This window comes from Globicephala melas, chromosome 11, assembly GCF_963455315.2.
Source record: "Globicephala melas chromosome 11, mGloMel1.2, whole genome shotgun sequence".
NCBI lineage: Eukaryota > Metazoa > Chordata > Mammalia > Artiodactyla > Delphinidae > Globicephala > Globicephala melas.
Window position 1 is genome coordinate 62,532,796 of NC_083324.2, and position 65,594 is coordinate 62,598,389.

General features: G+C 42.8%; 1 protein-coding gene across 1 annotated transcript; it reads left to right on the forward strand.

The window, feature by feature from the left end:
- Positions 1 to 22,519: 22,519 nt before the first annotated feature.
- On the forward strand, positions 22,520 to 60,734 carry GCLC (glutamate-cysteine ligase catalytic subunit). Its single transcript, XM_030841001.2, has 16 exons — positions 22,520 to 23,115; positions 40,188 to 40,300; positions 41,133 to 41,315; positions 43,526 to 43,639; positions 45,204 to 45,262; positions 45,386 to 45,519; positions 49,930 to 50,004; positions 50,477 to 50,593; positions 51,682 to 51,820; positions 52,242 to 52,354; positions 52,830 to 52,922; positions 53,220 to 53,324; positions 57,616 to 57,697; positions 57,774 to 57,877; positions 57,968 to 58,088; positions 59,131 to 60,734. Exons 1-16 carry the CDS (start codon positions 22,966 to 22,968, stop codon positions 59,340 to 59,342), a joined length of 1,914 nt encoding a protein of 637 aa, XP_030696861.1. The 5' UTR covers positions 22,520 to 22,965; the 3' UTR covers positions 59,343 to 60,734.
- Positions 60,735 to 65,594: the final 4,860 nt, after the last annotated feature.

Here is a 65,594-nt window from a genome sequence, read left to right on the forward strand (position 1 = left end):
AAATAACCCTGAATTAAAGAAAGATGAAAGAACTCAGATGGAAGGAACTGAGTGCCAAATAAGATTAAGAACTCAGATATAATACTGGGAAATTTAAGCACATAAAAGATAAAGAAAATTCTAAGAGCTTCCAGAGAAAAAGAACATCTCCTATAAAACTACAAGAATCAGATTTCTTAACAGCAACACTGGATCCAAATATTTGCAGATTTTCCAGATATCATTCTGTTACTGATTTCTAATTTAACTCCCCTGTGGTCTGAAACATACTTTGTATGATGTGAATCCTTTTAAATGCATTGAGAGTTGTCTTATAGCTCAAAATATGGTCTATCTTGAGCAGACAATTTACCAAAGAAGTTATATAGATGGCAAATAAGCACATGGAAAGATGCTCAACACAATTAGTCCTTAGGGAAGTGCAAAATAAAACAATAATGAAATACCACCACACACCAACCATACCAAGTGTTGCCAAGGATATAGAGGAACTGGAACTCTCATGTACTGCTGGTTGGTTCAACAACTTTGAAAAGTAGTTCAGCAGTTTCTTAAAAAGTTCAATATACAAACTGTAAAATTTCTTGTTCTAATTCTGAGAATAATACCATTGGTAATTTGATAGGGATGGCACTGAACTTGCAGATTGCTTGCTTTGGGTATTATAGTCATTTTCACAATATTGACTCTTCCAATCCAGGAGCATGGCATATCTCTCCATCTGTTTATGTTATCTTTGATTTCTTTCATCAGTGTTTTATAGTTTTCTGAGTACAGGTCTTTTGCCTCCTTAGGTAGGTTTATTCCTAGGTATTTTATTCTTTTTGCAGTGATGGTAAATGGGATTGTTTCCTTAATTTCTCTTTCTGATCTTTCATTGTTAGTGCATAGGAATGCAAGATTTCTGTGCATTAACTTTGTATCCTGCAACCTTACCAAATTCATTGATTAGCTAAACACAAAAGACCCTGAATAGCCAAAGCAATCTTAAGAAAGAAAAAATGGAGCTGGACGAATCAGGTTCCCTGACTTCAGACTATATTACAAAGCTACAATAATCAAGACAGTATAGTACTGGCACAAAAACAGAAATATAGATCAATGGAACAGGATAGAAAGCCCAGAGCTAAACCCACGCACATAAGGTCACCTTAACTTTGATAAAGGAGGCAAGAATATACAGTGGAGAAAAGAGAGTCTCTTCAATAAGTGGTGCTGGGAAAACTGGACAGCTACATGTAAAAGAATGAAATTAGAAGACTCCCTAACACCACACACAAAAACATACTCAAGATGGATTAAAGACCTAAATGTAAGGCCAGACACTATCAAACTCTTAGAGGGAAACATAGGCAGAACACTCTATGACATAAATCACAGCAAGATCCTTTTTGACCCACCTCCTAGAGTAAGGGAAACAGAAACAAATGGGACCTAATGAAACGTAAAAGCTTTTGCACAGCAAAGGAAACCATAAACAAGGTGAAAAGACAACCCTCAGAATGGGAGAAAATATTTGCAAATGAACCAACTGACAAAGGATTAATCTCCAAAATTTATAAGCAGCTCATGCAGCTTAATAACAAAAAAACAAACAACCCAATGCAAAAATGGGCAGAAGACCTATATAGACATTTCTCCAAAGAAGATATACAGACTGCCAACAAACACATGAAAGAATGCTCAACATCACTAATCATTAGAGAAATGCAAATCAAAACTACAATGAGATATCATCTCACACCAGTCAGAATGGCCATCATCCAAATATCTAGAAACAATAAATGCTGGAGAGGGTGTGGAGAAAAGGGAGCCCTCCTGCACTGTTAGTGGGAATGTAAATTGATACAGCCACTGTGAAGAACAGTATGGAGATTCTCCAAACTACAAATAGAACTACCATATGACACAGCAATCCCACTACTGGGCATATACCCTGAGAAAACCATAATTCAAAAAGAGCCATGTATGAAAATGTTCATTACAGCTCTATTTACAATAGCCCGGAGATGGAAACAACCTAAGTGTCCATCATCGGATGAATGGATAAAGAAGATGTGGCACATATATGCAATGGAATATTACTCAGCCATAAAAAGAAACGAAATTGAGCTATTTGTAATGAGGTGGATAGACCTAGAGTCTGTCATACAGAGTGAAGTAAGTCAGAAAGAGAGAGACAAATACCGTATGCTAACACATATATATGGAATTTAAGAAAAAAAATGTCATGAAGAACCTAGGAGTAAGACAGGAATAAAGACACAGACCTACTAGAGAATGGACTTGAGGAGGGGGAAGGGTAAGCTGTGACAAAACGAGAGAGAGGCATGGACATATATACACTACCAAATGATAGCTAGTGGGAAGCAGCCGCATAGCACAGGTAATTCAGCTCAGGGCTTTGTGACCGCCTGGAGGGGTGGGATAGGGAGGGTGGGAGGGAGGGAGATGCAAGAGGGAAGAGATATGGGAACATATGTGTATATATAACTGATTCATTTTGTTGTAAAGCAGAAACTAACACACCATTGTAAAGCAATTATACTCCAATAAGATGTTAAAAAAAAATCTACAAACAATAAATGCTGGAGAGGGTGTGGAGAAAAGGGAAACCTCCTGCACTGTTTGTGGGAATGTAAATTGATACAGCCACTATGGAGAAGAGTATGGAGGTTCCTTAAAAAAAACTGAAAATAGAACTACCATATGATGCAGCAATCCCACTACTGGGCGTATACGCTGAACAAACCATAATTCAAAATGAGACACGTACCACAATGTTCATTGCAGCACTCTTTACAATAGCCAGGACATGGAAGCAACCTAAATGTCCATCCACCGATGAATGGATAAAGAAGATGTGGCACACATATACAATAAAATATTACTCAGCCATAAAAAGGAACAAAATTGAGTTATTTGTAGTGAGGCTGATGAACCTAGAGTCTGTCATACAGAGTGAAGTAAATCAGAAAGAGAAAAGCAAATACCGTATGCTAACACATATATATGGAATTTTAAAAAGTGGCACTGATGAACTTAGTGGCAGGGCAGGAATAAATATGCAGACGTAGAGAACGGACTTGAGGGCACGGGGGAGATGGGGAAGCTGGGATGAAATGAGAGTAGCATTGACGTATATACACTACCAAATGTAAAGTGGATGGCTAGTGGGAAGCAGCCACATAGCACAAGGAGATCAACTCGATGCTTTGTAATGACCTAGAGGGATGGGATAGGGAGAGTACGAGGGAGGCTGTAGAGGGAGGGGATATGGGGATATATGTATATGTATAGCTGATTCACTTTGTTGTACAGCAGAAACTCACACAACATTGTAAAGCATTTATACTCCAATAAAGATGTGGAAAAAAAGAAAATTTCAACATACACCTCCCATCTGACCCAGCCATTCCACTCCAATGAATTATCCAAGGAAAAAGAAAGTATATATATGTCCATACAAAGACTTATACAAGTGTTCACAGCAAATTTACTGGTAATAGCCAAAACCGGAAACAATCCAAATGTCCATTAACAAGTGAATGGATAAACAATCTGCCATACATTTATATAATGGAATAGTACTGAGCAATACAAAGGAATGAACTATTGATACATGCAGTAACATAAATGAACCTGAAAATACTTATGCTAAACAAGAAAAACAGAAACAAGTTCATAGTGTTTGATCGATTTATATTAAATTCTAGAAAATGCAACCTAATCTACAGCGACAAAAAGCAAGTAAGTGGTTGCCTGGGGATGGGGAAGAAGGGTAGGGAGGGGTGGGAGCAGGGTTATAAAACAGCAGGAGAAAACTTTTGGGGGGCATGAATACGTTCATTATAGTGATACTATGATTACAGTAATGATTTTTAAGAGTGTATACATGTGCCAAGGCTTATCAAAATGTACACTTTAAATATGTGCAGTTTCCTGTATGTCAATTATACCTCGATCAAGCTGTTAAAATGAAAAAAAATTAAAGTTACCAGAAAAATAAAATTGGTCTGAAAAAAATAGATGAGGGACTTTCCTGGTGGTCCAGTGGGTAAGACTCCGCATTCCCAATGCAGGGGGTCCGGGTTTGATCCCTGGTCAAGGAATTAGATCCCACATGCATGCCTCAACTAAGAGTCCACATGCCGCAACTAAAAAGCCCACATGCTGCAACTAAGAGTCCACATGCCACAACTAAAGATCTCGCATATTGCAACAAAGGATGCTGCATGCCACAACTAAGACCCAGCACAGCCTAAATAAATAAATAAATATTCAAAATCAACAAACTTAAAAACAAAAGATAGATGAAATACAAACCCCAATTTTTTATTTTTAAAAAATGAGCAAATAAAAGAAGGAAAAATAAAAATACATATTTATAATAATCTAGAATTAAAACTCTAGATAATATCAACGCAGTGGTGGAGAGGAGAAGCCAAAGGAAGATGAGATGACGTCTCTCAGTTGGAGTCCACTTGGGAGGCGGAAACACACAGCCATTGTTAACAGTGAGTATTGAACATAATTAAGGAACTGCTAGACAGGTTGCAAGGAACTGGAAAATCAAAAAGGGAACCATTACCACCCCTCAAGCCTTCCTTTCCCCAGCAGTGGAGTCCGTGCCAGTAGCAACAGTTGAGCCTGGTTTTCAGGGTTCCCAACATACCCCCAGCCAGCCTCAACATGATCCACTGAGAGCAACGCCACCTCCTCAGAACTGTTAGTCCCGCTCTGCAGGGCTCCTCCTCCAAATTTACAGATTCTAAAAATTTACATCTCCTCTAATATTCTACAGAAATATTAGGGAAATACAAACACCACTTATTGAAGAAATAATTAAGGAATTTTCACTAATTTTTTAAGCAAGATAATAGCATTGAAGTTGTGTTTCCCCCCAAAAAAGTTCTCATCCCTTAAGGATTCAGGCTGAAATAGTTACAGATGAAATAATATAATGTCTATGATTTTTTCAAAGTAATCTGACCAGAGGGATTGCTAAAGTAGGTGGGGCTATAGATAAAATAAGATTTGACAGGAATTGATCATTATTACAAGTGGATGATGCGTAGTTCATTTACTTTTGAAATTTTCCACAATGAAGGGTATTTTAAAAAGCATGCACACAACCATACTTATATAATAAAAACACATACAAAAAAATTATGACTATCAAGTGCATTAGCAAGGTTGCAGTTGCTGGGAGTGGGAAATAAAAGGAAATAAAAATGAATGAATGAATGAAACAGAAGAGTCTAGCACAGACTAATGGCCAAACTTTGTTATAAACTGAGGGGTACCATTGGCTTAACTTTTAGCACAATATAGCACAAAACAAAACAAAGTCCCAAGTCTTTAGATTGGCATTTTATGTCTTCTAGATTTGGATCTACCTTTTAAAACATTTTTTATCATTCACCTTGAAAATCTAACATTCCATCAAAATAGAATATTCACTGTGGATTATGTCCTCTGATTCCATGATGTAGTTCCTAATGGTCCTACTGCCCAAAACTCTGTGTCCATGTCCCAATCTCTACATAACAACTTTTCACTTGTCCTTCAAAGTCTAGCCCATGTATCACCTCCCACTGATGCCTCCATAGTGCCCTTCTCTTCCAGTGGAGAGAAATCTATGTACAAAACAAAACAGAGGGCTTCCCTGGTGGTGCAGTGGTTGAGAGTCCACCTGTTGATGCAGGGGACACGGGTTCGTGCCCCGGTCCGGGAAGATCCTACATGCCGCGGAGCGGCTGGGCCCGTGAGCCATGGCCGCTGAGCCTGCGCGTCCGGAGCCTGTGCTCCGCAACGGGAGAGGCCACGACAGTGAGAGGCCTGCGTACCGCAAAAAAAAAAAAAAAAAAACTAGCACTTCATCAGAATTTTGCTTAAATAATTATCCTTTTCTAATTTGCACTAAAGTTTTTTTGGTATTTACCGTCGTTCTCAAGATCCAGTTCTTTGCAATGTAGTATCCTAGGAAACGTACCAGCTATATTCATCTCTGTATCCCATTAGCACTGTCTCAAATATTGCAAGTGTCTCCTAAATGATCAATGAAGGAAGAAGAAAGAAAGGGTGGGAGGGAGGGAATAAAAAGATTGGAATGAATGAATGAACTGCATTTCAATTCACTGGTTCTTTCAAGGGAGAAAACTGATCAAAAAAAAAAAAAAAGCCAAACTCACTTAAAATCATAAGAACGATTTCATAACAAAAGATGTCATCAATTTTGTAACTATTTCTTCTCAGCTGTCTGGAGCTTTTTTTTTTTTTTTTTTAAGCATATAAGTGCATATATCAAACGGGATTAAAAAAAGAAAAATGCAAGGTAAAAGCTGAAACACATGTTCAGAAGCCTTTTTGTTAGAACACTGTCCCTGCTTTATGCCTGAAACAATGGCAGCAACATGAAAGGGGTGGGGTGGGGTGGGGGTTAAACCAGTTGCACTTGGAGGAGAGATGTGCTTCCCACTTCTTACTCCACCTCCCTCAGCTGATAGGCTCAGCAAGAGGCAAAAAGAAAAAAGCCAGGAGGACAAAGAAAACTCAGTCTTCTTATGGGCAGTGGCATAGAGAGTTCTGGGTTCTCCGCCTGTCCGTGGTTTTCCTAGTTCTGGGACCTTGGACAAATCATTCAACCTCAAATCTTCTCTGCTGAGTCTCTTAATTTTAAAATGGGGCAACAGCTATTGTAGTCTCCATTGTTCTTGCTGACTGCCTTTTCTGAATTTTCTTTTAAATGACTTGATGCCTTTTGGGGGAAAAGGAGGCCGCTGCAGTTTCCTTGTTCAGAGGGGAATGGGTTGGAAGCGCCAGAACACTCTTAAGGAGACTAGTCTCTGAAAGGAAGGTGGGCAAAAAGGAGGGATGGGGGATCCAGGCGGCAATGAGGTAAGGAGGTGCCACAGAAGCGTCCCTCGGAGGCTTGGAGACCATCTGGCTTCCAGCAGAGCCGCCTCCAAACCAAGTGCAGTTCAGCCCTGGAGACATCTCTCCCGGCACTCTGAAGCCGCTGAGATTCTGACGACTGTACACAGGTGGAGGCAGCATCCGGGGACTTCCCTGTCTATACAGACCTGGGATGTCTGAAGAGACCGTCCTTGAGGCACCGGAAGTGCAGTGGGTGTGGCCCAGACAGAGCTGGAGAGAGAGCATGTGGGTCCATCGCGGTGACAGGAGAGGAGGGGCTTATAAGCCTGGTGCAAGGCACCCCTTCCAGGACTCGCAGAAATACCTAGTGGGAAATGTGGGAAAGTGAGGGATGGGGGCAGGGGCTCAGGTCAATCAATCGCATTCTGGGGAGAAGAACCAGGGTAAATTGGATATTAAAAATTAATGATATTCACACACTACTATTATATAAAATAGATAAGGAATAAGGACCTACTGTATAGCACAGGGAACTCTACTCAATACTCTGTAATGACCTATATGGGAAAAGAATCTTTAAAAAGAGTGGATATATGTATATGTATAACTGATTCACTTTGCTGTACACCTGAAACTAACACAACATTATAAATCAACTGTACTCCAATAAAATTTTGTAAAACTTAATGACATTTCATTTTATACCCCAGGTGGAGGAAAGCAAGACTTGCTGCTGAAATCACTATGTACATCATGCCATATTTTGCCAATTCCAAGATCCATTACATTTGACCCTTGAATAAGGAAGGGGTTAGGGGTGCTGACCCTCTTCACAGTTTCACAGCTGAAAATCCGTGTATAGTGGACCCTCCATACCCCAGGATTCAACCAACAAAGGATTCTTGTAATACTGCAGTATTTACTACTGAAACAAATCCATATAAGTGGATCCAGCAGTTAAACCCCTTGTTGTTCGAGGGTCAACTGTAGTTGTCAGCTGCACCATCAATTTAAGTAAGAAGGGTTGGGGGAAAAAATTTATTTTACCCCAGCCATAATGCTAATCATAAACAATGATCATAAAACAAATCGTGACTTCAGACTGTAACAAAGAAGAATCAGAACTGAGGAAATATATTTTTACCATTTAACAAGCTTTACTGTTATTCAGCAGTATTAACAGTTGAAAAATTAACAGTGCTTTTAATGGTTTGATAATTGTAAAATTTCTCACACACATTACTTTTACACTTTGAAATATACATACACCGTTTTACATGAAGGTTTTGCACAGAGGTAGGATGAAATATAAAAGATTTTGATCAATATTTCTCCCCACTAATTAAGATAACTTTATCTTTAATGTAAAATATTTAAGGAGTAACTTTCAATAGGCAATAAGGTAATAATTCATACTCAAAAGGAAGGGCGAGTGGCTTCCCTGGTGGTGTAGTGGTTCAAAATCCTCCTGCCGATGCAGGGGACATGGGTTTGAGCCCTGCTCCAGGAAGAGCCCACATGCTGCAGAGCAACAAAGCCTGTGCATCACAACTACTGAGCCTGTGCTCTAGAGCCCACGAGCCACAACTACTGAGCCCACGAGCCACAACTACTGAGCCCACGTGCCACAACTACTGAAGCCCGTGTGCCTAGAGCCCGTGCTCAGCAACAAGAGAAGCCACCACAATGAGAAGGCCACGCACCACAAAGAAGAGTAGCCCCCACTCGCCACAACTAGAGAAAACCCACGTGCAGCAAAGAAGAACCAGTGCAGCCAAAAATAAATAAATAAGTAAGAGAAAGACAAATATCCTAAAAATAAAAAGGTAGGGTGAAAGTACATATTTTATTGTATTTTTTTTTGGAAAAGCTTTCTAAATGTTTTATTTGGCCATTAACTGTTGCTAAAATTTTATCAGTTTATTCTCTATGAAAATGTAGATGTATCCTAAACCAAATATTTAAGTAACATTTTACTGGAAACAAAACGCTATGTGGTTATATAAATAAGACTTAAAAATGAGATGTAGCCCACATACTGTAGAATATTAATATTAAAACAGGTATATTAAATGGTGAGAAGATAATTTCTATTATATGTATAGAAGGAGTTAAACTTTGGTTAATTGGGGGATATGAGGAAAAGAGAAATCTCTTCACAAAACAATTGATATTTTGTCTGTAAAAATCAATGATTATTATGTCTTATTCCAGGTAATACAAAGATAATAATAGTTCCTTAAAATTTATAATTATAGCAGATATAGAAATATTCACTTACAGCTGAAATTTACTTTCAAAAACTATAGTATGCATATGTAATAAAAATAAATGCATTTCCTACTATTACGCATAACTTCCATCAAAGGTTAATAGTTATATTATTCTAGAATCATCAATATACAAGTATTTCAGTATCAAACAGTCTATAAACATGTTTTCAATATCACTTTCTCAGAAGGGCCTTTTCTGAAACTATCTCCCATATGGGGATATATGTATATGTCTAGCTGATTCACTTTGTTATAAAGCAGAAACTAACACACCATTGTAAAGCAATTATACTCCAATAAAGATGTTAAAAAAAAAAATCTAAAAAATTTTTTTAAAAATTAAAAATAAAAAAAAATAAACTGTATCCTCCTCTCCTTATTCCTTTCCATAGCACTCTTCTACTGTCCTAAGACATCATAACTTAAAGTTATGCATTAATTCACACATCTCTTTATTTAACACCACTTTCTTTCTACCCAACCTGGCTGTAAACAGAGAGAGAACTAGTCTGCCTTTTGTTCACATTTTTGTCCCAGCACCTATCACAGTGTTGGGCACCTAGTAGGCAATTAACTACTACCTATTAGATCTCTTCGTATTTCCCTAGTACCCTTACTTTACTCCTTTTCCTGCCTCTTTTCCCTTTTTTAAAAAATTATTTTTTATTGAAGTATAGTTGATTTACAATGTTGTGTTAGTTTCAGCTGTAGAGCAAAGTGATTCAGTTACATATATATATATTCTTTTTCAGATTCTTTTCCCATATAATTTATATACAGTAGTATGTATGTTACTCCCAAATTCCTAATTTATCCCTCTTTCCCGTTTTTGAACCCTGACACATCCCAGTTCCTCCATTAACCCCTGAAGAGTATTCACCAACCTCTGGAACTAGGAGAACATCACTGAGAAGCAAGCCATGGATGCCCTCAAGGATGGTGCCGCCACCCCAAGAGGGGAGAAGGAACACAGACACCCTCCGGAAATGCTACAGGAAAGGGGGACGGGTAGGGGAAAAAGGTCTCTGATTCCACAGGGCCAACAGCAGACTTTGCAGGAGAGCCCTGGGCCCCTTGCCTTTGAGCCCCTACACACTGGGGAAGAGCAGGTGTCACAGGTATGCTTGGAGAGCTGAAGTGGAGAAGCAAGGTGGTGAACACCTGGACTTGGAATCGAACTCTGACGTTTACTAGATATGTAACTTGTAAATATGCTTAAATCCTTGAAGGTTGCTTTTTTCAGCTGCCACGTGGAGCTGTGGCCAGCTGCCATTGCTGGCCCCATAGAGTGGTTGTGAGAATTAAATGAGAGTATGCTTAAGAGTTTGAACACAGTGACGGACACATACTATGGCCTCAGTGAATGGAACACAGCCTCCATAATTATTGGATCCTGGCCTTGAATTGGATGAATCAGTTTCCTTCACCTTTTCCTGTCTTGTAGAATGAATCACCTACACAGTATCTTTTGGTTTCTTTGTTTTGTTTTGTTTTGTTCGGGGGGGTTTGGGGTTTTTTGTTTGTTTTTTACAATAGGCACTAATCAAAGAGATACTGTTCTGTTCCTCCTGCACCCACATGCACCCACTTGAGTATTGAGACACTGCAAGTTTCCTCACAAGATAAAGGATGTTCATCTTACTCTCTGTGCCTGAGCCTGGCTTGGAGGCCCCTCGAAATACCTCAAATATAGTTTTAGAAATAAGATGGTAAATGGGCCTGTACCTTTTATTAATACAGGCACACTTCGTTTTATTGCACTTTGAAGACATTGCATTTTTTACAGATTGAAGGTTTGTGGCAACCCCGCATCAAGCAAGCTTATTCATGCCGTTTGTTCAATAGCATTTGCTCACTTTGTGCCTCTGTGTCACAGTCTGGTCATTCTCTCAACAGTTTACACTTTTTCATTATCATTATATTTATTACAGTGATCTGTGATCAGTGATCTTTTTTTTTTAACATCTTTATTGGGGTATAATTGCTTTACAATGGTGTTTTAGTTTCTGCTTTATAACAAAGTGAATCAGTTATACATATACATATGTTCCCATATCTCTTCCCTCTTGCGTGTGATCAGTGACCTTTGATGTTATTACTAGGACTCGCTTAAGGCTCAGATGATGGTTAACAATTTTTTGGCAATAAAGTATTTTTTTAATTAAAAATTTACATTTTTTAAGACATAGTACTAGACTACAGTATAATGTAAACATAACTTTTATATGTACTGGGAAACCAGAAAGTTCATGTGACTCACTTTATTGACATTTGCTTTATTGTGGTGGTCTGAACCGCAGACTCTGAGGTCTGCCTGTAGTATCTGCAGAGAACTTTCTTCTGTAGAGAAGTTTTTCGAAGCACTTTCATATATGTTATGCTGTTTAAACCTCACAATAACTCTGTGGCTGGAATTATCATTTTCAATTTCTTTTCTTACGTTTTTTCTTAATCTTGTTTTTTTTTTTTCCCCCAGAACCCAGGCTAAAATGTTAATGTATTTGCCCAGAGTCCTGTCACTAGCACACTAATATCTGAAGGAATGAGTTGGTCCGTAAGGAACCAAAGACACTGCTCCAGGCTGTCCCTGGTTTTTTTTTTCTTCTCTTTCTCCCTTTCTTCTTTCTTTCATTTTCCCCTCAATTCTTTCCTCCTCTCCCTTTTTCTGGTAACCCCTCATAATCTACACCAGTTTTCATGCCCTTCCTCTGGGAGTCTGGAATGCAATACTAATGCGATTACTAAACTGCAAGCCTCAGAGGAAACAAAACACAATAGTCTTTTTTTTTTTTTAATTATTTCAACAGTCTTCTTTCTCAGTTAAAAGAAACCCAGCTTTCATTAATCATGCAACATGTTACCTGAATTGAGCTGTTAACAGACTTTTAAAAGTCGAAATAAATATTTGCAGGCTTACATTGGCACTTCTTTTTGCCTTTTAAATAAACTACCCTATAACCATCCGAATATAAAACAGCGCTAAAACTATATAAACTGGCCATAACTTGAAAATGAAAATTCAGAAACCTCAGAACATATTACCCTAGTTAAAATGGGATGACCTGAATCTCCTTTTTACAACTAGAAAATACAAAAATGGATAAAAGAGAAAACTCTTGCTAGGGTTCCATCTTGAAGCAGAATTTATGTTTGTCTTTTATGAGGAGAGGAAAAAAAAAACAGGATTTATAAACAACCTTGGGTGTAATATAATATGGATTAAAATATTTATTTCTTACAAATTTGACCTCATCAAATGTACCAAATTTCAGTTTCCCCATCTCTAAAATGAAGTCAAATATCTGAAAAATGGGACAATTTGTACTTTTTCCCTCTGGTTTTACATTCTAGATGCCCTTCCCCACCCCGTGTTAGGAACTTTCTATCAATGTGGTCTCCATGCAGAAGAGCAGAGTCTAATGTTAGCAAAGGCAATATCACTAATTATCATTTTCAATCCAAGTAAATTTTGGAAAAAAAAAAAACCCTGACCCAAGTAACATGTCAAGTCAATTTAATGAACATCAAATCAAATATTCTTTGACATTTTGACACTATTTTGGCTTACTGAATAAATCCCATCATAAATCTTTCTTAAATACTTGAGGTTTTAGAAGTTGTTTAAATGTTTCTAAGATCTAGAGATGCATAACAAACTATCAAAGGTAACTAAAGCATGTCTTTCAATAACAATTACAATGATTATCTCATTTTGAAGGATTTTAGGAAGGAAGCTATATGCCCTACCTGAAGGAAAAGAAGGAAAAAATTCTCTACTTCAACTAATAGATTTTATCCCCTGCAGGAGCAAAGGAAAATACTCTAGAGCTGGTAGCTTTTTGGGGCTGCAAAATCGCAGCTCCAGTAGTTAAATCGTTAGCAAAACTAACCAGAAGAAGGTATGACATACGCAAATCATCAAATAGTAATAACTTCTCTCTATTGCTTTCTTCAAAATGGCACCTAAAATCACTGTGCTTATTCACTTGTTTATTTTTTGTCTTCTCCCTCTAGAAGGAAAGCTCATGAGAACAGAAACGTTGTCCTTCCCATTCACCCCAAGTCCCCAGTACCAAGAACAGGACCCACACAGAGTGGGTACGTAGCAAATATTTGTTAAATAAACAAGCACACATTTAATCCGACTGGCAGAGAATTGCCTTCATTATATAATCATGGAACTTTATGTATTGTCTAAATTTCCAAAAGCTCTTTGTAGCCCAGATCAACATTGGTACTCATTTCATAGCTAGTTTATGGACTTATTTAATCCATGTTCTTAAATATTAAAAGACATCCGTAAAAGATTTCTTAGTTATTTGTTTTGCAAAGTGAAAACAAGAAGACAGTGCCTAAATCTACTTCAGTAATAATCTTAACTTCAAGGACAAATTCTCACATTCAAGGTTTTAGCTATCACCCTTGCAATTTAATTATGACTCAGAAAACCCACTGAATTTCCCCAAAATGGTTCGTGAGCTCTCACAAAAGTTACATACGGTTTTCCCGGGCAGGAGAAAGGGCTGTGCTATGTGCTTGAGAGACATCTCTGGGCAGAGAATTTTATTTTCAATACCATGAGTTTTAGTGAATGATACTGAAAAGGAGTGGCCTGTTTTACATCTATGGGTTTACTTTAAGGAGTGTAGTTATTAAAGATTTTCCTTTAGAAAGAAATCATTTCTTGAGGGTCTTCTCAAGGTCATCCAGCCTTTCTATCTTCTTCCATCAGCACATGACTTAGGTAATTATTCTAATGCCCCAAAGTTCTGGACAAAGAAATTAAAAGGCATAGAGAAAGAAACAGAAATTTATAAAAAGAAAAATATCAAGTTTAAGAATTTCTTTTGTACAGTCTTGAGCCAGCAAGGATGATTGTCTGATTCCGAAAGTCTCTACAAAATGAAATGACACCATCGTAATTAGGGCAAGGAGGGTCCTGATTTTTCTGTCAGAAGACCCGGCCTTAAGTGTAGGTTCTATCATTCAACTTTTCTCCAGCTCAGCTTCCCCATCTCTAAAATGAAGTCATATTAAAACTCTACTAGATTATATAAAGCAGTTGTGAAAAGGGGGCGTATATATTAAGGCAGCGTATTATATGTTATATTAAGGCAGCCTATGTGTAAAGGCAGCCTGCAGGCAGGAGTCAGGTGAGGGTACTAGGAGGAAAGACTTTGGGAAAAGATGGGGTGAACCTGGGTGGTCAAGCCATCACCCGGATGAAGAGAGACACTGACCTTACTACCAGGCCAGCGGCTCCTTTACCCAGAGAAGAAAGCCATTTCCTGGGCCAGCCTTCTTTTTGTATTAGCTCTTAAAAGACAACTGACTGGGGACATTTTGTTTGTTTGTTTTGTTTTTGTGTTTTTTGTTCTGTTTTCTTTCTTTCTTTTTTTTTTTTCTGTTGATCGGGAATATTTTGAAAAAGAGGGGAGGAAAAACTATGTGCTAAACTTCAACTCTTGAAGAACTGGGTTGGTGATGAAATACTCATGAATCAATGCCCATGGCCAGGTGCTGGCAGGGTTGGAGAAATAATGTGTGTTCTAATCCCAACCTGGCCTTATGCTAGTGGTGCCACTTTGGGGCAAGGTAGGTAACCTCTCAGCCTCAGTTTCCTCCCTGTAAAATTGCCCTACTCCACACGTGTGTTATAAGAATCAAATGAGATAAACTATGTGAAAGCTACACTCTCATACACAAATATGAGTTATTAGTGTGCTTGTTCTTAGAACTCGTGAGGTACAGAGAGAAAATAATGAAAGGGCAACTTAAATTTGTAAAATAAACCAAGACCATCTACTATAAGTTTTGTGAATCAGAAATTCACACTGTTAAGAAGATTAAATAAAATGGTTGATGGAAAGCACCAGATGCAGTGTAGGTATATGAGAAATGTTCGTTCCCTCCCCTCTTAATTCTCCCTTTCTTCTGTCAAAGCACTTGGTAGGCCATAAAAGCCTAATCAAAATTTAGGTATTACTGTTTATATGGTTTGGTTTGGTTTTTAGCAGTGTGAAGAAGGTGGAATGAACTTGGACTTCGAAGGCAAACAGGTCTGGTATCAAATCCTGGTTTTGCTGTTCACTTGCTGTTTCTAAGTGTAGCCTTTGAGGATGGAATAATCTGTGAGCCTCAGCTTCCTCTTCTGTAAAATGGGCTCATACCTCCCAGAAGCCTTTCCCAAACTTTTCCATAATATTGCACACCTTGAAAAGGAGAATATTTTTACTGCAAAGAATGTTGCTGCCCACAGTGAGATGTGACCATACCAGGTGGCAGTGATCACCCAGATCAGGTGCTGCTTTATTTGGTTTGTGGAGAGGAATAAATGTGAGCCTTCCTGGTCATAACAGATGTAGCATGATTTCTTAGATCCCTTTCCTTCCCTAGATCAAGGACAAATGGAGCAACCTACTTGGCTGACGCGCATCTCCCTGGCTGAACACTCCTCGGAAGGGCAACGGCGGGCTGTACCAGGGCAGGGCTACCCATCCCAAAGTGATGCTTTGTGGCGACTCTCTTTGTGAACTCACTGGCTCACGTGCCATGTGAGCTGTGGCCTGTCCTCCTTGAAGCCCCTACAACGCCCCTACCTGAGGCCATGGGGCAGCTGCTGTGTAGCAAGCTGTTCTCTACTTTGTCCAGGCTACTTCTTGGGGAGAAATAAGGTAGAAAACCCATAGAGATTTGCCTGAATGACACTTCCAGAAAAGACACTGGCAGAAGTCACAAAACCTTAAAAATGAGAGTCCCAGAGAGGCAGTTTTCAGTGGCCAGGGGGGAGTTTTAACCCCAGCTTTTACAGGTACTGAGCTTTTGAGTAACAAGGGACTGTCATTCCAGAAAAATCTAAAACTTCTTACCATTCCAGCCATGGCTGGAAGATGCTTCGCGAGCTCACTGCTATTTGAGTGTAGTACTGTTTGTTACTCCTGAAATTCCTACCCTGCCTTGACTGATGCAAAAGAAGTACCGTTTCATGAGCCCCACTATGTGTCAGATGCTCTGCAGGTTATTTTCAATCTTTACAACTACTCAGCAAATTAGCACCCAAGCCTTCTTGCAGTATGCTGTCAGGCTGCACCCCGCAGTTTGCCCAGCTTCAAGACCGAAGAAAGAGCCCGGAGTCAGCAACAGAGACATCAATGGCTTAATGGATTGGGGAGCTTACACACCAGAAGCAAGGTCCTAGAGCGACACCCCACTATGTGGCAGTCTTTGCTGCGGTTGGGGGGTGGGGGGTAGGAGGGATGTGTGTGCTGGGGGCAGGTTACCAGTTACAGGGGGAACTGAAGTCCGCTTGGCCATGGATTACCAGGGAAACTAGCAGAGGGGCACCTCTCACCACCCCTTTGATAAGTATCATGGTAGAGATGTTCTTATCTAAAGTTAAAACAATCACTAGCTGGAGGAGGGCCAAGTATGTATCAATAGGAAGGTCAGTCATAGGAGTAGGTGTAGGTGAAGCAGGTATTGGTCGAGCAGGGGATGTACAGGCAACAAGAGAATAGCTGTCTTGGATGCCCTGATCATACATATGACATATTCCCTGTCCAGTAGGAAAAGAGTTTTTAAGAAAGCTAATGAGTTTTCGTTCTTTAAACTGAATTTTTAAGAAATCTAGACAGGGGACTAAGAACTCTGCAGTTTAATATTAATATTGGTACAGATATATAACTAGCCTCACATGGACAGGAAATAAGATGCTATGGAGAGGAGACCGGGATCGGATGACTAAGAGAACACGAGGAAAAGAAAAACAGGACAAAGTAGGGGCCCTAACCTCACCCTCCTATCATAAGCTCCAGAAGCGTACCACAGACTGAGTGTACTAGACAGCTGTATATCTCTGTGTTCATGGTAACTGCAAATAAAGTGATACTAACCATTGTATATATCCAGTTCGTCTCAACTAATCATTCTGATGACCTTAGAAACCCTTGCAAGGATTTAAGGAAAGGCACCCACGTAACACTCAGAATTAATCCTGATCCATGTAGACCAAGATTTCTCACCCTTGGCGCTGCTGACATTCTGAGATGGATGATTCTTCATGTGGATTGTAGGATAATTTGCATGTAGGATAAGTTGCATTTTAGATGAGTTGATTTTTTTCCCCCAAAGGTACCTATTACATTTCAGGCTAAGTACTAAAATAAATGGCAGGGGTATCGTGTGTGGAAAAATACCTTCAGGAAGTAAAATTACGTTATTCCTTTTTTTTTTTTTTTTTCTTTTAGGAACTGATCTTATCAAAGCAAAATTGCTCAATATTAAGTACAATTGCCTTTTCAAGTATATGTAACTACAGTTAGCACCTTTTCACATCTCATCATCCACAAATGATGGGCTGCTGTGTGCCAAAGGTGAATTATTTGATGCTATCTAATCTACAATGAAGTTTACATATGTCTGTGTGAACCAGTGTAAGCGAAATGGGAGGGAAGGGGTGTAGACTAACATTAGGGATCTTTAAAAGGGTAAATACATGCTTGAAAAACCTTATTCTCCTTTTGACAGTGGGCCTACTTTGACCATAATAATTATCCATGCCAGCTATTGTGAAACAGTTTATACTACATGTGACAAGCACAGTTTTTGGTTTTGTTTTTGGCTTTGTTTTTAAATGCAAGGTCCCATAATTTATAACAATAGCTAGAACATTTGGAATAAAAACCACTGGATAACGTCAAGCGTCTCCAATTTCTGCATGAAGGACACTGATTTCCAGTAAGGGATTAGCCTACTGCTCATTCCTTCCTGTCTTCCTGGATCGCCCCTCATCCCTACGTTCCTCTTTTTTTCTTTAGCACTCATTTAGAGCTAACCACTTGAGATCATACTCAGTAAGATTTGCTCTACACTAATAAGGGGGGGTGAATACCCAAAACAAGATTAGCCATGCAGTGATACTGAACATGGGTAAAAGGTATGTTACACTATGTTCTCCCTACTTCTGTGCTTGTTTGGAAATGTCCATCAAAAAAAGCTGTGTCTTGGGCTTCCCTGGTGGTGCAGTGGTTGAGAGTCTGCCTGCCGATGCAGGGGACACGGGTTCGTGCCCCGGTCCGGGAGGATCCCACACGCCGCGGAGCAGCTGGGCCCGTGAGCCATGGCCGCTGCGCCTGCGCGTCCAGAGCCTGTGCTCTGCAACGGGAGAGACCACAACAGTGAGAGGCCCGCGTACCGCAAAAAAAAAAAAAAAAAAAAAGCTGTGTTTCTTTAACTATACTCCAGTGAAAAGAGTGAGTCTATGGAACTCAGCTACCACATTGCCCATCCCAATACATCTTCCCTAGCATCTCACAGGAAGACGATATTATTATTTAAAAAAGAAAAGAAGCTCACCTCTTTACGTGTGCTCTGGATCCCATCAAGTCATGTCTCCTGAGAGATCTTGCCTCTAAGGCATCCTTTCTCACTCCCACATCTTTAACCTCATCCCCAGCTGACTCCTACCCGTCTTCTTTACACACTCTCGCTTCCCCAGCTTAATAAAGGGCTTCCCTTGACAAGCACATCTTTAGTAACTCTACATGAAAATGAACATGTTTATACTTTTTAAATCCATATAAACTAAAAATTGGCTTTTAGAAACTAAGTTAAAAGAGGTGTTTCTTGGGACTTCCATGGCAGTCTGGTGGTTAGGACTCTGCGCTTCCACTGCAGCAGGTGTGGGCTGGATCCCTGGTCAGGGAACTAAGACCCCGCATACAGCACAGTGCGGCCAAAAAAAAAGGTTTTGTTTTCTTTTTACTAAAAATAGCAATTGCGCGTCTCAGCATCATGCGTTAGAAATACTACACAATACAAAAAGGTTTGCACTTTTTTAACTAATCTAGTAGTATTAACATCAGAGAACGTTTAGGTTGGAAGGGAAACCACATTTCTTCCAGATTCTCATTGGAACAGGTGAAGAGGTAGGGGTCCCCTATGATACATACAACGTTGCTTAGCTCCACCCAGCTGCTTACCCTCTGAGCTAACATGAAGACCCCAATCTCTCGGCTACTGCTCTTCTATCATAAGGTCCTGGAGGCCTTCTTTAGTATAATCAATTCAGATTCAAAGTACAGTGAAATTGTAGGGAGAAACACCTTTCCACAGCTTTTGGATTTTGTATTACATACACTCAAGTTAACTGTCTTTCTACCAATTAATGAAAATAAAAAGAAAGTCTTAAGCCCCTCACTAGCAGACCAGAGGTCTTTGGGGGGAAGGGTGTGTCAAAGCAGGAAGGCTGTAGGGCAGGAAGCATCAAGAACCAAGAGTCCCACTGCAGGAGGCCATCAGCTTCACGCAGGATGTGAAGTGCAGCAGAAAGTGCACAGGCTTTGAAATCACACTGGAGTTCCAAGTCCCTGCGTAGCAACTACCTGTTGCTATTACTGGATCTCAGTTGCCTCGTCCATAAAACGAGACAACAACCAGGACTGCCTCACAGATTTCCAAATCAAAGAGCGTGGCATTAAGCAGGTGCGCCATAAAGAGTTAGGTACTGACACCGCCTAAGAGACCATCTAGGGGATGCTCAGGCCAAACGGAGCAGTAAAGGCTGGTGCGGGTGACCGCAAGTAGCCTGAACCTCAGAGAGCCCTAGGCACAGCCCCTCTGCTGTCCTCATTCGCCCTGTGCAAGGCCAGCTCCGGGTTCTCCGCGGAGCCGCTGACTCAGGGGAAACTGGGAGCGGCGTGGCCACAGGCAAACATATTTTTTTCCTCTTTGACCGGAGGCCCGAAAACCGACGAGACTGAAATGGCTGCCGCAACATCAGCAGCAGCAGCCCCGGAGGCAGGAGTGCAGGACCACACTTCCAACTTGGCCAGCCTCTCCGGGATTGACTTCTAGCTCTGAGCCGGCACAGAGTGCTGAGTCACGGCGAGGCGGCGCTGTGCGCGGGGGCCGGACCCGCGCAGTCACGTGTCGGGGGCTGGACCACAACACCGTCTCGGCGTGCAGCGCCCGCGGCCGCACCGCTTCCTCGCGCGAACCGCCGGCTCTCCGAGCATGCTCAGAGCGGCGCCCGCTCCCCGCCCCTCGGTTCCACCGCCCGGATTTTCCGGGCGGCCCTGGGGGCGGAGCTTTCGGCCTCCCTGGATACCCCGAGCGCAGGATGCGGTGTTTGTACTGTCGCTGGGTTCCGGCCCAGTGGGTCTTGCTGTTTTGTGCAGAACTGTCCGGGAATCCACCTTTGGTCAAGGCTGATTCTGCACGATATGCGCGCCTTCTTTTCGCTTTAGCCATCATTAAGGCCTTAAACGTTCTGTGCGGGGCTGTCTGCAGAAAACCCTCTCCCACAAGTCGAAACCCAGTCTTGGGTGCAATCTACAGAATGAAATCGAGAAGTAAACCAAAGAAAATGCAAAACACTGTCAAATAGAGGGGAATGACTTGTTAAATATGACGTCTGTTGATCTGTAGTTGTTTTTTCCCCTTGTAACAGCAATTACAAGTCACCCTGGAGGTCAATTAATTTAAGTAATATACTATAACATATCCAAAATACTAGTATAGAAACATGTAATCAATATAAAATTACTAATGAGATATTTACATTCTTTGTGTGTACTAAGTCTTTGAATCTGGTGTGTGTATTACACTCAGCTCATTTCCAGTCCAATAAATTTTCTTTGGAAATACTTGATCCGTATTTAGAGTTCATAAAATTTACAGATGAAAAAGTGGATTTCACATTCCCAATCTGTTCCAGATTTACTTAGAAGCTTTCCAGTAGCCAAATGGAACATCAATTTTACAATTCCTATTTTACTGGATTAAAACAAAAGTAAAATTCACTTTCTCAAATTAGCCACATTTCAAATGGTCAACCATATGTGGCTGATGGCTATTGTATTGAACAATGCCAGGGTATGCAGATGTGAGATGAGATTATGAGAATTACAAAATGATCCTTTGGATGCCTCGCCTGGACGTGAATGCCTCGTGAAACAGTGACCAATACTATCCCTCCCTCCCCATCTCCACACTGCCTCTTTCCATTTATACAAAGCACTTTTCTAGAGTTAAAGATACAAAAGGCGTGAATCATCTCTATCCCAGAGGAAGTCACTACCTAGTGTGGAAATATTTTTTAAATGATTCTATCATAACGTAGAAATAGTGACATGTACAAGTGCAACCAAAAGACAGAGAGGAGTAACTGGGACTCAAAGAATGAACAGGATTGTGTCAGGTGAAGAATTCCAAGCAGAAGAAACAGCAGAAAGCCAGGACCGCACAGGTCTAGTGAGGTTGGTGGGGAGGGTACAAGGAAGAGGGGGCTGTGGACAAAGTAGAATGAGGCTTGGTTTTTATCCTGGCTGTTGAAACAGATGATTGAAACCTCATCTACTGAGCTTCAAACCCCCTCACATCCCCACCCACACTCCAGACACATACACATACACCCCTGTGGACATTACAGCCAGACCTTGGGTATCCATGTCCCCAAGCCCTGAGATGGGCACAGCCAACATGAAGGGTGTGGGAGAAGAGACTTCTAGGATCGTGTACCCATTTGTCAGTCATTAAGTGGTCACTAAATGTTAACTTTGTGGTGTGAGGGAAGAGGGCAAGTAAGTACACACTTTCTGGTCTCAGTACACATATGATCTAGTTGCCGTCACTTTTCCCCTGATCTGTCATCTCATTGCTCTTTTGACATATTTTTTGAACAACTACTTGGGGGCGAGGTACCTCCTTCCTTCCCTTTCCTGCCAGGATAAGGCTAACCCCAGCTGTTTCTAAAACCTTCCACCCCGTGGTAAGCTCACATGAGCATCATTTTAATCACTTGATGGTTGAATCCTAGGTTTGGATGGGGGATATACTTTGGAGATGATTCCTTCTAACGATCCTTATGGAAATGTTGACAAAGCTCCTTTGGTTGCAGTGAATGGTGTCTGTGCCATCCAAAGAACATATGTCGTCAAATAAATAGTTAGAGACTACACAAATAATATGTACACGTCTAAAAACCTGGAGACAAATTTTCTTGCCACACCCTGCTGCTCTCACCCTGGTTTTATAAGTGTGAGGCGCTTCTCTCCATAAAAAATAATATGGTGGATTCTTCATTTATTCGAATAATCAAACTTCTTCCCCAACGCAGAGTTTCTCTCTTTGGATTAGAGAAAACGGATTTTTACACATCGCGTTTGCTTAAAGCGAGGCCGACCCCGGCCTGGTGAGGCCCTCCCCTTGGACTCCGCCCTAACCACGCCTGCGCACGCCTACCCTACAGCCTCCGAGTCTCTGCGGGTGCTCGGCCACGCCTCCTCGGCCGCACCGCCTCCTTTCCCCGCCCCAAGCCCGCAGTCTATAAAATCCGGAGCGGCGGATCGAGCTGGGGAGCGGCGAGCGGTTGGGAGCACTGGGCATGCTCAGCGGCGCAGGTTTTGGTCACAAGTAGGAAGGAGGTAGTGCAGGACACCGGCAAAGAGAAGCGGGAGCCACCGCTGTGCCGGGGCTGTGGGCACCGCCGCCTCGCAGCAGGAACAGGGCGGGAGCCGGAGCGGGTGAGGGGCCAGGCCGTCGGGCAGAGGGCCGTCCAGCCGGCCCCCCCCGGTCCGCAGCCTCCGTCCGCGCGGTACACCCAGCCCCTGGGTCGGTCCCCCGGGCGGCGAGGAACTCGCGCGGGGGAGCCGGAGCGGACCGGACCCTTCCTCCGCCGGCTGCGGCCCGAGGGCGCCCCCTCGGGGCTGAGCCGCCGCCGCCTTCCGCGGGGAGCTGAGTGTCCGGCCCGCGCCGCGCGCCGGGAGCCCGGAGCGGCCGCCGCCGGCCCAGAGGGCGAGGAGAGGGGGCGGCCATGGGGCTACTGTCCCAGGGCTCGCCACTGAGCTGGGAGGAGACCCAGCGCCACGCCGACCACGTGCGGCTGCACGGGATCCTCCAGTTCCTGCACATCTACCACGCCGTCAAGGACCGGCACAAGGACGTGCTCAAGTGGGGCGACGAGGTGAGCGCCCGGCCCCCGCTGCTCCGCGCCCCTTTGTTCGGCGAGGCCCCTGCGCCCTCGATCCGCGCCCTGCGCTGCCCTGAGGGTCCCCGCCGCGCCCCCGAGGGTCCCCGCCGAGCCCGCGGGCGTCCAGCGCTGTCCAGGGCCGTGCTCCGAGCCTTTGGCCGGACTTCTCTCTCCCATTCATTCATTCGAGGTTCGTTTCCATTCAGCAAGTGCGGAGTAGGCGCTCGGAGGGCGTGAGCGTGCAAAAGTGTGACACTGGGTGCCTGGAGGAGTTTTCAGGCTGGGGTGTCTGCCCGCCGCCTATCGACCCACGGTCCCGTCTCAAAATGCCATTAACGTGAAAGGGACTAAAGTTGTCCTAGAAGGCCGGTTGCTGTTAGGAATCAGGTCTTCAGGATTTCACTTCCGCCCCACCTTATCCTGGTGCCTTTTAAACCTCCAGCTTCTCCTCATCAACCACCCCCCGACCACCACTTTATAGATATAAATTTAAAAAATCATGGCTTGGTTTAATTCTAACTGGGAACTCTGAGAGCTTCAAAATTAGGATCTGTTAGTGTCTTTCCATGGCCCAGATCTAGTATATAAACTTTCCGAATCTGTGCTTCCACATGTGTGCTGCTTCGAAGTGAAATGCCTCTAGATTCTCAATATTGAACCATTGTTTATTGGAATGATTTGGAAAGCACTGCCTCCTGTTAGTTTTAAAGTCTTTTCTGCCAAAGCGTTTTATGCCTTTCCTTCCTGTTTTTTTAAAAAAGACGTGTATATACAGTTCAAATAATCAAATGACTTCTGGAAAGGTTCGTTTATATTTTTCGTGTTTTTACCTTTTGCCTTCCATGGCTTGCTCAGGTGTAAATAATTTATCTCCTTGTCAGTGTTATCACTCTTTACCTATGTGTCAAGGTGCTGCTACACCAGTGCCGAATCTCTCTCCTTGCAAAAAGTTAGTTTTTCTATGATTGGAAAATAATTCTGCCTGTCATTTGAAGGAATTGTGCTCTTGTAAGCTAGAAAAGTATCATGACTAGTAATTCACATTTCTACTGTAAGTGGTTTGCCATACTTTATTGGACAGAAGAGGGGTACAGTATGTTTGGTGATGATTCTTCAGTTTTAGACTAAAACTCTTTTTTTTTTTTTTTTACAGCATCCGACATTTTATATATTCGTGTATTGTGTTTATTTTATGATCTATCCTCTGTTCCCTCTAGATGTTTTTTTCTCTCCCACACCTCCCTTTCCTTTTTTTCCACTAACAAACCCATGTCCTTTGGAATGGGGAGTTTACTGTTTAACAGAAACCATGGAGTAGAAAAGTTATCTTAGATTTAAAAAATAACCCACTGATTATTTATTATTACTTTAAATTCTGCTTCAGTCATGTCTGGGTAGAGTGTAAGATTTTCAAAAAGAATAAAATTCCTGCCTGCCAGTATTGACAGTCCTCTTGGAAATAAGCAGTATGACCCAAGGGGAAGAATTGAGATTGTGAAGACTTCCCCCGTGGTTAAGAAAAAAGCCCCACTCTTCCTACTCCTGGAATAGGACTTCATTGAAAGCTTGGTCTCCCCCAGTTTGATTCTGTAAATCAAACAGGGGCTAACTCTCCGTTGTGGTACCTCTGCATCTCTGGACAGCGATGTGACTTGGGTGGGGGAGCGGGGGTTGTCTCACACCTAAGCATTTGCTGATGCTTCTGTTCCTCCAGCATCATGTAAAGGTAATCACTCTTATGTTACAGAAAATTACTTTTCAAACTGGAGATCATGATCCATTAGTGGGTTGAGAAATAAATTTAGAAGATTTTAGAAGTCTGAAATTCGTTGTTTCTTTACAGCATCTGACATTTTGACCCTTGAAAAACTAGAGTCTGAACTGCTCAGGTTTACTTATATGAGGTTTTTTTGTCGGATAGTGAATACAGCCTGATCCACAGTTGGCTGAATCCACAGATGCTGAATGGAAGGCCAACTATGGGACTTGAGCCTCTGCGGATTTTGGTGTCTCTGGCGGGTCCTGGCACCAGTCCCTTGTGGATACCGAGGGACTACTGTGTATTATTTGTGTATTGTGTGTATTTTATGATCTCTCCTCTCCCCTTAGATTTTTTTCTCTCCGAGACTTTAAAAATGGAAATGGGGTAGGATGAAGAGTATTGGTTTATCACACGTAGTGAGAATATTATGTCAAACTTGAGTTATTTGAGAGTGTGTGTAGGGGTGGTATATTGGGTGCATGTAAATTATTTCTTACTGTGGTTGCAGTTATGGGGTTTGAAAGTCAGAGTCCCACATTTATCATGGCAGGCCTCCCTGACGAGGTGAGCCTCTGAGAAAGAGCAGGCCGTTAACACTCTTAGCCTTGCGCATAGTGGGAACTCCCTGTCACGTCTACTGAGTAAAAGTCTGCAGGCAGAATCAGCCTGCAAGTGAGCTTGTTTGGATGCAGAAGCCTAGGGAACAACCAAGAATCAGGCTGGGCCGATAAAAGTGGAGAAGGGTGTGGTGGGTGCCATGGCCCTGGAGATGAAGGATGGCCCCACCAGACAGAAAAGGGTGTTTGGGACGTGATATGTTGGGCTGGGTCAGCGTGATATCAAAGTACTGCTCTTTGTGGAAGTTTTGATGTTGCGCTTACAGGACCATGGACTCGGATTAAAAAAGGAAAGAAAGCAGCCTAAAGCTATCATTGTAGGTCTGGTTGGAAGGAGAGCCTGCCACTTTGGGAATGCTTGGCGCTAGGACAGTATTTGTCTCTGGTGGTATTTATCAGGAAGAACTTGGATTTGGAGTTGCACTTGTGTTGTATTCCAAGGCTTGCCAACCACCTTGGTGGTTGTGAACCTCAGTTTCCTCCTTTGGAAAATGAGAGGGTTGTTCCTCTTTGAAACTCGCCTGGGATCATCTTTAGACTGCTGAGTGAAGAGAAGGCTGCCACCAGTCACTGTGGTAAAAATGGTTGTATTGTACAAGTGTGTGTCTGCTGGCTTTTTGGAATTCAGAAGTATTTTCCTGTGAGAACCTTAGAAACAGGCAGATTCCCAGGTCAGCTTACAAATGCGAGTTTCGCCTTTAGTGTGGCTGGTCCCAACCCATTGATCATGCTGTTACTGTGGGTAGTCGAAGTTCTAACTCCCAGGTACTGGGAAGATATTTCATGCTGCCCCAGATGGGGGTGAGGGGGAGGTGAGATGGGTGTTCCTGGGGGCCCTGATGCCTGCTAAGCGTTCTTTTATGCAAAAAAGTAAGCACTTCTCTCTTCACAGCCCACACACAACTTTTTAGGTACAGATTTTGTAAGTTGGAGTATGCACATTAAAAGACAAACCTAGGAAGTTTATAAACACTGCAAATGTGGCAGTAAATTCGACTCTTGAATGCTTCCTAATATCCCTCTAGTGTCAGCTACCTGCCAGGCTCTTCAGCTACTCAGTGGCAGAGGCATATAAGAATTGAAATCTGTCTGACTTCACGGTCTACTTCTTAAATACATTACACCAGGTTTTGGAATATTTACAATGTATGAGATTTCATCAAATCTTTTTACAGAGTTCAAACTCTCCAGGTTACAGATGTGTCAGAAAAACATTTTAAAGGAAACATTTTTTCTGATTTTTCTTTTTTGCCTTTCAAAGGCAAGAAGGTCAATTGTACTCTAATGAGCAGATAAATCTATGAGAACTTTGAGAGAAATATACATCTTTAATATTTATAAGTGTGTTATTATCATGTGTAAAACCAATAAGAACTGAGATGGGATTTATAAAGGGCTGGCATATCATTCATAGTTAGAACTTCAAATTACCTATGTAGGTTAAGAATGCTTACATGACTAATTAGAAAATGCATAGCTTGTTAATCAGTAAGCTTATGATCCTATAGCAAAAATAACATCCTGAGCTATAAATCTAGAATGGACAAAAGCATAGTCATTTGAGTCTAATTGAAGGTTCTGTGTAGCTTTGGACGAAGTGCTTATCTCAGTTTTGTCATCTGTAAAATGGGGAGAGTAATACCTTCCTTATAGAGTTAGTAAGATTAAATGAGATAATGTTGTTGGAATGGTTTACAAGTAAGTGCCTAGTCTTTTAAGTAAGACTCATAAATGTTCACTTGGGAATGTTTAAATACCCAGGATATCTCATTTAAAATATATCATTTAAATAGCCATGGTTATTGGGGAATGAGGCATTCCATGTTTGCCGGTTTTTAACTGAAATTTGCCCATTCAGATATAATTGTATTCCATTAGCTTAGTAATTGTTTATGGTATTTCTAAACTGCATTTCAGAATCTAAATTGTGTTTTTAAAATGCATTATTTGACAATGACTTCTTAGAATAAGGTACTGAGCAAAAATTACTCTGAGAATTCATGTCCCAATTCAGTTTGGGATTTTTTCCCCCTGTTCATTTCGTGTTATATAGTTTTATGTGGGCTTTCTTTTTAAACCAATTTCATTGAATTATAATTTACATACAATAATATGCACCCACTTTAAACATAGAGCTCAATGACTTCTAACAAGTGTATACAACCAGATATCTGCAACCACAGTCAAAACAAAGAAATAGGAAACATTTGTGTACATATAACACTTCCATCACCTCCAGATGTTCCCTTGTGCCCTTTGCAGACGTGTGAGACACACAGCACCCCAGGTGATTGTGATGCGTCAGGCACCATCTTTGGGAAGCTGCCCTAGAGAATTAGGGTCGTTATTTATATGAAGAGAAGGGAAGAGAAGGGAAGGATTCCAGGCAAGTGAACAGTGTAATAAAGGCAGAAAGGTGAGAAATAGCATTGGTGTGTGAGCGTTCTGTGTCTGGTGGTGTTGTCAGTGCGGTGAACAGGTAGGATTAGTTTGTAGAGGTCTTTGGATACGTAGAGGTTTTGATGTACTTTAAATATGGCGAAAACACAATGGGAGGAAAATGTTTATTCCTTCTGCACACGTGGCTCCCCTAAGAACATGTTTCTGGACTCCTGAACAAGTTACTGTGACCCCACCACATCACTGTTGAATTCTTCTTTGTGAAGAGGAATGTCCAGGATATCACTTCTAAAGGTACCACTTCTAGGAATGTCTAGCAGTGGTGTTAGCAAATGTACTAAATAGAACTCTGTAGCTTCATTTTGAAGGAGAAACCTAGGTAATGTTCAGTGTAAGGCCCCATATCTTGAGAAAAGATGTCAGAATATTATCTGAGCCTCTAACATAGAATTTGTGTTTCTGTCTAGGAAATCTTTCATTATCTAAGGTTTTCTCCTGTATTTTCCTCTAGAAGTTTTATGGTCTTAGGTTTACATTTAGGTCTATGATCCTTTTGGAGTTCACTTTTGTATATGATGCAGGGTATGGATTTTTGGGTTTGGTTGCTTTCGCACAGTGCCCCAGCACTACTTGTTGAAAAGACTATCTTTTCTCCACGGCCGAAGGCCCTTGCACATTTGTCTAATATCAGTTGTCTATGTGTGGTTTCATTTCTGGACTCTTTGTACTGTTCCATTGCTCTATTTGTCCTTATGCCAATACCACACTTTTTATTGCTATAATTTATAATAAACTGTGAGATCAGGTAGTCTTACCTCTCCAACTTTGCTCTTTTTCAACTCATTTTGACTCTTTTAGGTCCTTTGAATTTACACATGAATTTTAGAACATCTTGGCAGTTTCTACCCAAAACAAACCCTAGTGGGATGTTGACCGTGGTTGCGTTGAATCTGTAGATTGTTTGGGGAGAATTGACATCTTAACCATGCTTCCAGCCCATGAACAAGTATATCTCTCCACTTGTTTAATTTCTCTCATCAGTGTTTTGTAGTTTTCAGTGGACAAGTCTTTCATGTCTTTTGTCAGATGTATCACTGAGTGTTTCATATTTTTTTATTGTATATGGTATTATTCTTTAAGTTATAATTTCTGATTGTTGTTGCTAATATATTAAAATAAAATTGATTTTGTGTATTTATCTTGTATCCTGCAACCTTACTATACTGCTTTTGAACATAGGGAATACAGTTCTAGTAACTGTTTTAATGTCTTTGCTAATTCTATCATCTCTGTCATTTAAAGTCAGGTTCACTTGACTTTTTCTCTACATTTTGAGTAGGTTTCTCTGCTTCTTTGCATGCCTGGTAGTCTTTGATTGGATGCCAGACATTGTGAATTTTACCTCGTTGGGTGCTTGATATTTGCGTTTTCCTAAACGTATTCTTAAGCTTTGTTCTGGAATATAGTTATTTGGAGATGGTTTGATCCTTTCAGGTCTTGCTTTTACAATTTATTCAGCAGGTCCGGAAGAGTGTCACTTTAGGGCTAATTATTCTCTTCTGCCAAGGCAAGGCCTTCAGGGCTACCTTCCTCAATGCCCTGAACTAGGAGTTATTCCATTCTGGGGGGGGGGGAAGGCACCCTGTCCCAGCTTTGGGTCCTCACCTCTCACGTGTGGGTCGATTTACTACCAAGTCCTTAAGGGGGGACCCTCTGCACATCTCCGGAATTGTCTGTGCAGCTCTCTTCTCTTTGGTACTTGGTCCTGTGACCTCAAAATTACTTGGTTTCCTCAGATACTCAGCTCTATCTCTTCAATTCAGGGAGTCCTTCCCCCCACCAAACCCCCACTCCCACCGTGGGCTCTGCTTCACCTCCCTGCCCATGATCTAGTGCCTCTTGCCAGGCAGAAAGCTGGGGCATTTGCAGGGCTCACTCACTTTAAAATTGTCCCTCCTGTCACGGGGATCTCTGCCCTTTGTTATCTGATGTCCAGTGTCTTGAAAATTCTTTTATATATTTTCTCTCTTTCTCTTTTTTTTTTTTTTCAGGGTGGGGGGTGTGAAATTGATCGCTATTACTCCATCTTGAACCGAAGTGGAAGTCTTTCTACCTTTTCTCTGAGCTCTGCTCTCCTTTGTAAGCTTTGTCCAAAGGCTAGCTACCCTCATGGTTGTATCTCCAGCAACCTAGATATAGCCAAGTTTTTTAAGTCAGGATTTTCTTTGCCTTTATGCTGTAATGTTCATCGCTTAGTACCACTGTTATCATCCTATGACTGGGTATTTGGTGAAAACACAATTATTTTGAAGTTTGCATACATGTTTAAGAATGGGTTAACTTGAAGATGGGAGTGCAGCCGCAAGTCTTCCTCCAAACAGTCGTGTGATCTTAGATACAGAACTTAAATTCTTTGGACCACAATTTCCTCATCTGCAAGAATAATCAAAAAATTCTATCATTTGGTTTTGAATTGCATGCTTTTATATGTATATATAATTTCTAATTGTATCTTTTAACAATTTGACTGTTTCAGAATGCTTTAAATGCCACGCAACTTACAAAAATCAGGAAATGTGTACAAGAGACAGTAGAATCCGTTTCCTTATCCCGTCACCTTTTGGGTTTTAGGATTTTTCAAAGAGAACGTACTTTACTGGCTACTGAAAAAGTAATCTAATTACAAACCCATAGATATTAGGTTTCTAAAACCTTTTCCTTAACTTCCTAAGTAAACCTGTTTGAACCCCATAATGTTTCTATTAAAAAAAAAATAAAAACAAGATATCGCAGACTGTTTCCTTCAGAAAAACTGAGACTTAAGCTTCACTTACATGTGGCAAACACTAAAGGCTTTATTTCCATGATGGATGACTTTTAAGTATTTATTGAGTGACTCCTGTTTATCAAGGACTTCCTGTGGTAGGTCATGGGGTTGAAGAGAGAAACCAAGAAAAGGGAGAAGCTCCCTGCCCTTGAAGAACTCCAGTGGCATGGCAGGGTCAGGGGACAGGCTGGAGAGAGGAGGGGAGGAGTTTACTCTCTGCCTGGAGATCCTGGGAGTCTTAGAGATGGGGGCGGAGTGGGGGACCTTCTGGGAGGATCTCAAAGGGAGACAGAGAGCGCAAGGGAAGGGTGTGTGCAGACGTGTGACTGTGAAGTGCCTGAAGTTGAGGATCACTGCCGTGGTGTGGGACCAGAGCAGGGTAAGGGGAGTGGCTAGAGGCTGAGGCTGTCGAAGGTCCTTTGTTTTTTGGGGTTTTTTTTTTGTTTTTGTAATTAATTTTTTTATATTGGACTATAGTTGATTTACAATATTGTTAGTTTTAGATGTACGACAAATTGATTCAGTTATACATATATCTTTTTTTAGAATTTTTGAATTTTATTTATTTTTTTATACAGCAGGTTCTTATTAGTTATCCATTTTATACATATTAGTGTATATATGTCAAGGTCTTTTGTAATGGACCATGCCAGGAGACGTGGTATTGTCAGTCCAGGAATCGTACCGGGAGACTGATCCTGGGTCTCTTCGGCGGTGGTGGGGAAAACGGGCTGGGAGGGTAACTAGAGGCTGGCAGCTCCCACTGCAGAGGTTACCTCGATACTGAGGGAGGGGAGAGAGTGTAGCCTGTGGGGATAGTTCCTGGGGAACTGCTTGGATCTTCTGGTTTGGGACCTCCTAGGTGAAGGAGCCCAGTGCTCATACAGTGGAGATGCGGAGTAGACAGTGCAGAGGGAGCTGGAGCAACATCTGAGCTGGCTGTGTGTGTGGCAGGGCAGCCACGGGCCTGAAGATGGGGTTAAAACCAAGGAGGAGAGCGAGATGACTAACCCAGAGAGGAAGCATGGCCATCCCCTCCGAACCCTGGTGATACACACGGAAGGACCTGGACGTGTGTGGGATCTGGAGAAGGACCAGTGGGGGCAGTAGGACTGCCCTGGGGGCAGGAAGGATGTCAGGCTTTCGAGAGGAGTGCAAGGATGGGAACCGAAGTGAAGCCAGAGTTGGCCGGTTAGGGGACTGGAGGCTTTGGCAGCGACCTATCTCGAACATACTAGAACTTGGGAAAAGAGCAAAAATTGGTTTCCAGCCAAAATAAATGGCTCAAAGCCCATGCATGTTTTCACAGCTTGTAGGGTCCTTGAAATCTTGGTTATGATTTTCAGAAAGAAACAGAATTGAATTGGGAAAGCATATGGGAAAGCATTTTGGTTACTTAGTAGCCACGGGGATTGTATATTGAAACTGATCATAAAGGACTGAGTAATTTAGAATGATGACCCTGCATCTCCTCCACTTAAGGGCTGGGTTTCTCAGACATTGTTTCAGATGTTTCAGGAGTTAAGGAAACATAAATAAGCATCAGACTTCTAGCCAAAAGAGCACATCTTTTATAGGTGTCCAGAAAACTTGGTTATCTAGGTTGGTATATTTTTGCAGCATTCATATGGCCACGGCTCTACTCTGTTGGACACTGTTTGGAGAGCTTGCTGTGTTCTTAGATGTTTGTGTCTGTTATGGTCAGGATTTAGTAATTAAACTTATTTCCACAACAAGATTACAAAAGAACCCCCAAACCAGATGTTCCTAATTACATAAATGTTCACACAAACCCACTGTCTTGTCTCCCATTCCCCAGGCCCTTTTTTCAGTCCTTTGGATTTAGTTAACACCTTCCTTTTTTTGTACTGGATGATGATTTAGCAGAGTTAAAACAAACCCTGAAGGCAAGAGCCTCCATGAAAGTTTACATTTTTTAATTTAAAAAGTTTTTTCGCTTGAAAGGATACGCTGAGCACTGTAAGCCTCAGAGGAACGTTAAAGAGGTTATTTGGGAGCGCTTCCCTCATTTCCCGCTAAAGCGTTCACGTATTTACGCAAGTCGGGCACTTGGAAGGCATATCGTCCAACACACCATGCGGCAGCAGCCCTGCCTGTGGTCCTCTCTCCATGGCTGTGTGAGTGGTATCCAGGGCTCAGGAGCTGCCGGCCCCAAAACACAGACAGCGAGAACTAGGAAGCAGGCAAAAGCCCTCTCGGTACAGAGTGCATGCACTTTACTCCTGGAAGCCTGTCTCAAGCCCTCACCCGGAGATTGCTCACTTTGTCCACAATTCCTGCAAGCTGGTCATTTCCTTCCACGGTTCAGGATGAACTACAAAAAATCAGTCGAGGCAGCAATCAGAGACCAAGTCGGAGAGCAGCTTGGAAAAGCAGATCTCAACACGGCAGCCGGTGCCTCCCAGGGCCTTGCTCTGTTAAAGAAATGAAATTGCCCCGAGTCTGAAGCCTTAATAAAAAAAGTGGAAGTATGTTTAGTATCTTCTTATTGTAGCAGAAGAGGATGTAATCAATTTTAGAAAGATTTCCACTGATGTATGCATACAATTAGGAGATCATGTGCTTAGAAGGGGTGAGCTTTAGGTAGCAAGACGATGCATTTGAAAAAAATTCCCTTCCTGGCAATGCAGTGTGTGTACTGTCTTATCTTTGAGAGGGAAAGAAAAATGGATGGTTTCATACCACAAGAACTTCTGGAAGAGTTTGATGACAGACATAGTAGTTTAGAGTTGGAAGGGACACTTTGTTAGATTAGGACATGTTCCAAATGTCCATAATTGTAATATTTGTGAGGAGAGAGGGGAAATTAAGACTGCTCTGGCCTGGGTAACCACTTCCACAACTCCACAAGGCACTAGTGTGGGTGGCACCCCTGGGCATGGGACAAGAGAGGTCCTAGTGTTGGGGGTTAGCCAAGGTTGCTCTGAAGAGGTAGCACGTGACTAGAGCCCATCAGGAGCCAGCTACTTGAGGGGCTGCGGTCAGAGCTTTCCAAGCAGAGAACAGCGGTGCTGTCCAGGCCCTGGAGTGGTTGACTGGCGGAGAAGCAGAAGGAAGGCCTGTGTGGGTGCAGCCTGGGGGGCGGGGCTGGAGTGGAGGGGCAGCACACGTGGTGAGGGTGCTAAGATGTGCTGAGTTTGAGCCATTTGAAAGTGTCCGGGAGGGGGGTGACTTGACCTGTGCCCACTGTCGCAGAGCTGGCGGTGTTCTGCATGAAGTCTTTCCTTTTACTGAGACCGCGAGTGCCTGAAACAAACACAGTGCGAAACAGTATTTGGGTGAAATAGTACTTCTTTTCCATGAATGACATATTCTGGTATTTATTACTCATTTCAACGTTTTTTGGTAATGTTGATTACAGGCCACCATGGACCCATAAGAACACTTAAAAGACACTGTTCTGCCTCAATACGTGTGTCCCTGCCCGAGAGCTAGAAAATCATCACTAACACGTGAGGATATGTGTACTCAACTACCACTTTAGGCACTTGACACATTACTTTGTGTGCTCCTCCCTGGTGGCCCCTTGAGGTAGGCGTTATCCTCATTTTATAAAAGAAAAAAACACAGATGTTACTAAGATTCAAACTAGGCTTCAACCCGAGGCGAGGCTGGAGGTGGAAGGGAAAGGCGTAGAGTGTGGGGTGGGGTAACAAGGCAGGTGGGCTGCTTTGCTAAAGGTCTCGAGCAACAAGTGCAAGCGTCGGTGTTTTTGGTTACCAGATGATCAGTGGTTCCCTCCAAGTGAAATGCCAGCTACACTTTCAGATCTGAAAAGTCGAGGATGTGTGGTCAATTTCTCGGTCCGCAGGGCAAATGCTAACAGGTTTAGCAATGTGGCTGCGGCCTTTCCAGCTAATCTTCTGCTGGCAGCCTAGCCCTGTGAAAGGGCATGAGCCTCTGTGGGGATGAGGCTGACCTCACTTGATAGCTATGCTGCCAGGCGGACCTTGTCCCGGGCCGCACGTAGTGGGCCAGCATCAGAGCCCCAAGTCAGGAGCTCTGGTTTATCTCAAACAGAGATTGTAATCCTTTTCCAGGTATGGCAGGAAGGGGTTTGTCTTAGCACGTCTTGGATCCTGCAGACCCTGTCTTCAGCAGGTCAGAATTGCTCTCTTGGTGGGACCTGCCTCAGCATCCAGGCACCCTCAGATGCGGTTATGAAGGAGACCCTCACTGTGGTGGAATGGCATTGCACTTGGAGGTCTGGAATCGCTGTCGCCTGCCCCTGGGGGCCCAAGGGCCCCTCTGAGCACAGCAGTGACTTAGGAGTTGCACGTCCTGTTTCGGCACTGGGTCTAGGTCTCTTTAGAAAGCATCACCCTCCCTTTGTTGGGTGGGTTAATCTATCACCAGTTCCTAAGAACTAAAGCCCTGAATTTCTTATCTCTTGATGGTGGTCCCTGAATTTGGGCCAACTTCATCTCTAAACACACTTACAGGGACCTAGCTTGCTTTGTCAGTCACCTGCTCCAGGAGTGCCTGGGGCCCTGAGCCAGCCCTGCTGAAGCCCTGAGTTCTCCTTTACCTCGTGGGAGTCCTTCAGGGGTCCTGACCTCTCACTCCCTCACCGCCCCCTCCCCACCTAAGCGCTGCAGAGCAGTTGGTCCAAGACACCTTCTCTTGTCAGCCGCGCGGTAACCAGGACCCTGTTCTCAGGAAAGAAGCAAAGAATTCACTTGTCCTCAGAACCCAGAAGCTATAGTACTAACCTGCAGGTGTTTTGAGGTAAATAAGAACTATTTATATTTACAGTATTATTTCTTTAGGAGGACGTGTCTTCTGGCTTAGGTTTCTAAGTTGCAGAGTGCCCGTGTTGGTGGCCACAGCAAACATCTCCTTTGGCAACTTCACGTGATGTGCTCTCTTTTGTGAGGTTAATTGTGGGAGCAGACTGGTTGGGTTCTACTTTGGTTCAGAAATAAGGTAGGAGTGACTTAGCCTGGTCTTTGTAACCATCAGAAAATGAAAACTGACACATGCCTGAAGTGTAGTGGCATGGTTAAAAAAAATCAGCCAGTGTCAATTCAGAGGCCCAGAAAGTAAATGTCTCACACCATTTGTAGGACATGAAAGAGCAGATTGGCATGTGGGGCTTTCCTTTGCACCAGCAGTAATGCATCAGTAAGTGTGTCCAGATATAATTCCAAGAGGTGATTTCTCTCGGGTTTAAGTCCAGTGCTGTCCAGTACAACTTCCTGCAGTAATTGAATTGTTTGCGATATCATTAGGGACTTGGGAACTGAAATTTTTATTTTACTTTAATTTTATTTTTTACAAGTTTATTTATTTTATTTTTGGCTGCATTGGGTCTTCGTTGCTGTTTTCTCTAGTTGCAGCGAGCCGGGGGCTACTCTTCATGGCGGTGCACAGGCTTCTCATTGGGTGGCTTCTCTTGTTGCGGAGTACGGGCTCTAGGTGCGCGGGTTCAGTAGATGTGGCACATGGGCTCAGTAATTGTGGCTCACGGGCTCTAGAGTGCAAGCTCAGTAGTTGTGGCACACGGGCTTAGTTGCTCCACGGCATGTGGGATCTTCCTGGACCAGGGCTCCAACCCGTGTCCCCTGCATTGGCAGGCAGATTCTTAACCACTGCAACACCAGGGAAACCCTACTTTAATTTTAAATCTAAAAAGGTCACACGTGCCTAGTGTTTACCATAAAGGAGAGGGTGTTTGTTTTTCCTTTCCTTTATCGAAAGGTGTCATTGTCCCCTTTATGAGATTCATCACAATTTTCCCTGCTCTCTCCTGAATCTTAAAATTTTTCACTGAGGCTTCATATTACTAATCTTGGCATGTGAAGAATTTGTTTGGGGAATGATGCAAGGAAGTTACTTTACGTAATCGTATAGGAAATTCATCATTTTACGCAGTGTTAAAATTGAGATTAAAGAACCTCCTGCTCTGTTAGCTGAAGTCCTGGTCTAGGACACTGGAGGAAGACCAGGCCAGGGCAAGGCCACGTTTATTTTGTGTAAACTTCCCTGACGTGCACCCTGTGTTATTCTGTGGTATGAAATGGCATTTCATAGTGGGGGAAAAGTCAGAATATAGCAGATATTATAAGAATTTGATGTAACTTTATTTTTGGCCGTGTGTTTCTTTTTTTTTTTTTTTTTTGAAGTATAGTTGATTTACAATGTTGTGTTTCAGGTGTACAACAAAGTGATTCAGTTATACATACATATATATACACATACATATATATGTATACACATATATATATTCTTTTTCAGATTCTTTTCCCTTATGGGTTATCACAAAATATTGAGTATAGTTCCCTGATGTAACTTTAGAGTAAACTACAAAAACGTTTCCTTTTGGGGAAAATAGAGCAGTTTAAAATAACATTTCAACAGTTATAGTCTAAAATGTCACCATATACAAAGGGTTCCTGGACCTGTGGTGGTCACCTCAAGTTCACCCACTGTTTCAGGCACAGCTGCTCTTCTGGTCTTGCCACGCAGGTCTTCCCTAAATCACTACAAGTGATTTTGAAACCAAGTAGCATCACCGTTGGTTCTAGGACCCCTTTGGGTGCTCCAGGCTTGAGTGTCTTGCTAGATACGGAAATGGGGGCCATCCAACTGGATGGTTGAAAGTGCTCAAAAATCCTGGTCATTAGTATTTGGCTGTGTGAGGAAACCATCTTCTGGGCAGAAGGCACAGTCACTAGCTTTAAAACAGTTTACAGTCTAGAGGCGGGACTACTGTGACATGGTCTCCAGGGGTGGGCCCAGTTTAGTTTATCTGCATCTCTGGGCAGCCAACCAGGTGATTACGCTGCAGTCAGGGTGGTGGTCAGGGGAAGCTCAGGGGTCAGGAGTGGGGGCTGTATTTATGATGACCCTCTCCTTTGCCTGGCCACCCCCCTCCCCCCAGGAAACCTTCTGATACCCCAGGCGGGACCAGACCCTCCTGTTACACGTGCCCCAGACCATTTAGCTCCCTTGAGTTACTGGCTGTCATTTCAGCCACCTGTGAGCTTGACAGCAGGAGCCACATCCACCTGGCTCTGTGCAGTGCTCCCAGCACCTGCCGACCACAGGACTTTGGGTGAAAGGACAAAGGGTGTGGAGGCAGCAGGGCGCTGTGTTTCAGCACTGATGGGTCATCAGCTAGTTAGAGCCTTATCACAAGATGGCTGCAGGCTTGTTCAGGAGTCGGTGTAAGGAGAAAAACAGGTCTCTTAGATGCAATGGGTGGTTCCCGCCGAAGTCAAGACTGCTTACTGCTTGGGCCGGTGGAATGGAGGAGCTGGCCCTGAATCCTGAATTGTGAATTTCTTTAGGGTGGCTGCGGACCCCGCCCTGCAGCCCAGTCCTCCTGGGCTGAGTTACCCCGCACCTTCCCCCTCCTCGGCATGACCACCTGGTTGCAACCCCTTCTCCAGGGTGCAAGGAGGCCAGAGTCTTCATCCCAGTGCCTGGGAAGCAATGTAGGACCTCACTGTCCCACAGGGACGCAGTGATGGGTTCCCTGTCTCCAGAGGTCAGACGCATGATAGGTTAAATACTTTAGAGAAGTGGCCCAGAGACCTTTGTATAATATTGTTTCAAAGGAATTTGAAAATTCCTTTTTTCTAATGTACACAGAAATTGACAGAGGAGCTTTCTCAGAGTACAATCTCCCTAAATAGGGAACTGCTTGTAGCTGCTTCTGAGTCTTATGGAACTAGATTGTTACCAAATTAAGTGCTGTTTTCACCTCAGCGCTGATGACTTGAACTCATCAGTAAGACAACTCTCTCGTCTGTTCAGGCTGCTGTAACAAATACCACAGACTGGGTGGCTTAAACAACAAACATTTACTTCTCACAGTTCTGGAGGTTGGAAGGTCCATGGTCAGAGGTGCTGGTAGATTTGGTTTCCAAGTGAGGTCCCTCTTCCTGGCTTACAAAGGGCTGCCTTCTCGCTGTGTTCTCACACAGTGGCGAGAAATCATCTTTCTCGTCTCTTCTTATAAGGGCACAAATCGCGTCACAAGGGCCCCACTCTCCTGATCTAATTACCTGCCCCCCCAAGGCCTCACTTCTAAATACCATCACATTGGGGGTTAAGGGCTTCAACATAAGAATGGTGTGGGGGGCGCTAACATTCAGTCCATAACAACAACTAATAAAAATTCATCAAAAGTTTATTTTCGTTGTCATCTAAACCTGCCAGGCTATTTCCCTATGGTTACTAACATTTTTTCCCCCTTTTATATTTCTTAGCTGAAGGGCAAACCAGTCTCTTGAATGGTACTATTTCTGTGATAGGGAGGACTGACTCAGATGCCTTCCACCTGGGACGGTGGGTCTGCAGACCAGAGCCCCCCTCAAAGGGGGGCTGCCCAGCCCCAGCTCCTCTGGACCCAGGCCTCCTGCTGGGCTTCTGTGCTTTGGTTTGTTTTTAAGGCTGGAATCTGGATTTACATGTGAAATGTCAGGTAGATAAGGTAGATAGTGGATGTATTGTTGCCTTTCTCTTTTATAATAAGCCAAACAACGTACTTTCTGGGGGCTGGTCTGCCACGTGCCACAAGTTTGCCATCCGTGTCTTGGGGTCTTGTGCGAAGGGTGCTCTCAAGGGTTTGCCTGACTGATCCAGCTCCAGTCTTTTCACCTACCTTTGGATGATGTGTGTCTATATGAACCGTGAATAGTGAGTCACAATCTTCATTATTAACAGCAACCATCATGACTTAACAGCGTGCGATTTCAGGGAAAACAAATGCAGGTTCTATTTGTACTCTGCCCAGAAAAGTCTTACTTTGGTATTTCACTCTTGATTTTTTATCAGAATTCCACCAGGTATTGTTATGAATGCACTAGTGCACCTTGCATTGTAAATTCTGTATGAGTTCAGAGTGGGGAAGTGGTCTTAAATTATTCCTGAAAAAACCGAAACAAAATTGCCGAAACTCCTAAACTAATACCTCTACATTGGTGTATTTGATTTTGATTTAACTGTCCATTAGTGAGGCTCATAGTGGGATGATTAAATAACCTACCAGTGAGGAAGTATAATCTACCTTGATAAGAACGCTCGGATAACCCCTTTCATAAACTTACAGTAAGCCCACCGAGGAAATACGTTGTAAAATGCGACTACTACGTGCAACTGCGATTTACAGAATCCTGGCTTTGAAATACTTCTTTCTCGAAGTACAATTTGTCAGAATGGGCATCCTGACCTTTCTATAAGGTGTTAAGTAGAACGAGGGAAGACAGAATCACATAAGAGCCCTTGTCCTCCCACAAGGCCACTGTTGGCCATTCTCTCCAGGTTTTTGCATTATGCAAACCTCACTCAGTAAGCACCGTTGTGTAAGCAGATGTGACTCCTCAGGACACTGTCATCCTTTCCAACCTTCACGTTTCCCTACTTTTCCTAAAGGTCGCATCAAGCACGAGTCTGGAGGAATGTTCATCTTTCTCTCCTTTATTTTCAATAGGTGGAATACATGTTGGTATCTTTTGATCATGAAAATAGAAAAGCCCAACTGGTACTGTCTGGAGAGGAACTTCTTGAAACTCTGCAAGAAAAGGGGGAAAGGACAAACCCAAAGTAAGCTGATGTACTGAAGGCTTCTTTGAGAGTTTCTGAAACTGTTAGAACCACTGGAATATCATCTCTCCTCCCACATACAGGAGACAGGAGAGCACAGCAGTATAGGGCTCTGGCTCTGGTTCCCAGTTGCCTGGGTTCAAATCCTGCTTCCTCTGCTTAATAGCTGGGTACCCTTAGGTGGGGTACTTAACTTCTCTGTGCCTCAGTTTCCTCAACTGTAAATCAGGGATAATAATACCTACCTCTTAGGGTGTAGACATTCTAAATACGTTAGTAAGCACTTAGAAGAGTAAACTCAATATAAAGTTTGTTTACTATTTAAATATTTTTTTAAAAAATTGGCAGTTACCAAGATCACAGACCATGGTGTCAGAGAAAACTTGCAGATGGGTTTTGCTTGGCTGGCAGGATATTTTTTAAATATTTCTTTATTTCAGTAGACAGAGGTGAAGGGGGCATGTACCTCCAGTTCATTTTTCTACCCACTACATTTTGGGAGGCTGGGTTTGCATTTGGAATCCAGTCTTAAACTGAAGGAGGCCTTAAATCCCCACGTCCTTCCCCGCAGAGTGGACAGGCTTGCTTGCCTTGGACAGCGCATGCCCTGTGTGTGTCTCAGTTACTTATAAATATTTTAGACCCAGCACTTGTAACCCTTATGTAGTTGAAAAGCTGTGGAAGATTAACAGCCACTGGGAATTGTAAAGAGTTCTTGGCTTCTTGTATACCCAGTCGTTTCTAAATTTTTGGAAGCAACTTTTTCAAAACTAAAAATGGAGCAGACTGCAGCAGAAGAATAAGATGGACTGAAACCTTTTCTCCTCTGTAGCCACCCTACCCTTTGGAGACCAGAGTATGGGAGCTACATGATCGAGGGGACACCTGGCCAGCCGTACGGAGGGACCATGTCTGAGTTCAACACGGTCGAGGACAACATGAGGAAGCGCCGCAAGGAAGCGACATCTCTGCTGGGGGAAAACCAGGCCCTCTGCACAATCACTTCGTTTCCCAGGTTAGTCCCTGTGTCAACGTGCATGGCTGGCATTTCAGAGCATCCGGGTATCAAGAGAGCAGATCACAACCCAGCACTTGACCCCACAGCTCTCATGCTTTGCAGACAGTTCATCCTCATCACACTGTGTCTGGTAGAATCTGTAACATTAGAGCTGCAGGCAGAGTCATATGCCAGCCTCTGCCGGTGGTGGTGGTGGCCGGGGGGGACTGTGGAAGGACCCGAGGGCCACAGACTCCGCAGGCCGAGGGGAAGGAGCAGTGCACAAGGAAGGATGTGCGTTACCCCCAGATCAGATCAGAGGGCCCCCCGACGGGGGGATGGCATCAGCGCTCCCAGGGTCTGTTGATACATATTAACAAAGAACAAGGGAGTCACTGGGTCATGTTTGGATTGTGCTGAAAAGATTTAGGATTTGTCATCAAATCTAGTTATGGCTAAAATTTCATAAGAGTAAATATAAGGTAAATATGAACAGTGAAATTCTGTCCTTAGCTTAGTATGAGGTACGTAAATATCACACAGTTATACATAGGACCTGTATGCATTCTTGCATACAAATCGTAAATCTGGTTATCTCTGCTAGATATCTGTCAGACTGTGGCAAAGTATGCTTACCTCCCCAAAGTTCAAAAGCACTTTGGGGATTGGTATCCGTGGCCTGGAACACTCTGAACTATTTTTATGCTTTCTTTTTCTTTCCTGATAAATGTCCACGATGAACATAGGCATTCACAGTCACACCACTGGTCTTAGGACACTTGAAGGGAATTTTGTTTTTTAAAATCTCCATGGTCACATATAAATAGTTGAAACCTTATTTAAGCAACTCATCAGACATTTAGAGAAGTATCTTTTTCCTTCTCTTAAGTTATTATGAAGGGAAGAGAGTTGAGCTAGGAATAAGTTTTATTCTAAAAATCTAATTTTTTTAAAAAAGCCTAACCATATCTTTTATGGTGAGAGGGTATTTTTGGATTTGTAAACAAAACAAAGATAATAATTATTTGTTTGTAGAAGCCTCACCTCACATCCACAGTTAAATGATAAGGGAAGTTTTATTTCGGGATCAAGAGGGAGAGCAAGACTCAGTTTCTTCAGTGTAAACAGGGTGATTCTCTTTCCGTAAACAGGTGCAACTGTAGTGTGGCCTAGCAACCCAAAACAGTGGTCGTGTGACTGTTTACATTTAAATCAATCCGACTTGTATACAATGAGAAGTTCAGTTCCTCAGTCTCATTCGCCTCCTTCCACCTGCTCAGTACCCACCTGAGCAGTGCAGGTCGTGAGCATTTCCATCCCTGCAGAGGTTCCGTGGGACGGTGCTGGCCTGGAGGAAAAGTGGGGCTGGGGGTGCGGGTCTGAGTCCTGGCTGCCCGCTTCCTGCCAAGTACACACGTGCTTCTCCAGCCTGATTCCGGTCAGCAGAGAGACCCCCAGATCTCAGTTTGTCACTCTCTGCAAGGGCTTTTCCTAAGGCTGCAGGCTGTCAGTGAATAATGTACGGAGCTGCAGGAACTCTGAGGAGCCCCATCATAGCTGGGGCTGTTTTCCAGATAAGATCAGCAAGTTCAGTTTTTGTTCACAAGGCGAACATGGGCGGCCAGTTTTATAAAAGGTGAGGTTGAAAATAAGGCACCGGCTAGTCTTGGCCCCCAAGCCAGAAGTTTCCCACTGCCGATCTACACCCTGCTTTGTTTCTCTGTTGGAATTAAAGCTCTTCCTCAGGTCAAGTGAGATAATAGGGTTGGGTTTCAGCCTCCAGAGGGAGATCCTGGGGGTGGACAGGGGCACCGGCAGAGAACCTGCCTGATCTGGACGGAATCATGAGGTGCCTGGCAGAGGCAAGAAGCAGGAGGCCTGTCCCAAGTCGAACCAAGCTGATGGGGAGGTGGTGGTGTGCAGGGGTCAGAGCTGGTAAAGGAAGACGCCTCAGAAACCACGTGGGGGAAACAGCCAAGGCAGCCAGGACGTAAGTAAGCGCTCTGCAGACCCTGAGTGGACGGAGGCTTCTGATAAAATCGGCAAAAGGGCTGCAGTCACAAGAGAAGAGCTTGGTGAGCAAGACAGACTGCAAAGGCGTGGCTGCGAGGGGCACAGTGTTTGCAGAACACCTGTGTGCCGGACCCGTGAAAAAGGCAACGTTACACATGCATGTTTTTAATCCCTGAAGACAGATTCTATCTCTTTAGTTCTTCAATTTCTTGTAGATTAGGCTGCCCTGGGTTCACACTGCCCGAGTTCAAGCCCAACCCAGTGGAAGGAGGAGCTTCCAAGTCCCTCTTCTTTCCTGATGAAGCGATAAACAAGCATCCGCGCTTCAGGTAAGTGTGTGGATGACTCAGATCCCTGGATCCCTGCCTTGGGGGTGCAGTGTCCCTCCCGGAGTCATTACTGAGCGGTTCCTGAACTCCAGCTCCTGTGGTAATTAACCAGAGGAGCCCACAGACCCACAGCTACGCCTGTTCTCGGTCCCCCAAGGCTGCTTGGTTGGTGCTGCTTGTTTCCAGGCTGGATCTGCCTGTTTTCCAAGTGACCCTAACGTTGTTCACTTAGCCACAGATGCATTTCAATCCTAGTTCTGTTAACACCTGTTTGGAGAAGCTTTCTTGTCATCATTTTTACCTTTTCCTCCTCTGAAAATGACCGCCAGTATCTGTGGTCTTCTCATCCCACTCCATATACCTTGACAATAAGGTAAAATGTGTACAATACCTGTGTATATAGTAGGCACACTCTACCTTCTGTTCCACTAACTCCTAAGTCTGTTGGTCTGTAGTTTTAATTCTAGGGTTTCAAGTTGCTTCAGTCTGATCTCAGCTTTGGACCTTTGAGTCTCACCTGTCATCCTGAACCCGGGCTCCTGACCTAGAGTTAGGGACCTGTGACTTCTCAGTGTTCATTCCTGTAACAGGTCTGCACACCTGCTACGTGCAGAGTCCGTGGGGAAGATAAAGACATATAAACATAGTTTCCGACATCAAGTGTTTATAGTGTGCCAAGGGGAAGGTGGAGATATTCAGCTGCAAGAAAAGGTAGATTATGACAGGTGTCCAAAGATGATAACACCAGAGAGAGGAAGGTGCTTCTGACTGAGGGGGTCAAAAGCAGGCCTCCTGAGAGAGGTGGCATTTACACCGTCGACAGCAGCACTGCCCAGTAAAACCATAGTGCAAGCCACACGTGTAATTTTAGTAGTAATTTTGTAGCCACCTTAAAAAAGTGAAAAAGGTGGACTTATAGTGTATTTTATTTAACTCTATAGATCCAACTTGTGACCAGTATTTTTTAATTATTAATAAGTTTTACTTTATTTCTGTACCAAGTCTTCAGAATGTGCTGTGTGTTCACCCTCAGAGCACATTTTAATTAGGACTGGCCGCACGTCCAGTGCTCACAGCCACAGCTTGCCTAGGGGCTTCTGGATCAGACATCGCAGGCTGGAGGATAGTATTAATGCTGCAGGATGGGTGGAGGGAGTGATGAGGTTCTGGGGTCCAGAGATGCCCGGGGAACATGAGTACCACAGTTTGGCTCAAGTCTTTGGACTTAGCATGGAAAATGTTAGAAACATACGGTGAGGCTAGACCACGGCAGACCTTGGACACTTGAGCTTGGTTTGGTGAGTCACACGGAGCCGGGGATCAGGGCTTGGGCAGGAGAGAGAATGACATTCTCAAACAAGAACCAGAGGACGTGGTATTAATGCAAAGCCTTCTTTCAGGAAATCCCCTCAGTCTCTCGGTCCACATGAATTTTCGGTAGGGATGTCTTAGAGGATTAGTTTGAGGGAGGATTTCATTCCATGTACTTGCATATTGTCAAATTCTTCTTTTGCATGATGGTTCTTAGGTGACCAACTTAGGACATTTGTTGTCTGTTTTTTAGTACCCTCACCAGGAACATCCGGCACAGAAGAGGAGAAAAGGTTGTCATCAACGTCCCAAGTGAGTCTACAGAGGTGGCGGGTGGGAGGGGACCCCCCCCATTGTTGTTAATCCTTGACTCTCACCCATTTCCTGCTCTTTTCTTTCTTTCTTTTTTTTTTCTTTTTTCAATTAATACTGCAGTATTTAAGGACAAGAATACACCATCTCCATTTATAGAAACATTTCCTGAGGATGATGAGGCAGCAAAGGCTTCTAAGCCCGACCACATTTACATGGATGCTATGGGCTTTGGGATGGGCAATTGCTGTCTGCAGGTATCATTTCAAATATCCAGAGAGGCAAGCTGTCCTCATCCGTTTCTATTTATTAACTTCTTTTCTTTATATGTGCATGTTTCCTTTTTAAAAATCACATTTTAATCAGGTTGAAATAGTAGCTAGTACTTCTTTCTGAAAACCAATGAAGTTATCTTAGTAAATTCACTGGAAGTTGTCTCTGGACGGAATCTACAGTTCACTACGAAGACATAGTTGTTAATGAACTTAAAAGGTGAAATATTCCGCAGTCACTGTCTCTGTTCTCTCTGTGCCTCATTTTTGCTGCCATCTAGTGACTAGCTTTGAGATTGTAAACATTGCTCAAATCTTATCATTTCTGAAAATGAATTCTGGATGCACTCCAGTGAGCTTGTGATCCAAGGGAAGGATTATTTGGACTTTAAATTTTTATTTTCCTGCAAGGCCATCTAGTGTTATAAAAAGAATAAATATTTAGCAGCCCATGTTTGCCTTACCCCTGGCTAAGTTTCACAGGAGGTATTGTAGAATAGCCTTTCTCTCAATGACTTGGTTAAAACTTCCCCTGGATCTAATCAGATTACTGGCACCTGTGGCAGGGATGGTGTCCCACCACACAGGGGACCTGGAGCGGGGAGCAGGAACCCATCGGGCTGCCCACAAGCCTGTGTCTGGGCTTTAGCTGTGATTTCTCAGGTATTTGGGTAACTCTCCTTCTTCTGGTCTCGGTTTTCTCAACAGCTGAAAGAAGGATTTATATTAAGGCTGCTTCTAGGTCTGTCTCTGAGCTAATATTCTTTAATTGTTTTTATTAACAACAGTATTGGTTTTAACCTTTAATTTGTTTAAAATCATGTTAGAACAGAAGTAAAAGTGGCACAAAATTAGAAGTTTCAAACTGAAACTTTCAAAAGAAAAAAAGAGGGCCTCTTGTTATTATCCAAGGAGATTTTATCCAGTTCTGATTATTTGCTGATTGGAGCAGTGTGTAGTCTGACCCCACATGAGCACCCCCCAGCCCACCCCCAGCCCTCAGTCTGCCTGCCCTCCACACGGCTGGGGACCCAGCATCCCATCATTTCAGGCAGCTGCACACAGACACACACCTTCTTGCACATGTATCTTGGATGTGTTTATTTTACAACTACGTATAATCAAAATTGAATGCCAGAGTCAGATTTTTACATGCTAAGTGTGTTCAAATAACCATGGCCAAGGATACCATTTCCCCTGCTTTCCCTGACTTATATAGGTGGCATGAAGCGTGTCTTCCAAACAAACCTAGGCTATGAGTTTCCTTCCAGATGGACACACTTCATAAAAAAGAGACCTGTTGACTTTTAACTGCCTTATCTGCTTCCCTATCTTAATTCCAAATATTGCTAAAGAGAACCATTAAGCTCTAGAACTTAGAGTGCACAGCTTTAAAATCTATCAGTGCTCTTGAAGGACCGATTGCCTCTTTTTCTTGGTTTAATATTAAACCAGGGTGTTTTGCCATGGACAGCACAGTTGCCCCATTCCAAAGGGATAGTCTTTCCCTTGAAACACTGTGTTTACACAAATAAATATGTCCTAATGGTAGGTAGTTTACATTTTTATTGCCTGTAGATACAGTTTTCCATCCAATTTAAGCTTTGTCATGGGTTTAAGGTTGTTTTCTTTTTCTCAGTGGTGTGTCCAGCCACCCCACTTTCAATACTCCACTTAAAAGTCTTTAGCACAGATAATGTAAGTATATGGTAAATGAGACAAATTCCATCAATCACCACAGAAATCTCTGCTTTATCTCTTAAGTGGAACACTAGAAACTACTTATTACAATAAGGCAAAAAAAAATGGTTTCAAAGTTTTTGTTTGTTTGTTTTTTAAGGTTACTGAGCATCTTACTGTACAGAACAAAAAGTACTTCAACTATATTCAAATTCTTGACTCTTGGTGGGGGACTTTGCAGGAATCATTTAATAAGTTCATGCATATTGTGATAGGCTTCCCCCCGCCCCCCAAGAAAATCCTATGGCTTCGACACTGGGTTCTGGACAAATTTTAGATATTTAGGTTTCTAACATCAATTTTTCATACTTTCTCTTTTTTTTTCCCTCATCAGTTTCCTGGTGACATTGCTTCTTTTCTTTATATGATACTTTAAAAGGATACCAGAATCCAAAACCCTTCATATATTCATATCTTTTTAAGGTGTTAAGAACTCTTTTTTTTCTTCCCCCATTAAAGCCTTTACCACAGTGATGTCTCAATGGCTCAATCAGCCCTGGGGTAAAGAAGCTAGTTACTAAATATACTTAGAATAACTAAGTCGTATCACTGTTCTAACTCGGCTATTGAATTCCAATTGCCAATTTTCTTAAGCATATTTTTCTAGGGTTGACTTTTTCAGAATTTGCCTGTGAATTGTCTAGTATATACTAGGCCATCTAAGAGAAGCCAATCAAAAACCTGAAAAGAAAAAATGCTTGTCATAGGATCTTCTTAAAAACAAAAATAACAGACTCTAAAATAGCTAAGAGTAACTCAAAAAAGGACCTAAATAAACTAAGAGATGTATGTTCAAAAGCATTCAGCAGTCAAAACACTTGGGGGAACATTTAGGTATCCCTGATCTCAATCCATATAAGTTTGGGCTATAGGGTCAGCTTTTCAAGTATCCCACCATTTTATAAAAATAAAACTTATCTTTGCTCCTGTGTTCTCCTTTTTAGCACCCTCTTTCCTTCAAGATACTCTATTCACTTAATAAATATTAAGGACTAAGTGGGTGTCAAACCCTGTCCTACACACTGAGGATAGAGAACCGCAAGGCAGACCCCTGCCCTCCTAGGGCTTACACTTTAGGGGTGGGGTCACAGCAGATAAGCCTGTAAATACTCTGCTCGCCATCTCCCCCACTTCTCATTTAACTCTTACCCACAGACAAGCTGATTTCTGCATTCCCACCTCTTGGCAGAAACTGCCCTGGTTTGGGTTATTAGTGACCTGTCAGTTCTTCTCAATTTCTGTTTTCACCTTTGACATTCTTGCTCCTTTACACCTGTGACACAGCTCTTCTCCGTGTGTTGAATTAATTTGTAATGGCTGGGTACCTATCATTATGTTTTAATTAAAATATAGCACTGACTTAATAATTCACATAGAAATGGTAGGAAAGTCAGGACACAGTAAATGGTCTGAATCATCGTTTTCTGTAGTAGTCAGTCACCACACTGACGTGAAATGCCATGAATTCAGCGGTTAGACCCTTGAGTCTCCAACAGAAGTCCTCTGCCATTTAAACAAAAACCAAAACAAAACAAAAAAAAGCAAAGTTGAGACCTGGCTAAAACTACTGGAACTAACAGGTTGCGATTAGAATAGTAAACATTCACTCAGCTGCTAGTTCAACTATTAAGCACTTAAATTATTTACTGCACCAACACAAAATCCAAACTGTCATTATTAAATAACAACAGAACATGAGAACTGTTCCCAGTTTGCAGTTATTACAAATGTGCCAACACAACCACAATTTGCGGTCCCTGCCCCTTCCGCTGCCCCAGCCCTGCAGAGGGCAGCACTTTTTTTTTTTTTTTTTTTTTTTTTTTGGTTTCTTTTGGGTAATTGCTTTAAGAGGATTTGCACTAATCAATTACGTGATCTCCTTCTCTGCCTAACTCTTAAGTCCTACTTACCCGTCTTGTGCGGGCTTCCTGGGCAATCTGCCCTTCTTAGTACATCATCTGGACCTACTCCCCAAATACTTCTCCAGCTCGGATTTTTCTTCCTGGCCCCAGCCCTGGAGACCAAGCCGCTTACAGGGCTGTTCCGCTCTTCCTTGGCCTCATAAGCCCATTGTGTCTTGGCGCCGCTGCTTCCCATCTGTCCGAGGAGCACCCAGGCCAAAACCCAGGTCACTCCTCACTCCGCTGTGCCCACTGGTCACCAGGCCTGCTTTGGCCCTGCTGTGCCTCTTCCCACCAGACTTCCTCAGTTTTTTCCTGGACAGTTGCGGTGTTTTAACTGCCCTCTCTTCCTTCCTCCAGTCCTGCCCCCTTCCGAGCTATCCCCCACTGCGCCACCAGTGAACTCTGAAACCCATCCTTCGCATCTCCAGATCCCCCTTTTGTACCAAAATGTATACAAGCCCACAGATGTGGATGGGCAGCTGTAGAAGGAAATAAGTCAGTGGAAGAGGAAACGCCTGGCTGAACTTCATTGTTAATCTAGTTCTTATTTATAGTAGATGTGAACATGATTAAAGCCATTTTCTAGCAAAATTCATCCGAGACAGCTCTTAAAACTCCTGTGTTCAATGTTGTCATCAACGGAATGACCATCACATGCCATGACCAGCCACCTTCCTTCTCAGGCTTGGCTCCTTGTGGAGGATGGTACTGATTTTGTGTTGTTGTTTAATAACTTGGGATTCTTAAACAGGTAACGTTCCAAGCCTGCAGCATATCTGAGGCCAGATACCTTTATGATCAGTTGGCCACTATCTGCCCAATTGTCGTAAGTAGAAATCACACCTAATTTTAACTACTTCTTTGTATAAAATAAAGACTGCACGTGCAAAATTTGCTGACCATGTACTATTTAAGTCCAGTTAAGACTTCATTTAGAACTGAACTAACATGAATAATATGCAGACTTAGAGCTAATGGATAAGAGTCTAAGCTGTAGAGTTTACCGTTGCCAGTAAGGCATTTTTGTGTTGAAGTGTCGAGCTTGAGCGTAGCCGTTTTCCCCCTCCCATCCCGCCTGTCCTCACGGTATAGAGAAGATGATTTAAAAGAATCAGAGGCAAGGATTGGAGTCACTTCTGGTGTATTTCACCATGAGAAGGCAGGTGCAGTAGATGTAGTAGAAATCTGTAGGGGTTGCATAAACTGATTCTTCCAGACCAGAGGTAACTGCATGAAGCTTTTTTCAGCATGTAAATGACACTTTGAACTTGCAGGTGCTGACTTCTGTTTGTTTTTAGATGGCTTTGAGCGCTGCGTCTCCTTTTTACCGAGGCTATGTGTCAGACATTGATTGTCGCTGGGGCGTGATTTCTGCATCTGTAGATGATAGAACTCGGGAGGAGAGAGGACTGGAGGTGGGAGTGATTTTCCTTAATAGTCTTTTAAGTCCAGCAGGTAAAATGGGGATATTGTCACTGCTTACAGTTTTGAAGTCGCCCTTAAATTTTTATCCTGAGTGGGTTAGTCACACATGGGAAGAAGCTGACAGGTTATCAACCTGTCTTTGGCTCCACAATGTGTGTTTGGGGTGAGAATGTAGGAAATGTGATTTGCTTGGCGGCGGGGGGGGGGGGCGTTCAAGTTGATTTTCATCATTTGTTGGAACCAGTACTTGTTTTTACCTTCTAAAATTAGTAGTACAAGTTTTCTGTATTTTGAGAGTCAGTGCTGATGGCTGTTTTTACCAGAAAGCTTTTTGGTGCTACGTGAGTGCTTTGTCTGTGGTGCTCTCTGTTGTGGAAAGTGTCATCTGTTGTAAGGTTCTTTGGCCTGTTACAGAGGGTTAGGTTTGCCTAATGAGGTAGGTTTGTGCCTCTTGTTTGCATGTTGAACTGCATCTCTCCAACCAAGACTGTGCGTCAGAACCACCTATAGAGATCTTTAAAAATAAGTACCCAGGCCCACCCTAGCCCAGTGAGTAAGTATGTCCAGAACTGGGACCTAGACATACATGTTACTAAAGGAGCCCTCACAGGTGATTCTGATGTTCTCGACTGGGCTGCCCTATTGATGCTCTGCTCTTTGTGTAATTGTTCATAAATTGTTGAACATGCCTTCTAAGTAGAAATAAACCTTAAAGCAGAAATCATTTTAATAGCTTTGTTTTACATTATAGTTTTATAGTTTTGCTTTCAACATTGGCATTTTCCTATCTTAATGAGAATGAAGGTGATCCACTTTAAAAAAAGAAAAAGAAATATATATATATATTTAAGTCATGTCAGAAAACAGACTACTTAAATTGTCTCCAGATTTTTTTTTAATATAATTTTTCTAATACTTTTCAGGATTAACTAGCTTTTTTTCGGGATCTCGTGTTCAGGTTGGACAGTTTTATGTAATTACATATATAGTATATAGGCTTTTAATATAATTATTTGGGGCATTAGTTTGTTTCCACATCATTTTATATGGCATTCATTTGTATTTTTTTCAATTTTAGCCGCTGAAGAACAACCACTATAGGATCAGTAAGTCCCGATATGATTCAATAGACAGTTACTTATCTGAGTGCGGTGAGAAATATAATGACATCGACCTGACGAAACACAAAGAAATCTATGAACAGCTGTTGCAGGAAGGTGAGCCTCTGTTCCTTTTGTCTAGATTTGATTGTAAGCCTTTAGTTCTTCAAAGCCCTTTTAAATTCCTTTGCTGACTCCTGGCCTGGCTTCTATTTTTAGTGTGAAGTCTCTTAACTTTTCTCATGAGGCTGCTTGTTCTTAAAGTTTCAAGTTCCAGATACTTGTGAGATCTTAACTTTTAGCAAAAGGAGCTGACTTTGGAGGTCTGTCCCTTGGTCCACAGCTCTGCCCCCACGGGCGTTGTGTAAGGAGCGAACACACTCCATAGGATGAAATCCTGGGAGACACGAGAATCCTGCACAGCCCAGCCATTTCCTAAGCTTCTAGATGCCCTTTCTTCAGACTTCCCGAGCTGTCCTGCCGTCTTTCTGGGCATGGAGAACAGCTCCGATGTGAGTGGTGTGACCTCTCTCTGCAGGCATCGATCATCTCCTGGCCCAGCACGTGGCTCATCTCTTCATTAGAGACCCGCTGACTCTGTTCGAAGAGAAAATCCACCTGGACGATGCCAACGAGTCCGACCATTTTGAGGTATCTGGTCCGCTTTGAAGGTGTAGCACTTCACTCTCCAGGGTGGAGGCCGTTGTCTGGAGGGGCAAGGAGTTGATGACAGTAGAAGCCTTCTATGACCTCCATGACTGCAGCAAAGATTTTAAATTCGTTCAAGTACCCTTATTTTATGATTCTTACTCTCCGGTTCTGCATTTTTCATTCAGTATTTTCTCTTATTTTCATAGCGATGAAAAATGCAAATATGCGGCACAGGAAAATAACACGACCGCTTCTTTCAGGACTGCTGTCGTGTCGCCTGACTTCCGTTAAGCACTTGCTGTTTTGTCTCCCTAGCAGGTCACACTCCACGAAAATCTTAAATTGTACCTTTTTGTATTTGTATATTGAAGAGTATTTGGTATGGACAGTAAACAGTCTGCTTCACGTATTAAATATCAAATCATCTTAATACCTTACTGGAAAATTGGTTTTATTCTCTGCTTTTTGAATACAGAATATTCAGTCCACAAATTGGCAGACAATGCGATTTAAACCTCCTCCTCCAAACTCCGACATTGGATGGAGAGTGGAATTCCGGCCCATGGAGGTACGCAGCCCGTCGGCAGGAACCGACTTGGACGCACCCGTTCCCAGCCACCTGCCACCCACCCGCACCCTTGTCAGAAGCTCGGGTTACTTGGAAGGCAGCACAGATCACGTGTGTGCGTGTTACACGCAAGTGCAGCAGCTCGGGAGGACTGCTTCTGAGAATAGATTGTGGGCAGAGGCTTCCAGACCCAGGTGGGAGGTTAGGAGATGCTTGGGAAAGACATGACCCTCAGGGGCCTCTCAGGGAGGAGCTGTTTGCATGGTGGGCCCCTAATGTCTCGGGCCCCGTGTCCAGGTTCAGTTGACAGACTTCGAGAACTCCGCGTACGTGGTGTTCGTGGTGCTGCTCACCAGGGTGATCCTTTCCTACAAACTGGACTTTCTCATCCCGCTGTCAAAGGTAAGGATGAGTTTCAGTGTAGGGCTGGGTGTCTGTAGGTTATCATCCATTGCTCATTTATGTATAATAATTGTTCCAACTCTGACCTCACTTAGGATTGTTCCTCCCTTAGAATAAAATGCTCTTCTTCCACCCTTTTTTTTTTTTTTTTTCTTTTTAAACCTAAGTTTATGCTATAGATTTTGGTACCGTTTTGGTGGAGACTCCTGGAAAAAAATGTTAATAGTAGCTCCTTACTCAGCCCATTTGGAAGACATTTAGGGTTGCATTTGAACAATCTCTAGTTTCTAGAGGCTTTTGACTCAAGATGATGGCGGGAGGGATTCCCAAAAATGGGTTTTGTCCTGTCCAGTCCCAGGCCGATCACGATATTAGACTCAGGACGGAGGGACGTGTAACTTTGGTAGTGCAGGGAATGGAACCAAACTGGAGAGGTTTCTGAAGAACATAGTTGACGCTGCACTACTGGAAAAACAAATCTGAATCAGCCTCAGCCCAACAAAAACCAAGAAGGAGCTTTCTGGAAGCAGTTTCCCGGCAGAGCCTTGGAACAGTTCCAGGCTGTGAGGCAGCAAGGCTGGGGGCCGCGGGGCAGTAGCCAAGTGAGTATAGAGACCTTTGGTTCCTGGCCGGTGGGTCTCTCGGCACAGAGAGTGGCTGGGAAAGGCTGCCGGGCGGAGTGAGGGTCTGCCGGGGCTCAGGGCTGGAGGGAAGAGAAGCAGAGCTGCCCTGTCCCAACACACACACACACCCTGAATGTGGTACAGCCACTGGGGAGATGAACGCACATAAGGAGGGTTCACGTGAGCTGCCAGTTTATGAAATACACTTGACATGCATGTAACTTATAGTCAGTTCCTCCGTATCTGAGAATTCAACCAGCAGCAGATCATGGAATACTGTAGTATTTACTGCTGGAAAAATCCTCATATAGGTGGACCCACATTGTTCTGGGGTCAGATATAGATGTCTGAAAGTCAGTATAAAATTGAAAACTTTTAAAGAGAAGAGCCCATGGGCCTGCAGAGTCTATTATCCTCAGTGAAATACAGTTAATTTTTTTTTTTTTTTTTTTTGGCCGTGTAGCATGTGGGATCTTACTTGCCTGACCAGGGATCAAACCCGCACCCCCTGCAGTGGAAGTCCAGAGTCTTAACCCCTGGACCGCCAGGGAAGTCCCAAAACACAGTTAAGGTAGAAACTGGAAAGAATTTTAAAATAAATTCTCATTAGTGCCCTCGAAGAAATTCTAGAGAAAGGTCACATCTTAAATAAACAAGCCCTGTGGACCAAAGAACATTTGGAAAGTAAGAGTTCTCAGAAACACGGGACGTGGTAGCCACACTCAGTATGCTCACCAGTAAGCAGGTGTGGTTGAAGACCAAAGTCTGTGATTTAGGGGAACCACACTGAGATTCATCCCAGCAGGATGGCAAAGAAACAGAGATTATGGGAAAAAGGATGAGAGGATTTCTCTGGAAAGTTCAGGGTTTGTATCAAAATTTAGAAGAAGACAACAGTCTATACAAAAGAGATGTGAGATACAATAAAGAAAATAAAGAAATAGAATTTCCCCTGAGTGAGAGAGTCCACTGAGGATGAGACAGAATTATTCAAAGAAGAACCCAAGTCTAGGAATTTCTGAATCTCAAAGAGAAGATCAGTTGTCCAGACAGGAGAGGAAATTAGGATACCTAAACTTCCTGCCAAGAGGGAGAAGAAAATCAATTGATATCATTTCTCATCTACAACATTAAACGCTAGAAGAGATGGCGAGAGGTCTACAGAATCCGAAGGGTAAAGAATTAGAACCATGCCAACCAAACTAGTCTTTAAATTGCAAGTGATTCTAACAAAAAAGATCACATTAGGGCTAAATTAAGCCAGAAATCTTATCTAGCAAGGGGATAGTGGAAGGAGGGGAATGGTAGATACTTCTTAATGCTTGACATTTGGAGAGAGAATTTCAAAACTACTTGTCTAAAAGTAAGAAAGACCACTAATAGTGTAGAAATAGGATTTGTCGCCTCTAATCTCCTAGCTAAAGAGGTGGGAAAAAAAACAAAGCTTCCTGGTGCCACAAAAGTGGGTCTGGGGCCATGGGCGTGATAAGACATTATGGTCCAGAGAACATACAGTGGTAAAATAAGATGAAAACAAATTTGAATAGACTAAATTCTATTCAAAAGCTAAAATGGGTGATATAAAATAGCAATGTAATGGTACATGTTGTTTGCATAAGATATACTTAAAACAAGGACAGATGTTGACAGTAAAGAGCTCCATATGACCTCTTAACAATTCAGGAAGGGCAAAGTCTTAACAGACAAAATGTGAGAAGGTCTTAAATGAGATACAGGAAACAATTTTATATACTCTTTTCAAGATAACATTAGAGCCATTTTCTTTTTTTTAACATAAAGTGTAGCAAACATTTCTCAGCAGCATAAGAAGAATTTAAAAGCACTGTAGTACGGTGGGTAAGATGTGGCTTCCGGGTGAGCACTCAACTCATAAATCACTTGCACTACTTACTAGCTTTTTCACCTGGACAAGTTAGTTGTCCTCTCAGTGCCCCAGTCCGCAGGTGTAGAACAGAGACACATGGGCTGTCGTAAGGCCATGTGGGGTTCGTGGAGTAAGTCACTTAGCAGAGTTTCTGGCGTGTTACTCAGTTACTGACAGGCCATATAATCAAAGGATGAGAAAGACCACAGGGGAATTAAATGACACAGTTAATAAGCTTGGTTGTGTCGCCTGATCACAAATCTTATACCATGGCACACCTTTTTTAAATGCCCTGAGGAAGAATAACAAAAATTAATTAAGGAAAATTTTCACTTCTCAGAAGTAGACACTGTATAGGATACATGCCCACCAAAGTTGAACAAGAAAATGTTCAGGAAACATTTAACTATTGGAAATTTTAAATCGTTTTCCTAGTAGGTTCTAGATTAAGTCAAAACTAGAATTATAGATGCAAACTAGTATATATAGAATGGGTAAACAACAAGGTCCTACTGTATAGCACAGGGAACTATATTCAGTATCCTGGGATAAACTAGAATGGAAAAGAATACATATGTGTATAAGTAAGTCACTGCTGTACAGCACAAATTAACACAATATTGTAAATCAACTATACTTCAATAAAATTTTTTTTAAAAAACTAGAATTATAGATTGTTTAGGAAAATGATGCCAGCAAAGATAATTTCTAAGGGAAAATCACAGCTTTAAGTACTATAAACAGAAATATTAAAAATAAACCTAAGTAACTAAATAAGAATGTAAAGAGCTGTAGTAAAATTACAGCTTTGTAAAAGGAATTCATAAAAGCAGAAATTAAAACTGATGATCTTTGTGAGTTTTTGTCGAGACTAAGAAAAATACAAACGTTATTAGAAGTGAAGCCAGATGTTCCTAGCCAGGATAGAATTTGAGATTGCTTGAATATGTTCCTGTATCTAGATTAATCCGAAGGTCATATGTGCCTTAAAACAAACAAAATAATGATAGGAATTGATCAGTGTGAGGGGGCAAAGCTAAGTAACCAAAGACTCTGCACTGACCGTCCCTCTTCAACATGACCTCTGACTTGTGTCTGTTTTGAATATGGAGAGTCCCCTAAGATTTCATTATAGAAATAAGGGACTACTACTAAAAAGTTTTAAAAGCTCTACTTTGAGGGTCTTAAAAAGTCATTGGAGAAATGGAGAATTCACAAATAGGGGTTGGGGTCTCCTGAGGGAGTGGGCACGGCAGAGCCGCAGGTGGGCAGGCAGCATCGGTGACCCGCCCTGGGAGGGGTCACCTTATTCCAGATCCCACAGCCCGCCTATGAGGCAGCAAAGCCCCAGAGGCAGGGAGGGCACAGCCCTCAACTCTAGGTGGCAGGAGAGGCAGGAGCGTGAGTCTGGGCTGTGAGGAGGGACCAGCCCCCTGACCTCCCAATGCCATAGAGTCATCCCAGGGTGTCTCAAGGGACCTCGAGATGTGGGCGGCCTACGTGAGTGTAAGTTTCGCATTGATTTTTAAGGTAAGCTTCTCTTAGAATTGCCCCATTGTTATTAAAAAGCACATCCCAGCAGTCTGGGGTTGAGGGACACAGCCCCACATGACAGTGCAAAGTCTTATCTGGCCGCCAGCAAGCGCTGGCTATGGGAGGCTTCTTCCCAGATGGGTCAAGATCGCGAGCTGAGCGAGGCACCACAGCCCCCAAATGCGCCGGAGCGGGAGTGCCCTGACTTTGGCAATGTTCTCACTTGGCTGCGATGGTTTTCCTCCCTCAGGTTGATGAGAACATGAAAGTAGCACAGAAGCGAGATGCCGTCCTGCAGGGATTGTTTTATTTCAGAAAAGATATTTGCAAAGGTACTGCCTCCTCTTGCATTTTTGGGGTCCCTGTAGGCCACACGGGCCGCTAACACCCTCTGCGCCCCTCTGGCAGGTGGCAACGCCATGGTGGACGGCCGCAACAAGACCACGGGCAGCACCGAGCCAGCAGCCGAGGAGTACGCACTCATGACCATCGACACCATCATCAACGGCAAGGTAGGGCCCGCGCCCCAGCTACCCCGCCCCTCCCCCACCCCACCCCCCGCCCCCGGGGAGTCGGATGACAGCGCACCCCGCTTCTTGCAGGAAGGCATGTTCCCCGGGCTGATCCCCATCCTGAACTCTTACTTGGAAAACATGGAGGTGGACGTGGACACCAGATGCAGTATTCTGAACTACCTGAAGCTGATTAAGAAGAGAGCATCCGGTATGCCATTCTGCACTTTGCTTTTTTAAAAATCTCTTAACGTAGGCGGAACCTCACAATCTTACAATATTCAGTTTTTAAAGCAGTCTTTTATTAAAGTACATGGTATCCTAAATCAATGAACTTTCCCACATTGTGCCGTCTCGGCGGTTGGATGCACCTTGTAATCTTTGACAGTCACCGTTTGATTAGCAGTGCTTTTGTTCTTGCTGGTTCATACAATAACGCTGCATCTTTAAGCCGATGGCCTCTTAGGCAACGAAATACAGTATCTGGATTGCCTGTTCGACATTTATGCCCGACTGTGTGTGTCGTGAGGCACCCTGGGCTCTTTGCACAGTGAGTCTAAGCCAGTCCTCAGGTTAACTAATAGCACAGCTAAGACGGTGGCCCTCCAGCCTGCCTCCCTACAGGGGTGCCCTGGAACCCCACTTTCTCAGCTTTGAGATCATGGTGGCTGGGGAGCTGTCAGCCGTGACTAAGAGGACAGTAGCAGTGGCATCTGTATTTTGCTCGAGGCTTCTGTAAAATTTCCAGATCCACAAAGGATATACCCCACCCCGCAAATGCTGTATCTGCCAGTTTCTATCTTCATGCATCTACTTCTCATTATTCTCTCCGCCTCTTTGATCAGATGGCTCTGGGGAACTCGGGGGCCCTCCTGTCCCGGGGCAGTCTCGTGACACCGGCATGGGCAGGACTTGGCCAGATGGGAGAACTCGGGCTCTAGTCCACACACATTGGCTCCCGTGTCTTAAAGCCGACAGCATCACCATGTGGGTGGCATCTAACAGGTCCCATAGCAGTGGGATGTGTGTGTTCTCACTGCCTGCCTACAACATGAAACCCTTCCCCAGGAGGAAGCCACGTAATACAGCTCATCCTGGCCCCTGCCAGGTGGCTACACCAGAAGGCCACACTGATTCTTCTTCAGGATTGTATTATGTGGGCCAATAAATGTCAACTTACGAAAGAAAAAGACCAAACAAACAAAAAAAAACACTACCATTAAGTTGTTAAAAAAAAAAAATTTTTTTTTCAGGAGAATTAATGACAGTTGCCAGATGGATGAGGGAGTTCATCGCAAACCATCCAGACTACAAGCAAGACAGTGTAATAACTGACGAGATGAACTACAGCCTTCTTTTAAAGTGTAACCAAATCGCAAATGAATTATGTGAGTGCCCAGAGTTACTTGGACCAGCATTTAGGAAAGTAAAGTACAGTGGCAGTAAAACTGACTCTTCCAACTAGACGTCCTGCAGAAGGAGAAATGCTTCACCGTGTTAGTGAAGGACTGACCGTGAAGGATCAGCCCATGTGCATGGTGTGAGGACCAGATAATAGCACTGCACTGTTTCTTGCGCTGCTCGGCAGAAGTGGGTTTAGGCAAATCTAGAGTTTATACAGTGTACATGTACATAGTAAAGTATTTTTATGATTAACAATGTATTTTAATAACACTGTATCTAAAGTCATTTGTGAGCTGGCTTGTACATTTTTCAGTTCTGACTCTGGAGCAACTACTGTGGAAACGGTTTTGTAAATGTAACTTACTGATAACTATATCTGCATTCCAGAGTTTAAAATGTTTACTGTAAATTTTGGGGTTTTTTTAAAAGACTTTACCTGGACCTGATTCACTGAAATCTATCACTTCACCTTGAAAACAGTTTGTCCTGCTAATTTTCTTTGAGTCCTCTCCCTTGGCATATACATGAAATCACTATTGAATCCACCAAAGTGCTTTGAGGGGAAGCTTAGATTTCCGGCACCTTATCCATGACGATTCTTTTGTAATTGGAATAGCTAACCCCTCGGTAACCCTGTCCTAAGCTTTTCCCACTAAACAGAACCCACTGAACTGACAGTACTTTCTGTCGACGTTTGCTAATTTTGGCATCAAGTTTGAAGACAACTCTGGAGAAAGACTCTGAGTTCACGTGTAGTGATTATTGGGGGTAATTTTTTTATGGAAAAAGGGGAGAATTGTTTTTCTTCTTGTACATACCAAGAGTAATGTCAAAAATGCCACCAGCTCTTCTGTTGTGGTCACCTGTTTATTCTGATTGCGGCTATCTACTTAAATTTTCAAATCAAACGCAGCTGCTGAAGTTTCTGTTTTGCTACTTTTTCTCTAGTTTCCAGTAAGCATATTACAGACATTCTTCTAAAAGCCATTCATTCTAGATTTTACCTGGGGATTATTCTACATACTACTTACCTTCTCTGTGAAACTCATAAATTAATCATGATATGCACTAAGTTTTGTGAATCAGGACCCTAAATGTTTAATTGTAAATAATTTAAGTTTCACAGAATTGTTAGAGCTTTTTGTTGAAGTTTTTTTTCCCCAATTAGTTAAAAGTCTTAAAACTGCTTCTGAAAAAACTATGTATAGTAGATTATGCAAACTTTACAGGCATAAATATCTAAACTGTCATGCTAATTTTAAGAAATGGCCATAAGCTTCAGCTAAACCTGTTTGTGTATAGATACTAGGGTTTGTGCTATATTTCATACATGCATTTTGGAGGATTAAAGAACACCTGGTTTTCCTTTGCAATTTGCTTGTGTAAATTCAGTTTGTAAAAAGGCAGTAAAGTGTTTGTGGTATGAGGAAATAAAAGAATGGAATTGGCATTGTGAAAACTCTTGAATGTGTGAGTTCTACAACTAAACGGATGGTGGTGAGGGTGGTTTTTTTTTAATTAGCCCAGATATGCCAGGAAATAATTTCTTCATCATGATCCTCAGCTCCTTCTAGAAAGACTCATAGTGATGAAAACAGATGCCTCACCTCCCTAGTAGCTGTCAACCCCTGTGGGGAGAGGAGAAATGACCACTGGAAGTGAATTTTTCTTCTACTCCAAACTGTCGCTGTGCCAAGTCAGTGGTCACATGGTGAGTTACAGGTAAATCGGGCTGTGTGCGCACTGGGGTGCTGTCCTGCTCAGACTGGCTCAGCAGGCCCTGCAGAGAACTGTTTCCAACCCATGTCTTTGGACTCACATCCCTCTACTACCCCCAACCCCTAGTTCATCTTGTCCACCCACTTTTCTCAGCTTCATCTGCTTGTCTACTTTTAACTGAACGATCCTAGGGCAGGGTCATTGTCAAATTAATCTGCATACATGTCTCTTACTGAAGTGCACCTCTGGCTCTGTGGGCCTGACATGGGGGCCCACGTTCCTGCATTTCTAAGAGGCCCCCAGGTAATGCTGACGCTGCTGGTGTGTGGGCCACGTCAAGTAACAAGGACTTAGATCACTTCTGTACCTCAGACACAAATCAATTCTAAGTCTCAAATGACACTGGTCTTCAATTCGAATGTGTGTTTATCTGAAAACCAAATAACGGCACCCTATCTATATCCAAGACAGAAAGTACCACCTTTCATAAGCTTTCCTGCCTGAACTCAGCTGAGGGTTCAGGGCTTTGGGAACAGAACGATGAACACTGAGATAAGCAAAGAGGGCCTTTTCCTTGGTGGAAATAGCTGCGGCTGAGCCCAGACCCTCACTTAGAACACAACTGGCCCTAACTTAACCCATCCAGTCTCCTGGATTAACAAGCGGTTTCCTCCTGGTCCCAGGCTGCCTCTGCCCCTGCCACCGGCTCCTCCCTGAGGCTGTTTGTGAGCCTTCTGTCCCTCAGTGGAGGGAGCTGGCCTTAGCCGCCGCCTTCTAAACCACCTACATGAAAGTTAACTAAGAGTGGAAAGTGTGGAAACCCAGGATGTGGTGAGAGGCCATGTCTCAGGAGGTTTCTTGGGGATCTTGCAGAACAAAATGTGACAGTATCCTTCAAGCAACTGGTGGTGTCTGACGTGGGGGAAAGGACGTGTGATGTGTGCCTGGGGTGCCTGGGCATCAAGGCTTTTGGCTAGGAAGGGGCCCCTTTCAGAACTGTACATAGGCTGCGTCACTGCAAGGTTCTTGGGGCTGCTGCTAATGAATTTTCCATTTAGGTTAAGGCTCCCCCTGGCTTTCCCTGAAGATAAGCCACTGAGATCTACCAGCTGCTCTCTCCTCTCCATTATGCTTTTGTGTAAATATTTAACATTCCCTGTAAAAACTTCGGAACATACATGCCAAGTGATATTTAGGAAAGTGTAAACTGGAAGGAAACTCATGAGGTCTGGACTGGACGTGAGGAGGCCTTGGTGGGTGACCTTGGCTGGGAAAGATACACTCCTCCGACTATTTGCATTTTCTTGGTAAGTGGTGGCTGAAATTGGCTGGGAAGTCCCTAAAGCCCCTTTCATGCTTAACATTTTATGAAATGAAACATTATAAAATTAATTATGGAAAATGCATTAAGAGTAATGGTGCCTCCAGCTTTGATTTCAAACCATATTAAAAAGCTGTGGTAATCAAATCCGTACGGAATTTGGAAGAACAGATCAATGGAACAGAATAGAGAGCCCAGAAATAAACTCACATATACTTGGTCAATTAATTTACAACAAAAGAGCCAATATACAGTGGGGAAAGGACAGTCTCTTCAATATATGGTGTTGGGAAAACTGGACAACCACATGCAAAAGAATGAAATTAGACTACTATCAATATTCACATTGTATACAAAAATTAAAATGGGTTAAAGACTTGAATGTAAGACCTGAAACCATAGCCTCCTAGAAGACAACATAGGGTGTTAAGCTTCTTGACATAGGTCTTGATGATTTTTTGAATCTGACACCAAAAGCAACAAAAGTAAAAATAAACAAGTAGGACTACATCAAACTACAAAAATTCCTTTGCAGCCTTCAGAAAATGAAAAAGCAACCTACTGAATGGGAGGAAATATTTGCAAATCATGTATCTGATAAAGGGGTTAATATCCAAAATATATACAAAAATTCATACAACTCAATAGTAAAAAAAAAATCCCCTTATGGGCACAGGACATTTTCCATGAGCTTCCCATTTTATTTACTCCAATGCTACCCTGAAAGATGCCCTGGGTACCCCATCCTCATCAGTACCTTCCTCCTAGAACCCAAGGCATTCGGCCTGATCATCGGCAGCCTCATTCTTTAAAAAACAGTCCTGTGATGTCATCCTCCCACCCCACCCCCACCAGCTGCCCCCTTGCTCCCGGGGTCCAGAGGAACAGGAAGCCGGGGTCACGGAGTGGCTGGTGGGCAGGCTGCATCCACCATTGGCCCCAACAAAGATCCGGGTAGGCTCCAGTGCTGGGTCAAATCAGGCCAAACAACCAACAGGGAGGAAACGCAGCCCCACCCATCATCAGACAAGCAGATTAAAGTTTTACTGGGCTGTGCCCACCAAAGCAACATGCAGCTCTACCCACCACAAGTCCCTCCCATCAGGAAGCTTGCACAAGACTCTTAGATAGCCTCATCCACCAGAGGGCAGACAGCAGAAGCAAGAAGAACTACAATTCTGCAGCCTATGAAAGGAAAACCACATTCACAGAAATATAGACAAAATGAAAATGCAGAGGACTTTGTACCTGATAAAGGAACAAGATAAAAAAAACCAGAAAAACAACTAAATGAAGTGGAGATAGGCAACCTTCCAGAAAAAGAATTCAGAATAATGATAGTGAAGATGATCCAGAACCTCAGAAAAAGAATGGAGGCAAAGATCGAGAAGATGCAAGAAATGTTTAACAAAGACCTAGAAGAATTAAAGAACAAACAAACAGAGATGAACAATATAATAACTGAAATGAAAACTACACTAGAAGGAATCAATAGCAGAATAACTGAAGCAGAAGAATGGATAAGTGACCTGGAAGGCAGAATGGTGGAATTCACTGCTGTGTAACAGAATAAAGAAAAAAGAATGAAAAGAAATGAAGACAGCCTAAGAGACCTCTGGGACAATATTAAACACAACAACATTTGCATTATAGGGGTCCCAGAAGGAGAAGAGAGACAGAAAGGACCTGAGAAAATAGTTGAAGAGATTATAGTTGAAAACTTCCCTAACATGGGAAAGGAAATAGCCACCCAAGTCCAGGAAGCACAGAGAGTCCCAGGCAGGATAAACCCAAGGAGAAGCATGCCAAGACACATAGTAATCAGATTGGCAAAAATTAAAGACAAAGAAAAATTATTGAAAGCATCAAGGGAAAAACAACATACAAGGGAACTCCCATAAAGTTAACAGCTGATTTCCCAGCAGAAACTCTACAAGCCAGAACGGAGTGGCACAATATATTTAAGTGATGAAAGGGAAGAACCTACAACCAAGATTACTCTACCTGGCAAGGATCTCATTCAGATTTGATGGGGAAATCAAAAGCTTTACAGACAAGCAAAAGCTAAGAGAATTCAGCACCACCAAACCAGCTCTACAAAAACTGCTAAAATCACTTCTCTAAGTGGGAAACACAAGAGGAGAAAAGGACCTACAAAAACAAACCCAAAACAATTAACAAAATGGTCATAGGAACATACATATCGATAATTACCTTAAACGTGAATGGGTTAAGTGCTCCAACCAAAAGACACAGGCTGGCTGAATGGATACAAAAACAAGCCCCATATATATGCTGTCTACAAGAGACCCACTTCAGACCTAGGGACACATACAGACTGAAAGTGAAGGAATGGAAAAAGATATTCCATACAAATGGAAATCAAAAGAAAGCTGGAGTAGCAGTACTCATATCGGATAAAATAGACTTTAAAATAAAGAATGTTACAAGAGACAAGGAAGGACACTATATAATGATCAAGGGATCAATCCGAGAAGATATAACAATTATAAATATATATGCACACAACATAGGAGCACCTCAATACATAAGGCAACGGCTAACAGCTATAAAAGAGGAAATGGACAGTAACACAATAATACTGGGGGACTTACACCTCACTTACATCAATGGACAGATCATCCAGATAGAAAGTTAATAAGGAAACACAAGCTTTAAATGACACAATAGACCAAATTGATTTAATTGATATTTATAGGGCATTCCATCCAAAAACAGCAGATTATACTTTCTTCTCAAGTGCACATGGAACATTCTCCAGGATAGATCACATCTTGGGTCACAAATCAAGCCTCGGTAAATTTAAGAACATTGAAATCATATCAAGCATCTTTTCCGACCACAATGCTATGAGATTAGAAATAAATTACAGGGAAAAAAAAGTTAAAAAACACAAACACATGGAGACTAAGCAATACTTTACTAAATAACCAAGAGATCACTGAAGAAATCAAAGAGGAAATCAAAAAATACCTAGAGACAAATTACAACGAAAATATGATGATCCAAACCTATGGGATGCAGCAAAAGCGGTTCTAAAAGGGAAGTTTATAGCAATACAAGCCTACCTCAAGAAACAAGAAAAATCTCAAATAAACAATTTAACCTTACACCTGAAGGAACTAGAAAAAGAAGAACAAAAAAAACCCAAAGTTAGTAGGAGGAAAGAAATCAAAAAGATCAGAGCAGAAATAAATGAAATAGAAACAAAGAAAACAATAGAAATGTCAATGAAACTAAAGCTGATTGTTT

Bases quoted from the DNA above. Each gene is read 5' to 3' on its own strand.
- GCLC (XM_030841001.2), top strand. From the start codon at position 22,966: ATGGGGCTACTGTCCCAGGGCTCGCCACTGAGCTGGGAGGAGACCCAG. The intron at 40,301-41,132 runs GTAAGCTGATGT...TCTCCTCTGTAG, and splicing joins GGGGAAAGGACAAACCCAAA to CCACCCTACCCTTTGGAGAC. The intron at 41,316-43,525 runs GTTAGTCCCTGT...AATTTCTTGTAG, and splicing joins ACAATCACTTCGTTTCCCAG to ATTAGGCTGCCCTGGGTTCA.